Source organism: Vicia villosa, linkage group LG1, assembly GCF_029867415.1.
Source record: "Vicia villosa cultivar HV-30 ecotype Madison, WI linkage group LG1, Vvil1.0, whole genome shotgun sequence".
Lineage (NCBI taxonomy): Eukaryota > Viridiplantae > Streptophyta > Magnoliopsida > Fabales > Fabaceae > Vicia > Vicia villosa.
In genome coordinates, this window is record NC_081180.1 from 73,777,681 (window position 1) to 73,849,769 (window position 72,089).

At 36.2% G+C, this 72,089-nt stretch overlaps 2 protein-coding genes across 2 annotated transcripts; one reads left to right on the forward strand and one right to left on the reverse strand.

The window, feature by feature from the left end:
- The first annotated feature begins 31,516 nt into the window (after nucleotides 1–31,516).
- LOC131642120 (uncharacterized) lies at nucleotides 31,517–35,638 on the forward strand. Its single transcript, XM_058912408.1, has 17 exons — nucleotides 31,517–31,795; nucleotides 31,900–32,017; nucleotides 32,298–32,485; nucleotides 32,592–32,699; nucleotides 32,795–32,859; nucleotides 33,060–33,165; nucleotides 33,256–33,339; nucleotides 33,416–33,562; nucleotides 33,641–33,769; nucleotides 33,874–33,941; nucleotides 34,081–34,114; nucleotides 34,204–34,288; nucleotides 34,397–34,464; nucleotides 34,548–34,664; nucleotides 34,863–34,985; nucleotides 35,106–35,197; nucleotides 35,326–35,638. Exons 1-17 carry the CDS (start codon nucleotides 31,667–31,669, stop codon nucleotides 35,420–35,422), a joined length of 1,758 nt encoding a protein of 585 aa, XP_058768391.1. The 5' UTR covers nucleotides 31,517–31,666; the 3' UTR covers nucleotides 35,423–35,638.
- A 40-nt stretch (nucleotides 35,639–35,678) lies between these two features.
- Nucleotides 35,679–38,831, reverse strand: LOC131642131 (uncharacterized). Its single transcript, XM_058912416.1, has 5 exons — nucleotides 38,407–38,831; nucleotides 37,558–37,682; nucleotides 36,289–36,380; nucleotides 36,082–36,168; nucleotides 35,679–35,998 (listed from the first exon to the last, which is right to left on the reverse strand). Exons 1-5 carry the CDS (start codon nucleotides 38,748–38,750, stop codon nucleotides 35,903–35,905), a joined length of 744 nt encoding a protein of 247 aa, XP_058768399.1. The 5' UTR covers nucleotides 38,751–38,831; the 3' UTR covers nucleotides 35,679–35,902.
- Between the last annotated feature and the right edge of the window lie 33,258 nt (nucleotides 38,832–72,089).

Below are 72,089 nucleotides of genomic sequence, written 5' to 3' on the forward strand. Positions count from 1 at the left end.
ACCATAATTTGTTTTGTTTAAAGTTTCTTGATTTTTTTTGTTGTTGTTGGATCGTTTGATCACTTAAGCTATAATGTGTTCTTTAAATCTTTCAATAAAGTTATTTTCATATATATATATATATATATATATATATATATATATATATATATATATATATATATATATATATATATATATATATATATATATATATATATATATATATTCTGGACTGGTCCAAGATTCGGCCCAATCTACTTTCGGCCCACTTAACGTTGGAGGCCCAAACCATCCCTGGACCCATAAAGAGCAAACAGTGCTCGTCTATCCTGTGCCCGGCATAAGTGCTCCCCGCGAGCTATCCTATGCCCGGCATAAGTGCTCCCCGCGAGCATCCCCACCTAACGAGGACTTACCTCCTCACCTAGACCCAAGTATGCCAAGCGTGCTCCCCGCAAGCACCTTCTCCGCCGAGGACCTTTCTCCTCGTAGGGTTCCTTCACATCCAACGCCCCGAATATTACGGAGTCCACGTGGTCCCTAAAAGATCGCGTCTCCCTTGAACTTCGGAGTGGTTGACCAGGACGGAGAACACGCACGCATCTCCGATATTTCCGCCTAGGAACCTGGCAGTCTCCTAATTGGGCCTGGGAATCCAGCCCAGTAGCGAGATCATGGCCCAGCGCTGGGGGCTATAAATACCCTCTTTCACTAGAGGGTCAGGTATTCATTCTCATCTAACCTTTAGTTCGTACTTGCACTCCGATTGCTCGTCTTCTTACTTTAGCATCGGAGTACCTTGCAGGTACACCCACCCTCATTTCTCAAAGATCCAGTTCCGAGCAGGCCTTGACGATCCGTCTGATCAGGTACGATATATATATATATATATATATATATATATATATAACATATCATATGAGAATGTTTTTTTTATAGATGAGAATGTGAGAATGAATATGAACCATTGAATTTTAAAATAAATCGTAGAGATTATGTGTAAATCCTTTTTTCTCTCTCCTCCATTATTAAAATAAATGATGTAGGAGAGAGAAAAAAAAGATTCACACATAATCTCCACCATTTATTTTAAAATTTAATGGTTCAAATTTATTCTCATATTCTCATATAGATATGACATTCTATTACTAGTATATATTAAAAATACCCTTTTGTCCATTAGAAAGTTATTGAGAAACATTCAACATATCTTATCAATCAAGTTTATTAATTATTTAAAAGCAAATGTCACTTAAGTTAAACAAATACGTTTCTTTTAATAATTTATTTATTTTCTTAACCGTTGCTATATTGCATTGCTTACGTCTGTTCTTCAGAATCTGGGAATCGCTTTTGTTGACTTGGTATGATTCCATATCTGCATAATTACTTAAGTTGACTTTTTAAGAGATTCTATTTATTCCTAATGAATGAACTGTCAGTATGAATTTTGTATTTAATGAAATAAATGACAACTGTATTTAATTGAAAAATGTATTTTTATTCGTCAATTCAACTAATTTTATTTCTTTTATAATGTAAAATAATATATTAAATAAGTGATTAATTAATTAAAAAATAATAATGTAACATCATTGACCGTTAAAAACCAAATTTTAATTAAGAGGCTAGCTAGCTCAAGTATTAAGCAAGATTTCGATTTTAATATTACTAAACACCTTTAATTTTCTATAAACAAACCACCTTTTAGTTGACATTTATGGTTAAAAAATAGTAATGAATTAACAATATCTAATTTAATTATAATTGTTGATGATTCCTTCGAAGGAAGAATTATGTAAGATGCTACCTAGTTGTTAGATTCCTCTAAAATAGTAGTATTCCGTAAAATGTACTTTTCTCTTGAACGTGATGCTGATAAGACGTAAGCAAGAAAATGAGAAAATTATAAATTAGTTAATGACGTGCGTTAGAAAGTTACTCCTAGTACTTAGGAATTGTTCTTCTCATCATGACATACTAATATTACACCAAAATAAGCTTTTAATAGCGTTTATTTTTTCCTTTACAGACCTATAATAGCGCTTTTAAAATGCTATTGAAAGAGTATAATCTTTATTAGCGCTTTCATAAAAATGCTATCCTAACCTAATTTGGCGACATTAAACATGTTCTTCTCTGAACAGGATTTAATGGCGCTTTTATAAAAAATCGCTATCTTAACTCATATCTTTAATAGCATTTTCTCCAAAAGGGCTACTAAAGCCTCCATTTTTTAAAATATCTTCTAACGAAATCAAGGGCAAATTTTCTAACTCAATATTGCAATTGTAAAGAACAACACAATTCCTCTTAAAATGCGAATATTAATAAGAAAACTAAATTTTGTTTTCAATACCAAATAACAATTGCATTCCATATTAAAACATAATTAACCATTTTGTATTAATAAAAAAAATCAATCACATTTAGTCACTTAGCGAAATTTCATTTATGTCTCTCGTTTTCGAAGATACATATCAGAAAATACATTTTTTTGTTCAAATTTAAGTTTTTCCAGTACTACATCTACGGTAGTTTAAAGTGGTAAACGTTAGAAAAAACTTCAAAATAATTCAGTTAAGAGAATGTTCCGTAGATGCACCTACGGAACAAATCAAAATTGAGTAAAAAAATGTATTTTCAGAGATACACCTCCGAAAACAAGAGGTATTTTTAGAAACGCACATGGTGCGTAAGAACCCCTAAAAGGTGGAATAAGAGATTCTCCAGACTAATTCTCTTTTTCATTAAGAACAATTTCAAAAATTGTTTAGTGACTGAAATTTCAATCTTTAGATAATTATCAATTTAAATGGTTTATTGAAACAAACAATTTTAACTTTTGTTATAAAAAAATCAGCTAATTAAATATGGTTGTGTTATATAAAAGGAATAATTAGTCTCAAAATCTGTTAATTTAATTTGATGTTTAACTTTATTCCCTAACTAAAAATGTTACATATCGATCCGTTAAGATTTGTTCCATTACACAAAAAGACTCATGCCGTTAAATATTTTGAAACAATGTTAACTTTGGATACGTGGCATAACAGGTAAACATTTTGTGAGGTTTTAAACTGGAGAGGTTTTGTTTTTGGTGGTTAAAAACCCAACTCAAAATGTTAATTATGTTTAAAAATTGAACACCTCTTTTACACTTAAACAACAAAATATGGATCAATTAAAGTTGATTTCCACAATGAAATAAATATATTTTTTTAAAGCTGAAACAAACAGGCCATAAAATGGATCAATTAAAGCTTATGATTCAACAAAAAGTAACAAATAAAAAACACCAACTTTATCTAAATAAAAACATCACCAATTGAAACAAATTCAAAACATTCCTACACATATCACAACAATCAAATCTTTAAGTAAGTTCTGGTTTAAGGTCACAATTTGAACAAAGTAAGATTATATGAGATCCTCATAGTCATTGATGCGAGAATAAGACCTTGATTGTGTATCAAAAAGGTAAACACCATAATCATCATCCTCTACGCCACTCCTAGTTCGAAAGAATAAACATATAATGATAGTAAGAACATGAAGGGGGGAAAACTAATCAAAGTTGACCATCATGATTTGATCCACCAGTCAAGTGTATATTTCTAAAAGTTAATGAGTCATGGTTTACAAATAACATTCACAACTAATGCAAAAAAAGGATCATGTTTATTTACCATTTTTTTCTCTGTAAAACATTCACACCCCATATTTGCAGATATACTAAAACATATCTTTGCAAGACTAGCATTCATCTACCAATCGTTAGCTGGTTTAGTGGTGATTAGCGCTGAACTTGGTAGGGAGTGAAGGATAGAAAAACACTTAGAAAAGGGGGTTTGAATAAGTGTGACTTTAAAAACTTGTAAGATAAAAACAATGAACACAATTATTTTTATCCTGGTTTGTTGTTAACGAAACTACTCCAGTCCACCCCCTTAGAGTGATTTACCTCAACAGAGGATTTAATCCACTAATCAATCTGATTACAATGGTTTTTCACTTAGATAACCTCTAAGTCTTCTAGAGTATACAGATCACAACTTGATCACTCTAGGAAATCACCACTTAGATAACCTCTAAGTCTTCTAGAGTCTACTGATCACTCTAGGAACCTTTTACAATCAATGTAAAATAAAGTTTACAAGAATATGAATTGCTTCTTATAAAGCTATAATCACAATAGTGATATTTCTCTTAAGTTCTAAGCTTAACACTCACTAAATATTACTAGAGTTTGTGAGGTTGAAGATGAAGTTCGTGAGCTTTGATTTTGACAGCGTTTTGGTATTTTGCGCAAGAGTTGGTTTGCTGCTTCTGATCAGAACTTCCATATATATAGGCGTTTGAGAAGATGACCGTTGGGTTGCATTTAATGCATTGCGTGAATAGTACAACTTTGCATTTAATGTTTCACACTTTTGTCAACTACCTCGAGCCATGCTTTTGCTGCTTTTACTGACTTTGCCTTTTAGGGGTGCTCGCGGTGCGGTTTGGGCGGTTTTGACGAAAAAAATCATCCGAACCGCAAGAGAAAAAATAGTGCGGTTTGGTTTGGTTCGGTTGGCTTTTAAAAAAAATCCGAACCAAACCAAACCAAACTAATGCGGTTTGGTTCGGTTCGGTTGGTTCGGTTTTTTACAAACATTTTATTGAGCCATACATACACATATATATGACAACATAATTTTATATTTAGACATTCATACACTAACAAATAACAACAAAACTCGTCATATTTTGACAACGATTTTCTATTTAATATGTAAAAATTAAATTAGACAAAAATGGAATATTAAATATAAAATAATAGCATAAAACAATATAAAAATTATTATAATGAAACAAAAAAATAGAAGAGACGAAAGATTAGTGAAGGTGAAAAAGAAAAAGAAAAAGTGTTGAGAGATTAGAGAAGAAGATGTGCGATAAAAATGAAACTGAAATACGAAACATTTACATAAAAATGAGAAGGTGAAAAAGAAAGAATATAGGAGAGTAAAGATTATAGAAGAAGAGGGAAGATGTATGTGGCAAAGAAGGTGAAATAATGTTATTAGAGATTTGAGAAGATCGGGACTGAAATTATATGTGTAAGGATGAGAAAATTGTTCTAATCATAAGGCTAATGTATAATAGGTTTAATTTTGGGTTGGATGTGAGTTAAATAAAATTTAGGTTGTAACATAATGCGGTTTGATTCGGTTTGGTTCGGTTTACAAAATACAAACCGCAAACCAAACCGAACCGTGCGGTTTTGTTAAAAAATGACCCAAACTAATCCGAACCAAATGCGTTTTTTTGCGGTTTCGGTTTGGTTTGGTTTGGTTTGCGGTTTTCTATTGGGTTGGCTTGGTTTTGAGCACCCCTATTGCCTTTTGTAGCTTCTAACGTTCCTTTTGTTAGTCAGAGATTAGACTTAATAGCCTGTCATCTTGTACTTGCTTCTGATTTGTGAATACAACGTTTGAATTATCAGAGTCAATCAGCTTGGTGCAGAGCATCTTCTTGTCTTCTGACTTTGGAGTGCTTGAGCGTGATACCGTTCAGAACATCAGTGCTTTTGCTTCTGATTTCATGTTCTTCCGATGCTTCATAGTTCATGTTCTGATTCTGCTTGACCATCTTATGATATCTTGCCAGAGCATGTTCTGATGCAGCCATCCATAACCTTCTGAGTCAGTGCTTCTGAGCACTGAATTGTGCATACTCTTTATATATTTCCTGAAATGGAAAATGCAAAGGATTAGAGTACCACATTGTCTTATACAAAATTCATATATATTGTTATCATCAAAACAAGAATATTGATCAGAACAAATCTTGTTCTAACAATCTCCCCCTTTTTGATGATGACAAAAACATATATAATTGATATGAATTTGTAACAATAATATCAGATGACAAAAGACAATTACATAGATATAGCATAAACATATAATCAGAGTGTGTGAATATGTCTCCCCCTGAGATTAACAATCTCCCCCTGAAATAAATACTAGAAGAATTTAAAAATAAAAGAGTTCCCTGAGTATTTTTCCATTTTAGTAGAGACTTTCACTTTGCCTAGAACTTCATAATATTCAGAGCTTCTGCTTCTTGCTTCCATAGGACAGCTTCAGAGCTTTGAATTTCTCCTTTGTAATCAATTGAAACATAGCATGCTTGATTGTATCAGAACATTCTTGAATGTATTTGAGCATCTTTACATCCTGAAATGTATTAGAGGATACTAAACAAAAATTATCAGAGCATGAATGTATCAGAGTATTCTTGAGAAAGAAAATGTATCAAAGCATTCAAAGAAGAATATATCAGAGCATTCTAAAATGAATATCAGAACATTCTTCTTGCTTCTGATCTTGAAGCTTCACAGCACTAAGCTTGCTTCAATTTTCCAAGAGCATGCTTCTTTATAGAATTGCTTTTCCTCATGTATTTGCTTCTCATGTTGAGCTTTTTCAAAATATCTTCAATCCTACAAAAAATCTCAAAGACATAGAACTTGCAAATAATGTTAGGAAATGTTGAGACTTAATCCCATCAACTGATATAATAAACCAAATCAATTATCCTGTTTCTCCCCCTTTTTGTCATAACATCAAAAAGCATTAAAAGATTCAGATGATAAAAGACACATAGAGTGAGGAAGATAAAGATTTCATTGATTAAAATATATCAGAAGGTACAAAATATTGATAGAAGCAGATGCAGAAAACAGATGCATAGAAACAAGAAAACAACTAAAACCAAGACAGACTACGACGGGCCAAGCCTATTAGCTAAGATGGCCAGAAGGTTTTTAATCTCAGTAGTGTCTTCCGTCTAAGTCTTCATGAATGATATGAACTCATCATGAGTATCCTCGTGCTTGTCCAAACGAGTAGCTAGGTCAGCTTGATTCTGTTGAAGAGACTTCATGGTGTTTATCAAAACGGAGGCAGAAGGTCCAGCAGAAGAAGCATCAAAGCTATTATCCATGACATGAGGATTCTCAGCATTAGCTTCAAGCATGAGAACATCATCTTGATTTTCCTTAACAGAAGATTTTTCAGCAGAATGATCTTCAGCATCATGATTCTCAGCATCAACTTCTGATTCAGAAGCATCTTCAGTATACACAGGAGCAGGGATCTCAGCATCTGGATTCTCAAGAGCCAGAAGAATGTCAGCCGGATTCTGTGGAGGTGTTGGAGCAACCGGTTCTGATGGGTATTCAACTTCTGGATATACCATATTTTGTGCTTTAATAGAGGGATTCTCCCTAAGCCAATTGAATATAGACTGAAAGTCGTCGGTCAGAATGTTGTACTGAGGCTTCCACACAACCAAAGCCAGAGGATGCACTTCTTCAAGCTCATCAACCAATTCTTTTTCTTCAAGAGATTTCCAGCTTCTGATAAAGTCCCTTAGAAATCCAGCAGGACCAGGAGCATCAGCTAGACAAGCTTCGTGCAACTTCAGAAGATCAGAATTAATTTCTCTTCTAAAGGCTCTCTAGAGATTCCTAGAAGCAACATAATCCATGTTGGCATTATGTGCTACCTTCAGTGCATCTAGACCTGCCTGTACCTTAAGCTTTAAAAATTCAAAACGTACACCAACAGAAAGTTCAGAAGGTTTGGTTTTGAAATTTGTGGTGGAGGAGTCTGGGTTCAGAATGAAGTAAGGTTCAGGTTCTCTATCAAGTGAAAGCAATGATTCTGCTTCATCCTCAGAATCCAAGACTACAAAAGCAGGGTCAGAACGAGGTTTAGGTATATAATTGCAAGAGCGAAAGAGGTCTTTTAGGGAATCAGAATTTGGGGATTCTGATGCGGTGGCATGATTGGTAACAGGGTTAGCAACAGGAGAATAGTTTGAATGAGGAGGAGGTTTAGAAAGAGGGATAGAGGTGTGAGGAGGAAAGAGGGTTTGAAGGGGTAAGATTTCTAGGATAGGTTCAGAAATAGGGTGGTCAGAAACAAGATTAGGCGTAGTGCCTTTAGTCTTGGGTGAAGAAGGAGGGGTGAGAACTTTGGTGGTTGGAGGTGATTTGGCTGCGGCTTTTTGTGGTTTAATTTTTGGTTGAGAGAGTGGGGGAACTTCTGTTGGTACAGATTTTGAAATTAAAGTATGTACAGAATCAGGTTCAGAAATATGAATACCTGAAGATCTCTTTTTGTGATGCCTCTCAGATTCATCTCCAATAGCCTTCCTCTTCTACTGAATCACCACCTTCTGCTTTCCTTCAGAAATTTCTTTCTTCCTTGCTTCTTCCTTATTTTCTTCAACAGCCTTCTTTTATTCTTTCTTTTTCTTGTCTTTCTTCTTCTTATCTTTCTTCTTTTTCTTCTTCTTTTCTTCGTCCTTCTCATCATCCTTCCTATCATTTTTCTCATCATCCTTCTTAGCTTCCTTCTTCTGCTTCTTCTTTTCTACTTCAGCTTCTTTCTTTTGAATCTCTTTCTGTTCCTCAGCCTCCTTTTTGTTAGACGCTGGTCTTAGGATCTAGAGGGGGGGGGTGAATAGATCGTTCACAGTTTTACGGAGTTAAACGACTTTTCAGCGGAAGTGATTCTGAATCGACTTGCGTCTATTCCGAACCACTATCGAAATGATTATATATGTGTTTAAAAACCAGTCAAAGACTTGAGGTAAGTGATAAGAGTATACGTTGCAGAATCAAAGCGTTGCTCTTATTGAAAATCAGATTAACTTCTTGTATGATGGACAATGTTTGCAATGCAGTAAGATTGATAGAAACAAATATACAAACACTTGGTGATAATGATCAAATTTAAGGTGATTCAATGTGTGGTGGATTGTGATGTTTATGTAAGTTCTTAATTCACAATCTTAACACTCGAATCGTTGATCAATTTGCTATTATAACCAAATATGAACAGAATGTAAATGAAAAAGTAAAAGCGACAAGAACACGATATTTGTTTAGGCAGTTCGTCGATCGTCCTCGCTACGACTACGTCTGCCCCCAATTCCAAACTGAAATTGGGTAATCTTTCATTAATGTTGAAAGTAGTATATACAAAGAAGATAACAAAGCGATAAACGATAAACCAATTATGTCGATCCTTTGAATCTTCTTCCCCCTTAATCTTGAGCAAGATCAAGGTTATCCAAGAGCTTCACTTTGATTCCCTTCTGCAGTGTCTTGATTCCTTGAACTCCCCGTTCCTCAATCGTTACACTCAGCCGAATCCTCAATGAACGCCTCTTGATAAAAACCCCCAAGAACCACCCGTCGTGGAGGACAAAACCCGCAGATTTTATTCACCAACAAACCCCACAAACCTTCACCCACTAGGAATCTTCAATTCCGTTCCATGGACGTTATCGAACCCATCACTAACCCGCAACGCAAGAATGATTATGTGTAATTGTGTTGGAGATGATGAAGAACGAAGATGAGAAGCGTTTGTGTATCTTTCAGTCGTTGGTGTTGCTTGAATAATTAAGCCTTGCACAATATATATGATTGCATAACAGTTGGAACCAAGAAAAACTGATTTTTGGACTTTCTTGATCAGTTAGGTCGACCTCTTGTAGGGGTTAGCTCGACCTAGCAGTGCTTGCTGAAGTTTGCTCCCAGTTAGGTCGACCTGTTGAAGGAGTAGGTCGACCAGAATCCTCTTCTGATGCGTTCTGGGAACATTTTCTTAGATTAGGTCGACCTAGTTGTTGTGTAGGTCGATCTAACAGGCTGGTATGTAAAATTCATCAATTTAGGTCGACCTAAATGGTGTGTGAGTCGACCTAGCAGGAGTATATGAATTTTTCTCTATTTTAGGTCGACCTGGGTTGATGGTAGGTCGACCTAACTGCTGCTTTTCTGCATTCTTCTTGTTTTGCTTGTGTTGAGTCAACCTATAAACATAATGGGTTGACCTATTCTATCATGAGTGATCAATGCTTGCTTTTCTTTGAGTTTTCTGCTTCCGTCTTGTTGTTTGAATGCTTATTTGAGTTTGCCATGAATCAAAAACATCTTTGAGTGTGATCTTGTATTCACATACTCCCCCTTTTTTATGATGGCAAACCATTCGTCTAAGCTTTGGTAGTAAGTGATAAAGACTCAACAAAGCTCCCCCGTACATCCAGCATCTATCTCTCAACAAGTCAATCTCTTAACAAAGCTCCCCCGTACACTCAGCACTCAGCATCTATTCTCAGCATCTATCTCCCCCTTTGTCAACATCAAAAAGAGAAAACAAGAGAATAGGAGAGTAACAAGAGAACCATAGATAACAATGCTAGCATGTACAGTATAGTAGATAAAAGGTAGTTAATGATAGCATGAGACACATATGTGAGCGATAGCAGTTTTTATGCATGAAGTCACTATAAGCATGTTAATTGATAGCATATTATAGTATCAATAATATTTTTGGAAGTGAACAACAATTACGTTACCGCTTTTTCAATATGACGCCTGGCTTGATGATGAACTACCTTTACGCTAAGAAAAATGTTAGCAAGAAAAATATATATATACATAAAGTAAAGAAATAATATTAAGAGAAAACAAACGTAATTAGCCCAAATTAGAGATATCGAGTATCCCTAATTCCCTACGAATGTTGAAGTATTGCTCCGTTGCTAGAGGTTTGGTGAAGATGTCAGCTAGTTGCTTCTTGCTTTCTACATGTTCAAAAGTAACGTCTCCTTTCTCTACATGATCTCGTAGAAAGTGATGCCTTATTTCAATATGTTTGGTACGTGAGTGTAAGACAGGATTTTTACTCAAGTTTATGGCGCTTGTGTTGTCGCACATGATAGGTATGCGATCAAGCTTAATACCAAAGTCAAGAAGTTGTTGCTTGAGCCATAATATTTGTGCACAGCAGCTTCCAGCAGCTACATATTCTGCCTCAGCAGTGGATAATGCAACCGATACTTGTTTCTTACTATGCCAACTTATCAATGAGTTTGAGAATAGATGACACGTTCCACTAGTGCTTTTTCTATCGTATTTGCAGCCAGCAAAATCTGAATCGGAGAATCCTACCAAATGACACTCATTTCCTTTTGGATACCATAGGCCATATGTAGTAGTTCCACGTAAGTATCGCAGAATTCTTTTGACAGCTTTCAAGTGAGATTCTTTTGGACAAGATTGATATCTTGCACACATACACACACTGAACATAATGTCTGGTCTTGAGGCAGTAAGATACAATAGTGAACCTATCATACCTCGGTATAATTTCACGTCAACCTCTTTGCCTTTCTCATCTTTGTCTAGATTAGTATTTGTTGCCATAGGTGTGTCAATTTCCTTTGCTTCACTCATTCCAAATCTTTTGAGCAGCTCCGTACAATATTTAGTTTGATTCACAAACGTTCCATGACTAAGTTGCTTGATTTGTAGGCCAAGGAAGAAATTTAGCTCACCCATGAGACTCATCTCAAATTCACTCTGCATAAGCTTAGAAAAGTCTTTGACAAGTTTTGCATTAGTCGACCCAAATATAATATCATCTACATAAATTTGGACTAAGAGAATATCCTTATCTTTTCTTTTAATAAAGAGAGTAGTGTCAACTTTACCTCTAGAGTACCCTTGACTAAGGAGAAATTTGCTCAAACGTTCGTACCAAGCCCGAGGGGCTTGTTTAAGACCGTATAGAGCACGTTTCAGCTTATAGACATGAGTTGGATACATGTAATTCTCAAAGCCGGGTGGCTGAGCAACATAGACTTCTTCATTTATATAGCCATTTAGAAAGGCACTCTTAACATCCATTTGGAATAGTTTGAAGTCTTTAGAACAAGCATAAGCAAGTAAGAGGCGAATAGCTTCGAGACGTGCTACAGGAGCGTATGTTTCTTCATAATCAATACCTTCCTCTTGATTATAACCTTGGGCAACTAATCTAGCTTTGTTTCTAGTAATAACACCGTTTTCATCAAGTTTGTTACGAAAAACCCATCTAGTGCCTATTACTTGATGATCTCCCGGATGAGGGACTAAGTCCCAAACATCATTCCGTTTAAATTGGTTTAATTCTTCTTGCATGGCCATTAGCCAATGCTCATCAAGTAATGCATCCTTAGCGTTTTTCGGCTCAACTTGTGAAACAAAAGAAAAATGATGACAGAAGTTACTTATCTTTGAGCGTGTTGTAACGCCCCTTGAGATGTCTCCTATTATATTGTCAATTGGATGGTCTTTCACATTTGTCCAGGCCTTGGGAAGTTCTTCATTGTTTGAGATGCTTTCTTTTTCATTTTCATTGTGAGACTCATCTTTCTCTCTCTCAGCATCTTTCTTTACAATACTTTCATTCTCATCTTCCTTATCCTTGACAATGTCTTCAGTGGATGGACCTGCACCATTAAATGAAAGACCTACACTTCCTTTACCAAGTATGGCTCCCCGATTGTTATCTCCATAGGTGACATACCCCTTTTTCTTTGCTTGAAACTCAACGAAAAGAGATAGGTCTCCAGTCATGTGTCTTGAACATCCACTATCAAGGAACCACAACCTTCCGGCAATGTCAAGACACTTTTCCTGCAAGATTAATTTAAGGAGGGAGGTCCCCAATTTTCATTGGGTCCTTGGTAGTGAGTACACAATTTGTTGCACTTAGGCAACCATTGAAATACTCCTTTAGGAACTAAAATTCTCCTAAATTTGCATTTTTCAATGGTATGTCCCTTTTTGCAACAATAATGACAGGTAATATGATGAGAATATGGAGTTTTGCTAGTTGATACTTTTGGTACAAAAGTGTATTTACTATATAAAGGAGTATACGATCTTTTGAACTTGTTTGGATCAACCGCAAAAGTCACTTTTGGTTGTAGAGCCTTGTCTAACTTGGCTTTTAGATCTCTTACTTCTTTTTGCCAAATGTGACATGTCTCACAACCAAACCATGATGTAGGATCTCTTTCAACTTTATCCTTTTGAATGTCTAGCATAGATTGTTTTAAAGCTTCCATATTCTTTTCGGTTTTCTCAACTTTTGATTCAAGATATGAAAAAAATTTCTTATTTGAGGCCAAAAGTTTGAAAGCTTTAATTGCATCTCTATGTAATTCTTCAAAAGCAAGTTTTAGTTGAGAATGAGAAACCTTATCTACGAGTTCAGGTTTAAGATGACTTACAGCTTTCTTTTTCTTGTTTTGATGAGCCATGAAACAAAGATTTGCTGATTCTTCTTCATCGCTTGATGAGCTTTCACTAGATGAATCACTTTCCCATGCTATGTAGGCTCTTTTAGATTTGTTATGACCTTTGCTTTGGTTCTTCTCCTTTTCTTTCTTAAGGTATGGACAATCCGGTTTGTAGTGACCGGCTTTCCCACAATTGAAGCAAAGACCTTTGATTTTTCCCTTGTTGTCGTCATCTTGTTTGAGCATGTTTGATTGCTTTCTATAGTTGATCAAACCTTTGTCAGAATGTTTTGCTCCATTTTTCTTTAGATATTTGTTGTATCTTCGCACAAACAGTCCCATTTCCTCATCATCGGAGTCTTCGTCATCACTTGTGTCACTATCCTTTGGCTCTCGTTTTGAGGTCTTGGAGCTCGAAGCTTTTAGAGCTATTGACTTCTTCTCTACCTCTTTCTCCATGTTCTTTTCTTTCTTTGTCCTTTTCTCATGCATGTCAAGACATTTAAGATTCTGTTCATGTTCCTCTAGTTTGCCAAAAAGAGTGGTAATGTCTAAAGTGTTGAGATCATTTGCTTCCTTAATTGCTGTAACTTTGGGTTGCCATTCCCTGTTCAAACACCTTAAGATTTTGTTAGTAGCAACTGCATTGGAAACAGGTCTATCAAGAGAATTTAACCGATTTTTCAGATGAACGAATCTCTTCTGCATGTTTTCGATGGATTCACCATCTTCCATGTGGAAGAGTTCGAACTCTTGAGTTAACGTATTGATCCTAGCTAGTTTGACATCATCCGTTCCCTCGTGGGCAACTTGCAATGTGTCCCACATAGCTTTAGCTGATCTACAATGGGAAACGCGATAGTATTCATCAACTCCTAGAGCTGAGATTAGAATGTTTCTCGCTTTCCAATCGTATGCATATCTCTTTTCATCTTCAGCATTCCAAGTATCTTCTGGTTTTGGAACAACTGCACCAGCTGCATTTGTCATGGTGATCTGAAATGGACCATTGACAATAGCTGTCCAGATGTTCCTATCAATTGCATTGATATGGACACACATACAATCCTTCCAATAGCCGTAGTTTTCGCCGTTGAAAACTGGAGCTCTATTATGAGCCCCTTTAGGTCCGGAAGCCATCTTTCCAATAAGTGTTTCACGTAGCACGGAATAAACCAGAGCTCTTGATGCCACTTGTTAGACGCTGGTCTTAGGATCTAGAGGGGGGGTGAATAGATCGTTCACAGTTTTACGGAGTTAAACGACTTTTCAGCGGAAGTGATTCTGAATCGACTCGCGTCTATTCCGAACCACTATCGAAACGATTATATATGTGTTTAAAAACCAGTCAAAGACTTGAGGTAAGTGATAAGAGTATACGTTGCAGAATCAAAGCGTTGCTCTTATTGAAAATCAGATTAACTTCTTGTATGATGGACAATGTTTGCAATGCAGTAAGATTGATAGAAACAAATATACAAACACTTGGTGATAATGATCAAATTTAAGGTGATTCAATGTGTGGTGGATTGTGATGTTTATGTAAGTTCTTAATTCACAATCTTAACACTCGAATCGTTGATCAATTTGCTATTATAACCAAATATGAACAGAATGTAAATGAAAAAGTAAAAGCGACAAGAACACGATATTTGTTTAGGCAGTTCGTCGATCGTCCTCGCTACGACTACGTCTGCCCCCAATTCCAAACTGAAATTGGGTAATCTTTCATTAATGTTGAAAGTAGTATATACAAAGAAGATAACAAAGCGATAAACGATAAACCAATTATGTCGATCCTTTGAATCTTCTTCCCCCTTAATCTTGAGCAAGATCAAGGTTATCCAAGAGCTTCACTTTGATTCCCTTCTGCAGTGTCTTGATTCCTTGAACTCCCCGTTCCTCAATCGTTACACTCAGCCGAATCCTCAATGAACGCCTCTTGATAAAAACCCCCAAGAACCACCCGTCGTGGAGGACAAAACCCGCAGATTTTATTCACCAACAAACCCCACAAACCTTCACCCACTAGGAATCTTCAATTCCGTTCCATGGACGTTATCGAACTCATCACTAACCCGCAACGCAAGAATGATTATGTGTAATTGTGTTGGAGATGATGAAGAACGAAGATGAGAAGCGTTTGTGTATCTTTCAGTCGTTGGTGTTGCTTGAATAATTAAGCCTTGCACAATATATATGATTGCATAACAGTTGGAACCAAGAAAAACTGATTTTTGGACTTTCTTGATCAGTTAGGTCGACCTCTTGTAGGGGTTAGGTCGACCTAGCAGTGCTTGCTGAAGTTTGCTCCCAGTTAGGTCGACTTGTTGAAGGAGTAGGTCGACCAGAATCCTCTTCTGATGCGTTCTAGGAACATTTTCTCAGATTAGGTCGACCTAGTTGTTGTGTAGGTCGATCTAACAGGCTGGTATGTAAAATTCATCAATTTAGGTTGACCTAAATGGTGTGTGAGTCGACCTAGCAGGAGTATATGAATTTTTCTCCATTTTAGGTCGACCTGGGTTGATGGTAGGTCGACCTAACTGCTGCTTTTCTGCATTCTTCTTGTTTTGCCTGTGTTGAGTCAACCTATAAACATAATGGGTTGACCTATTCTATCATGAGTGATCAATGCTTGCTTTTCTTTGAGTTTTCTGCTTCCGTCTTGTTGTTTGAATGCTTATTTGAGTTTGCCATGAATCAAAAACATCTTTGAGTGTGATCTTGTATTCACACTTTTCACTTCTCTTCTCTTCACTGATAGAAGGAAGATCTAGCTTACGCTTTGTTCTTCTTTCTTGCTGGGGAGCAACTTCTGGAAAGACTTATGATACTCCATCCTTAGTAGTCAGAAGCTTCTGCTTGCTTATCCCAATAGGAGCATTTACAGAACCATCTTGTTTGAGAATATTAAGATAATGAACCTTAACTTCTGGTTCTTCATTTTGGAAGAACATCTCAAAATCAGCAAGAACCGGACCCCGTATGTTTCTAACATCTGAATCTGCTTGAGGAGTTGAACCAATTGACTGAATTAAGCCCATTTTCGTCAGAGTATGAGCGTTCAGAGCACTCCCAATAATGGTGTAGGGATTATTGACTACTCCAGCAGATTCCAACTGTTCAACCATCTTGGTTTGAACCAGAAGATTTGTAATGATCCTCCCAAAAGGAATTATATTCCTATTATATTTCATTCAGTTTTCATCTCTGGAATCCTTCGCAGCATTCCACATGTGATTGAAAATTACCAAGGCAATACATGATGTATTATTGGTCTCTATTGATGAAATCAGATGAACTGGTTGATTTCCTGTGGTAAAAACAACCAAGAAGAATCTTTGTCCATATCTTGTATATGTTCTTTAGATCCTTAACCTTCTTTGATTTCTTCCCATCAGTAAAGATTTCAGCGTAGACAGCATCCCAATTAGTTCTTGGAGTTGCTTCAGTCTCACCTTCAGAATTCATCAACCCAAACAGCATTCTCAAGGTGGTTTCAGTGATGGGGAAGAATCTACCATGAACGAAAGAGACGATAGCTTTAGGGATAATCGTTGCATGAATACAGAATTCCTTTACAAGGTCTGGATAGACTGGTCCACATAACTCATAAAACAATTGTGCCCATCCTTGAAATACCAAATTCTCTTTAAGATGAATTTCATGGTCTTCCAGATTATCAACATCTACCATTAACTCACAGATGACTTCCAACTGATCCAGTGGAATCGAACAAGTGATTTTTGGAATGAGTTATTGTTCTTGTTCTTGTTGATGTTGTTGCTGAGGAGAAGAACTAGCATTCTAGGGCGTCGTCTCATCAACTGCACGCATGCTTGTCCCCTTAGAGTGAACACGTGTTCATCTTCTGGAATAGCTGGTGACAGCTGTTTTGCTTTAAAAGAGATTCTGAATCAACTTAGACATATGAAACGTTAGCAATAACAGAATCAGAATATCTAATTGATCAACATTTCAGAACTTCTGATAAGAGAAAAATAAACTGAGCATTTCAAATCTAATCCATATATCAAAACTTCTCATCCTTTCATTCTGGGCATAAATCCATACTGATATTCTTCAGAATGAACTTAAACCTATCTTCAGCAAGGGGTTTTGTAAAGATATCAGCCTATTGATGGTCTGTATCAACAAAGTTTAAAGATAGAACACCCTTCTGAACATAGTCCCTAATGAAATGATGCTTAATCTCAATATGTTTAGCTTTGGAATGTAAAATTGGATTCTTAGATAAACAGATAGCAGAAGTATTATCACAGAAGATAGGAATGTTACTCTCATATATCTGATAATCTTCTAGCTGACTCTTCATCCAGAGCATCTATGTACTACATCCAGCAGCAGCAACATATTCTGCTTCTGTTGTAGAGAGGGCAATTGTAGCTTGCTTCTTGCTGTACCAGGAGATCAGATGACTTCCAAGAAATTGACAACTTCCAGAAGTACTTTTTCTTTCAACTCTATCTCCAGCGTAATCAGCATCACAAAATCCTACTAAGTTGTATTCTTCAGATCTTTTGTAGACTAAACCAACATTAGTAGTACCTTTCAGATACCTTAGAATTCTCTTAACAGCTGTTAAGTGAGATTCTCTAGGATCTGATTGGAATCTTGCACACAGACAAACACTGAATAAAATTTCAGGTCTAGAAGCAGTAAGATATAGAAGATATCCAATCATACCTCTGTAGAGCTTCTGATCTACCTTCTTACTTACCTCATCCTTACCTAGAACACACGTTGGATGCATATGAGTCTTTGCTTCTTTGCTTTCTGAAAGATTAAACTTCTTCATAAGTTCTTTCACATACTTGGTCTGATGAACGTAGGTTCCTTCAGAAGTTTGATTGATCTGAATCCCAAGGAAATACTTGAGTTCTCCCATCATGCTCATTTCAAACTCAGCCTGCATAGACTTAGCAAATTCCTTTCCAAGTGTAGCATTAGAGGTTCCAAAGATAATATCATCAACATAAATTTGGCAAATTAAAATATCCTTTTTAAAGGTTTTATAGAAGAGAGTTGTATCCACTTGTTCACTAGTGAAACCATTGTCCAGAAGGAAAGAACTTAATCTTTCATACCAAGCTCTAGGAGCTTGCTTCAGGCCATATAATGATTTCTTTAATTTGAAAACATGTTCTGGAGACTTAGAGTCTTCAAAACCAGGAGGTTGGTGGACATATACTTCCTCATCTATATAACCATTTAAGAAGGCACTCTTAACATCCATCTGATACAGAGTGATGTTATGTTGAGTGGCAAAAGAGATTAACAAGCGAATAGATTCTAACCTGGCCACTGGTGCAAAGGTTTCAATATAGTCAATACCTTATTGCTGACTATAGCCCTGAGCAACCAGTCTGGCTTTGTTTCTTACAACTTCTCCTTTTTCGCTTAGCTTGTTTCTGAAAACCCACTTAGTTCCATTGATGTTAAATCCTTTTGGTCTTGGAACTAGATCCCAAACATCATTCCTTGTAAACTAATTTAGTTCTTCTTGCATGGCAATTATCCAGTCAGCATCCTCCAGAGCTTGATCAACAGAAGTTGGCTCAATAAGAGATACTAGACCAAATTGACATTCTGCATTGTTCTTAAGGAATGCTCTTGTTCTGATAGGATCTTCTTTCTTCCCAATGATAACATCTTCTGAGTGAGCAGAGTTGAGTCTAGAAGATCTTCTGATAGTTGGTTCTTCAGAAATTCTGAGATTCTCTAGTGAAACAGCAACTTGATCTTCTGAAACTTTGCTTCTGGGTTCTTTAGAGTCTGAGTTAGAGATTTCTATATCTGCAAAATTCTCAAACTGCTTTGGCTTTTCAAGACCAAGCTTATCATCAAATCTAATATTGATTGATTCTTCAACAACCAATGTTTCAGTATTGTATACTCTGTAGCCTTTAGAGCGTTCAAAATATCCAAGAAGGAAACACTTCTGTGCCTTAGAATCAAACTTATGCAGATGATCTTTAGTGTTCAGAATATAACATACGCATCCAAATGGATGGAAATAAGAAATGTTGGGCTTTCTGTTCTTCCACAATTCATAAGGAGTCTTATTAAGAATAGGTCTTATGGAGATTCTATTCTGAATATAACATGCAGTGTTGATTGCTTCTGCCCAGAAATGCTTAGCCATATTGGTTTCATTGATCATGGTTCTGGCCATTTCTTGTAGAGTCCTATTCTTTCGCTCTACAACTCCATTTTGCTGTGGAGTTCTAGGGCAAGAGAAATCATGGGAAATACCATTTTCTTTGAAATAAATCTCAAAGAATCTGTTCTCAAATTCGCCACCATAATCACTTCTGACCTTTATGATTTTACACTCTTTCTCATATTGGATCTGAGTGCAGAAGTCAAAGAACATTGTATGAGACTCATCCTTGTGTTTCAAGAACTTTACCCATGTCCATCTGCTATAGTCGTCTACGATGACTAATCCATATTTATTCCCTCTGAAAGATGCTGTTTTGACTGGGCCAAACAGATCAATGTGCAGAAGTTCTAGCGGCCTAGAGGAAGAGACAACATTCTTAGATTTGAATGCACGTTTGGAAAACTTCCCTTTCTGACATGCTTCGCAAAGAGCATCTGATTTGTATTTCAGATTAGGTAGTCCTCTGACCAGATTAAGTTTGTTAATCTGAGAAATCTTTCTCAAACTAGCATGACCTAATCTTCTGTGTTAGACCCACTGCTCTTCACTAACAGACATAAGGCAAGTAAATGCTGTTCTTTCTTGAAGATCAATCTTGTAAATGTTGTTCTTTCTCTTGCCTATAAATAGGATTGAGCCATCCTTCTGACTAATAGCTTTATAAGACTTTTGATTGAAGATTATGTCATAACCATTGTCACTTAATTGACTTATGGACAATAAGTTATGAGCTAATCCATCTACTAGCAGAATATTAGTTATAGAGGGAGAGTTACGAATGCTTATAGTTCCAGATCCAATAATCTTGCCTTTATAATTCCCTCCAAACTTTATTTTTCCAGCAGATTTAAGCACCAAGTCTTGGAACATAAACCTTTTTCCCGTCATGTGCCGCGAGCACCCAGAGTCCAGGTACCATGACATGTTTTGCTTTGTCTTCTTGGCTGCCAAGGATATCTGCAACAGGGATAATCTTTTCCTTAGGTACCCACAATTTCTTGGGTCCTTTTTTGTTAGTTCTCCTCAAGTTCTGATTGAACTTGGGTTTAACATGAAAATTAACAGGAGGAACATCATGATATTCCCTATTCTGAGCAACATGATATTTTCTAGTGTGTGTCACATGCTTCTTGGTGTGTGTAATGTGGAAGCTCTTAGCATATGATGTGAGCCTAATATCATGGGAGTGGCCATACTTGAATTGATCATACAGAGGCTTGTATGTGATTTTCATATCATCAACAGATTCAAGTTTGTATGGGGTTTCACCCTCATAGACTATGCCAACTCTCTTGTTTCCACTAACTGCATATATCATAGAGGCTAGCTGACTTCTGCCTATACCTCTAGATAAAAACTTCCTGAAACTCAAGTCATATTCCTTAAGAAAATTGTTCATGCTTGGAATAGACTTTTCTGAACTAGAAGATGACTCAGCATCTTTAGATGGTTTTAAAACTTTTTCTCTGATTTCAGCATTTTCTATTTCAAGCTTCTTAGCTTCAGATGCAAAGAGCTTTCTCAGCTTTTTGTATTTGATACTAAGCTTAGCCTTGATTTCCAGAATTTCAGTTAAGCTAGAAACTAGCTCATCTCTAGAAAGTTCAGAAAATACCTCTTCAGAGTCTGAGTCTGATTCTGATGTAAATTCTGATTCATCATCAACAGTGGCCATCAGCGCAAAGTTTGCCTGCTCATCTTCAGAGTCTGACTCTTGATCAGAAGAATCTGAGTCATCCCAAGTAGCCATAAGGCCTTTCTTCTTTTCAAACTTCTTCTTGGGCTTTTCCCTCTGAAGCTTTGGACACTCATTCTTGTAATGACCTGGCTCCTTGCACTAAAAGCATGTCACCTTCTTTTTGTCAAATCTTCTGTGTCCAGAAGATTCTCCTCTTCCAGGCCTTTTAGAACTTCTGAAGTTCTTGAACTTTCTTTGCTTACTCTTCCAGAGTTGATTTACTCTTCTGGAGATCATAGAGAGTTCATCTTCTTCTTCTTCTTCTTCTGATTCTGACTCTTCAAAATCTTCTTCTTCATCCTGAAAAGCGTTAGTGCATTTTTTATTATTTGATTTTAAAGTAATTGACTTACTTTCTTCTGAGGTTCATTTGCATCCAGCTCTATTTCATGACTCCTCAGGGCACTGATCAGCTCTTCAAGAGAGACTTCATACAGATTCTTAGCAATCTTGAATGCAATCACCATTGGGCCTCATCTTCTGGGCAAGCTTCTGATGATTTTCTTGACATGATCAGCCTTTGTATATCCCTTGTCAAGCACTCTTAATCCAGCAGTCAGAGTCTGGAATCTTGAAAACATTGCTTCAATGTTTTCATCTTCTTCCATCTTGAAAGCTTCATACTTTTGGATTAAAGGAAGAGCTTTAGTCTCCTTTACTTGGGCATTACCTTCATGAGTCATCTTCAAGGATTCAAAGATGTCATAGGCAGTTTCTCTATTTGTTATTTTCTCATATTCAGCATGAGAAATAGCATTCAGCAGAATAGTCCTTGACTTGTGATGATTTTTGAATTGTTTCTTTTGATCATCACTCATTTCTTGTCTTGACATCTTTACTCCACGAGCATTAACAGGATGTCTGTAACCATCCAAGACTAGATCCCATAAGTCACCATCTCGACAAAGAAAATAACTTTCGAGTCTATCTTTCCAATATTCAAAATTTTCACCATCAGAGACTGGTGGTCTATTATATCCATTGGAGCTGCTGCTTCCATTTCCATTGTTGTTTTGTTCAGGTGTAGGAGTAGATGTAGCTGTTTCAACCATATTGACTTTGTGTTTTTCTCCCTGAATCTTTTATCTAACACGGTTAAGTGCTTGCACCTAGAACCGGCGCTCTGATGCCAATTGAAGGATAGAAAAACACTTAGAAAGGGGGGTTTGAATAAGTGTGACTTTAAAAACTTGTAAGATAAAAACAATGAACACAATTATTTTTATCCTGGTTCGTTGTTAACGAAACTACTCCAGTCCACCCCCTTAGAGTGATTTACCTCAACTGAGGATTTAATCCACTAATCAATCTGATTGCAATGGTTTTCCACTTAGATAACCTCTAAGTCTTCTAGAGTATACATATCACAACTTGATCACTCTAGGAAATCACCACTTAGATAACCTCTAAGTCTTCTAGAGTCTACTAATCACACTGATCACTCTAGGAACCTTTTACAATCAATGTAAAATAAAGTTTACAAGAGTATGAATTGCTTCTTATAAAGCTATAATCACAACAGTGATATTTCTCTTAAGTTCTAAGCTTAACACTCACTAAATATTACTAGAGTTTGTGAGGTTGAAGATGAAGTTCGTGAGCTTTGATTTTGACAGCGTTTTGGTATTTTGCGCAAGAGTTGGTTTGCTGCTTCTGATCAGAACTTCCATATATATAGGCGTTTGAGAAGATGACTGTTTGGTTGCATTTATTGCATTGCGTGAATAGTACAACTTTGCATTTAATGTTTCACACTTTTGTCAACTACCTCGAGCCATGCTTTTGCTGCTTTTACTGACTTTGCCTTTTGTAGCTTCTAACGTTCCTTTTGTCAGTCAGAGATTAGACTTAATAGCTTGTCATCTTGTACTTGCTTCTGATTTGTGAATACAACGTTTGAATTATCAGAGTCAATCAGCTTGGTGCAGAACATCTTCTTGTCTTTTGACTTTGAAGTGCTTGAGCGTGATACCGTTCCGAACATCAGTGCTTCTACTTCTGACTTCATGTTCTTCTGATGCTTCATAGTCCATGTTCTGATTCTGCTTGACCATGTTCTGATGTCTTGCCAGAGCATGTTCTGATGCAGCCATCTAGAACCTTCTGAGTCAGTGCTTCTGAGCGCTGAATTGTGCTTACTCTTTATATATTTCCTGAAATAGAAAATGCAAAGGATTAGAGTACCACATAGTCTTATACAAAATTCATATATACTGTTATCATCAAAACAAGAATATTGATCAGAACAAATCTTGTTCTAACAGGGGGACCACGGTTTGATCCCCCGCAACTACGATCGGGAGGGGGCTGGAACCACTTGACGCCAGAACTGACCCCCAAACCGGACTAAACCGGTGGTTATAAACAAAAAAAAAAAGACTAGCATTCATCTATGCAAAAACATATTAGAAACAAGGAAGAACTTATCTCAATTACAAAAAGTGAACCATCAAAGAAAGACATATTTGTTGAAGCAATAGCCATATTGGTTAGAATTCAAATTCTCCACAGCCATAGAGGCATTAGTACTCCTCTCCGAATTTAATTTTTTTTTTGCTAATTCATTATTAAAAAATAAATTTATTCAGTTAAGAACTGTGAATCAAGTCAAAACTAATTGCATAAACCTTGAAAACTACACAAAAAAATATGGAATAGTATTAAGAGTATGGGTGGCAAAACGGGTCTGGCCTGTTGGGCATGTCCGTTTTGTCCATCCTTTTCCGCACAACAGGAAAAAGTTTTAGACTCGCAACCTCTAATATGTGCGCCCCGCCCCAATTTTTTACGGGCTTTTGCGGGTACAGACATTTACATAAAATTTTACATTTTTAGGCCTAAAAAATGTAAAGCCCATGGGAATTTCCTGCACCACCCTCAATTTCTTGTAGGGCGGGGCAAGATTTTAGGCCCACACTCTTAACTATGTTCGTCCCGCCTTACCTTATTTTTTGCAGGCTTTTGCGGCGCGGGCCCAAGCGGGGCGAGTATGTCTGTTTGCCACCCCTAATTAAGAGGTTTCATTTTAGTCAGTTATGTCAAATTACTAAAACAATCTTGTCCACAAACATTAACATCAACAATTGAGAGCAATATCTTAACCTAAAAGCTAATAAAACAACAACTAAAAACCTCAGCACGTCATGTTTCTTGTTACCTAGTCAGTTCCAATCCCTACTATAAAAAAAAAGCCATGAGTTCATCAAACCCCAAAATTCCCAAACATAAACATCAAAATTGGAACAAATAGTACGATTAAATGACCAAATAGACTATGAAAGATTGGGAAGAAAATAGTATATTCATCCATAAAATGATAAATCATATGCAAATAACACAAACTAATGAAGCAAAGAAGCATATAATCATCCAAATTAGTGTATCTTACCCACACGATGTGATTTTTTCCAACTTTGCCTTATCTTGCTTTGACCAATTACTTCGGTTTCCTTTTCCAAACTGATTTATAGTACAGTTACCATTAGAGTGATCAATAGACTCTTGCGGAGGTGATCCTGGAGGGAGAGATAGAGAGTATTCTATAGGCCAGAGAATAAATTTCACAGTCTCCCTTAAAGTTGTGATGTGATGATGGAAAGGGAGGAGAGAAGAGAGAGATTCGAACGAGGAAGGAAAAATGAGAAAAAAAGTGGCGACTTGGGATATAAATGCTTAATCAATAAAAATAAATTTTTAAATAAATAAAAAATTTACGTAAATAAACCAAAAAAATTAGGTGAGCAAATTAAGTTGCATCAACATTTTCACATAAATAAATTTAACGTTTTTTCAAAATATTTAACGGAAAGAACCTTTTGTTTCAACTTTTTTGAAAATGATATTTATAGTATTACATATTATTTTAAATGAATTTACAAATAATTTTTATATAAAAAAACTTCATATTAAATAAGACCAAAAAGATTAATATGATATGTTTTGAAGAGTTAAGGAATCAATATGTTGCTTTTTAAATCAAGGAACTAAAATAAATCATGAGATTAACATACGGATATTAAACCAAAAAAACACTAATATTATATTAGAAAAAAATATTAACCCGTATTTAATAAAATTAGATAATAAATTAAAATAATATGTAAATTATAAAAGAAATTGTTAATAAATTCACTATTTCTAAATACAATATTTTTCTAAATTCGAAATTATACTTTTATCTTTTCTTTTGATACTATATTACTTTTATATCATATTATATAATACTTTTATAATTTCACAAATATATCATCTTCTTTCCTTACACTTTCCATTTAATCATGCAAGGGGAGAGAAAATTCAAACATTCCTTTCCATCATTTTCTCTCATTCCAAACAACTAAAACAATCACCTCTCTTTCTTTCCTTCCATCTTTTTCTTTTTACTTTCTTTCTTTTCCCTTTCTCCTGCTTATAAAATATTTAGTGCCTAATAAACAAGAATTACACTTAAAAAAAAGTTGTAACACGAGAAAATAAAGACTATGTAGTGACTAATTACAATTTAGTCCAAAAAATAGACAGTGATTACTGAGAGACTAAAACTTAAAAAAAATAAAAAATGATGTCGCAAATGTATTTATACATCATATTCCAAATAATTCACTCCTAAAAATTTGGTTATTCAATGATGAAAATGCTCCACTTTCCTTGACTTCCAAGTAATTTATAGTGGCGAAATGTGATCCTTTTAATTGACATTGGAGTAATTTTACTTTGAATTCTGACATGTGATCCTTTTAACAGCAATTCAATAGCCTATGACATAGTAAGATGGTGGGTGGGTAAAAAATTTTCTCCGTACACATTTAACTATTAGATTTTTTATTGTTAACTATAATGTTTGAGATTAATATAAACAAAAATTTGGTTGTATTTTGGTTAAATATATATGTTTGATATAAATAAAAGCACTTTATAAGTCATAATTAAATACATGTAATATAAAATCCGACCCAACTCTTGCAACAACACGGATTTTCTACTGGTTTCTATACAAAAACCATATTCTTGAAAGTGTACTTGTGTTTCTTTTTCTTCCAACTATATACGTCCAAAGTGATATGAAGGGTGTGAAACTTTCATCCTTAAATTAAATGATTAATTAACTTGACTAAGTTGTGACAACAAAGTAATGGTATAATTCAATTCCAAGAGTCTATTATGTTTAGTAACTTAACCCATTAAGTTAGAGCATAAATATAGGGGGTGGTATTTGCCACATGTACCATTTGTGTCAGAATAGTATGGATAATTGAATGCAAATGGTGTAGTATTAAATAACCACAGTATCCAAATAATGCTACGGTGCTTTTCAATTTTTTATTATATTAAATGTTAAGTTAGTGTATATTGTGTGAATAGTGGGACCCATTTTAAAGTTTTAGATGGGTAGTATGTATATTTACAAATTTTAATTAGGTGGTTTAAATAATTCAGAAGTGTGAAATAATATATAATATAGTAAGTGGGGTCCATTTATACCATCAAATTGGGTGGTATGGATGTGGATGCTCTTAGGAGTTTGAAGGATCCTAGGATTGTCAATAAACTAAACCATTTAAAAGACTTTCACATCACATATTCATTAAAATTTTAAATTACATATGCGGGTCATTTCTTTTATAAATTTAATAATTCAATTAGTAATTTTTATTGGAGGTAGAAATTAATCCCCCATACGTAAATCAAATGCAATATTCACTTTAATACATAACTTTCATAGGAGTCATCAATGAATAAAATAGAGCAAGGACGAAAGAAGGAAAACACAAATACATGGTGGAATATGAGAATATGAGAATGAATTTGAACCATTAGATATTTAGATTTTAAAAAAATGGTGGATATTAACTGTCAATATTTTTTCTCTCTTCACTATCATTTATTTTAATAATGGAGGAGAGAGAAAAAAAGATTGACACTTAATCTCCACCATTTATTTTAAAATCTAATGGCTCGGATTTATTCTCACATTCTCATATAAATTATTCATTCTCACTAGATATGTCCTCCATTATTAGAATAAATGATTCATGAAAGAGAAAAAAAATATTAACACATAGTCTCCACCATTTATTTTGAAATCAAATGGTTCATATTCATTCTCATATTCTTACATAAGAATGTCATTCTCATATGATATATATATATATATATATATATATATATATATATATATATATATATATATATATATATATATATATATATATATATATATATAAACATAAAAAGTAGGGATTAATTTGTAATTTTTAAAAATTTGAAGGACCAAATTATATATTTTAAAAATTATTAAGAACCAATATGCAATTTTAAAAAAAAAAATTGGGATCAATTTTGTAAATTTGGAAAATATGAGGACTAATTTGCAAAATTTGAAGAAGTAATAGTAACAAATACATTCTATGGAGTATGAGTGGAATTTCAAATTCTTTGATTTTTTTGTCTTTTCAAAATGATTAAATTTAACTTAGATAAAATACTCCATAAATTTTTATCATTTTAACAATTCTTCACTTTTGTATCCAAACAATAAATTTTGTGCAAATTATTTTAAATTCCCTCAAAACATTTCATTACCTCATTAAAATTTGAAGGACCAATTATAAATTTTAAAAATTATTAAGGATCAATATGCAATGTTTTGAAAAAATTTTGAGTTAATTTTGGAAAATATGAGGATCAATTTGCAAAATTCAAAAAAATAATAGTAACAAATACATTCTATGGAGTATGAGAAGAATTTCAAATTCTTTGGTTTTTAGTGTCATTTCAAAACGATTAAATTTAACTTAGATAAAATACTCCATATATTTTAACAATTCTTCATTTTTTTATCCAAACAATAAATTTTGTGCAAATTATTTTAAATTCCCTCAAAACATTTCATTACCTCATTAAAATGCTTCATCCAAACACACTCTAAGAGTGTGTTTGGATGAGATAATTGGAATTTTAAAGGAATTTAAAATTGAAAGCAATTCAAATGATTCAATTAAAATCCATTTATTTTAAAATTATTTTGTTTGGATGGATTATTAAGATAATTCATTGTTAGATTTTTGGGGTCATTTTTTATAAAATTTAATTTTTTTAACCAAATTAAAAAATTGAAAAGTAGGGACTAATTTGCAATTTTTAAAAATTTGAAGGACCAAATTGTAAATTTTAAAATTATTAAGGACCAATTTGCAATTTTTAAAAAAATTGGGGTTAATTTTGTAATTTTGGAAAATATAAGGACAATTTGCAAAATTTGAAGAAATAATAGTAACAAATACATTTTTTGGAGTATGAGAGGAATTTCAAATTCTTTGGTTTTTTGTGTCATTTCAAAATGATTAAATTTAACTTAGATAAAATACTCCATAAATTTCCATCATTTTAACAATTCTTCATTTTTGTGTCCAAACAATAAATTTTGTACAAATCATTTTAAATTCCCTCAAAACATTACATTACCTCATTAAAATGCTTCATCCAAACACACTCATAGCAAAGGGTATTCTTAACAAAAGGAATAAGAGAAAGATTACCCCCAAACTTGATTTGCATAGTAGAAAATAGAATCAACCACAGTGTCCCAACATTGTTGAAAGAAAAGAGACTCAAATGTTATGTTGATACAACCCAGTTGATGAGATCATAAGTCCCCCAGGCGATGCGTTGGGTAGCTCATATGTATTTCCCTAAGGGGCGACAAGAATCTTGACTATAAAGTTTGTCAAGTATTACCTCAAAGGGCGACAATGATCTTCGTTTATGAAATCTGGCAAACAGTGCCCCAAAATGGGGCGACAAAGATCTTTGATATGAAGTCCAGTAATCATTGCCACATGAGGCGGAAAGGATCTTCGTTGTGAAGTCCAACATACAAAATTGCCCACAAAAGGGTGACAAGGATCTTTGCGTTGCAGTCCACCAATAATTGTCTTAAGAGGCGACAAGGATTTCTGTTTATGAAGTATAGCATGCAAAAATCACCTTAAAAAGGGTGGCAAGGATCTTCGTTATGAAATCCAATAATTATTGCCTCAAGGATAGGGATGGCAACGGGTCGGATAGGGTGTGGGTTTCACACTACCCAAACCCGCACCCGAAATCACCACCCAAGCCCGAACCCGAACCCAAAGGCTATTCGGGTGGCAAAATAACACTCATGCGCCACACCTGTTGGGTTCGGATTTTTTCACCCAAATCTGAACCCGCAGCAAAATTCATAAAATACATTTTTACCACAATTTTCCTACAATATATATAATATAAAATATATATAATGCAGGTGTGATTTCAGGTTTCGGGCGCGAGTTTCATACTATCCAAACCCGCACCCGAGCCCAAACCCAAACCAAGTCAACTCGGATTTTCACCCGTTGACTCGAATTTGGGTGCGGGCGGACCATGCGGGTTTGGGTCTGCCTCCATCCTTACTCAAGGAGCGACAATGATCTTCATTTACGAAGTCCAACAATTTTGATCGATGCTCTGGGCGGCAAGGATCCCACTGAATGATCCAACTACTTTATTGTCTTTATGGGTGGCAAGGATCCCGCTTAAGGTTCCCTGTTAGGAGTCCAACAAATTTGATCACCTCCGTGGACAATAAAAATCTCTCTTAAGGATCCTGCTACTTGATCTCCTTTATGGGCGACAAAGATCCAACTTAAGGGTCTATCGACTTGATCGCCTCTATGGGCTGAAAGCATCCCCTTAAGGATCCAACAATTTTGATCGCCTCTATGACCGACAAGGATCCCACTTAAGGATCCAGCAACTTTGATCGCCGCTCTGGGCGGCAAGGATCCCACTTAAGAATCTAGTAGTCCTGATTGCCTCTATGGCAATCCCATATCGAACTTTTATGTTTTCTGCAAAGAAAGGAATAGCTAACAAATACATTTTTTTCTAAAATAATAAAAATGAGGCACCTCATTAAAAACCCTCGTCTTATATAAAAGCGCAGAGGGAAAAAGTGCACCCCATGAAACAACTTGTCCTTACAATCGGCAAAGATGCAATACCTGCCTATAAAAATTGTCAATAAAGTATCAAACAGTAATAAAGAAAAATAAAAGACAGTTATGCCGATGTCTTCAGAGGGCATCCCTTCTAGACCTTCAATCTTCACTTTCCTCAGTGGTTGGCGGGGGAGCCTCATCGCCCTTGCAAGTTTCTCCTGGCACCCTTATTCTTGAGTCTTCCTTCCTGGCTTTCATGCTTGCAGTGCGGACACTCTTCAACTTGAGGCTCTCTATGTAACATTTATTGGCGATCTCTTGATCTCCTTGAATAACTCTCACTCGCCTATTTGTTAAAAGTTGGTTGTCATATAATCATATTGTAGGAAGAGGAGAGATCAATAACCAAATATTTAACCTTTACTTCTTTGGCTTGATCCTGCTCTCCAAAAGTGATCTTCAATATGATGTATTCTTTTACTTGTACATGTTCTTCACAGAATCCAACAATCGATCCTTTGAAAGGTATCAGGTTTTATGGGTCGAGGCGAAGTCTTTCAAACGCCTCCCAACACAGAATGTCTGCAAAACTCTCTTAGTCAATGAAGACTCTTTTAATCTCCCAGTCGCCGCATTTGACGGTAATGACCATGAAGTCATCATTATGAAGGTGATATGTCTCACTTCTCCCATGGGAGAGAAGTATTTATATAGGCCTCTTGGGTTTAGGATTTTCTTGGAAAGGTCGCTGCCCAACTAGTCAAATGATCGACTATTTTTGAATCCCTAATTTCAAGGGGACCCAAGTTAGTTATTTACTCTTTCTTTTCTCTTCCAAAAAAACGTCTTATCTCATGTTTCCTCTGACGGGGGTGACAGAAAAGTATCTGGAAGGCAAGGTATACCTCCCTAAAGGCGACATATTTACATCGCTTCCAAGGGGCAACCTATTGTCGTCACGACTTACACAAGATCTTTTACAAATATATCATTATAATAGTCTAAAACAAATTTTATTATTTAAAATTTTAATATATTATTTTGTTATAAATTGAAGAATTAAATTCTCTATAAATATTATTTTATTGAAAAAGTCTTATTTTCTATTAACTGTACCAGCACATATGAATCATAATTATAAGTAAGAGTGGCAAAACAGGTCCGACCCGTTAGACAATGCCCGTAGCGGGTGAAGGTTTTAGGCCCTCATTCTCTAGTGTGACGACCCCGCCCCGTTTTTTATGCGGACTTTTGAGGGCATAAACATTAACATAAATTTTAAATTTTTAGGCTTAAAAAGTGCAGTGTCCGCGGGTTTAGCCTGCCCCGCCTTCACTTTTTTGTAGAGCGAGACCAAGGTTTTAGGCCCACACCCTCAACTATGACCGCAGCGCTCCGCTCCATTTTTTTTTAGACTTTTGCTGAGCGGGCATGCCGTTTGCCACCCCGTAGCTATTAGCCTATTACTTACCCCTTTGGAATAAAACGACAAAGCCATTCTATGTGGTTATACATGTACTTCAACGTGTTCCCTTGTGGAGCTCAAATTTGATGCTTTTACGTTTAATGAAACATAGAAGAAAAGGAAAACAAGAGTCATAGTGAAAAAGAAAAAAGAAAAAACTTGTTTTTTTCTTTGATTTTTAAGTTTAGTTTGTTATGTCATTGCTTCATCTTCAACCCATCAATGGAAAATCTCAGCTTTTGGTGAGGACTCCATTCTCCCACAAGAAATATGGCAGAAAACCCTTCATTTTCAGACCACAAGCTGTTTCCTCCAAAACCCAGGTCCTAAATTACTTACTCTTCAATTGTTGTTATGTGTGTTATTATGTTATGTCTCTTTGTTTTCCTCTGTATCAAAGATTATGACGTTTTGATTTTTTTTATAGAGGATAATGGAGGGTGTTTCAGTGAGTGGAGAAGTTGGTGGTGCTGGTGGAGCATACTCATATCAAGCCTTGAAAAGATTAGATCAGCTATGGTCAAACATTTGCTCACCTCAACAAGGTTCATGTCATTCAATCATTTCTTATTCTCTGTCAAACACTCACATTGACACTAATAGTGATATTTGTGAAAATGATTTAATTGAATGTAATCACTTGTGTCTGCTGCAATTTGTGAAAATGATATAATTGAATGTAATCACACGTGTCTGAATGTCGGTGTCGGATACCAGACACACATTCAGTATGAAGTGTCGGTGCAACTATTCAATTAGAAATGAGACAATTTATATGTCTTCTAAATTGGTAGCTTCTTATAAGATGATATGTGTATATTGCAGTTGTGCAAGAACCTCAGCAAGTTGTCTCTACAATACCTAGCTTGTTTACCTCATCTGATCTTGCTGACAAAGCACAAGGTTCATATGATGTGATAGTGTGTGGAGGTACTCTTGGAATTTTCATTGCCACAGCGTTGTGTGCTAGGGGTCTTCGAGTTGCCGTTGTCGAAAGGAATGTGTTGAAAGGGGTAATTTTAGCTGTATTCACCCATCAAATCCTAGATAAAGGAGTTAACAAATTTTTTTGAAGTATAGTATTAGTTTCGATTTTGTTTTTGTTGCTTTGATCATTAGAGAGAACAAGAGTGGAACATATCAAGAAAGGAGCTTTTGGAACTTGTAGAAGTTGGAGTTTTGGAAGAAGATGACATTGAAAGAGTCACAGCAGCAAAATTTAATCCTGTAATTGCTAAACTAAAAATTTTTATATACTTCATGGCTTCATTTTCAAATCATTTTCAACTAACTTTACAAAGATCATTTCATGAACTTTGCAGAATAGATGTGGATTTGAAAGGAAAGGAGATATATGGGTCAACAACATTCTTAATCTCGGTGTTTCGTCAGTCTCCTTCCCATAAACTAATTTGATATACCAGTAAAGTATTCACATAATTGTTGTCTTCTGTTTGTTTGGTTAACTCTCCATGCATTTTATGTTTACTATACGCGTTACAATTCCCTATAAATCGAGTATTTTATTTAGGACCGTGTAAAAAATGCAGATCTTGCCTATTGTAACTTTTTTCGCTGCCATTGCAGACCTGCCAGGCTTATAGAGATTGTAAAGAAACGTTTTATTTCCCTTGGGGGAGTCATTTTGGAGGGCTTAAGTGTCTCTTGCATAAATGTTTACGACGATGCTGCAGTGAGTTTATTAGATGATACAGGATAATGTTAATATCTACTTCATTTGATGATAAAGAAACATGAATACTTGTATTATTTTATTTTTCAGGTTCTGAAACTTTCCGGTGACAACATCTTGTCATCTCGTCTTATAATCGATGCCATGGGGAACTTTTCGCCTATTGTAAAACAGGTCAGGAGTACAAACATAAACGCTTTTTCATTCTCTCAGCGCTGTTTCACTGTCATATTCGATGTTTGTTAAACAGATACGGCGCGGGAGGAAGCCTGATGGTGTTTGTCTAGTTGTTGGAACCTGCGCACGCGGCTTTGAAAATAACTCGCTTAGTGATGTGATATTCAGCAGTTCAACTGTAAAGAAAGTCGGAGATTCAAAAGCACAATATTTTTGGGAGGTAATGCTTTTACTATATCAACTGAAATATAATATCATCGATTTTTATTTTAAAGATTTTTCATTGAAATCTTCACAGGCATTTCCAGCAGGCTCGGGTCCTCTTGATCGTACTACTTATATGTTCACTTACGTAGAACCTCGACCCGGATCCCCGAAATTGGAAGAACTGTTGGAAGAATATTGGGAGCTTATGCCAGAATATCAGGCTAGTTTTCTTTTCTTATTTTGTTCAGAATTCTGAATTCTTTTCTTATCTTTTATTACAGAAATAGTTGTATTTGGTGTGCATTTGCAATTTTTATATGATAGGGTGTTTCACTTGACAATCTAGAGATACTGCGAGTTCTTTACGGGATATTTCCAACATATCGCGAGAGGTACTAATATGCACGAGACCATGTGCTTACAAATTCATTATGTTCTACTGTAAATTTCCAATTTAAATCTTCTTAATACAATGTTATTGCCACTTTTTTCCTGATACAACTCTGTTTGTTGATATGGAGCACCTCACAGCCCACTACCAGCGGCTTTTAGTAGAGTTTTGCAGGTAAATTATGATTTTACACTTTTGATGTTCGATGAAAAGAAGTCGTCTTAAGATATATGATATCAAAGTAATGAAGGTTTATTCTGTAGTTTGGTGATGCCAGTGGTATACAATCACCGGTATCATTTGGTGGTTTTGGGAGTTTAACAAGGCATCTTGGGAGACTGTCAGCTGGTACGCCTTTCTGTGATATTTGTTGCATTGTTTTTGGATACATACGATTGACTTGTTTTACTATCGGTGATTGCGAAAATATTTATCGGTATCACTCTGCGAATGAAGGAATACATGAAGCAATCAGTGGTGATTATCTTGACGCATACAACTTGTCTCTGTTGAATCCATATATGGTACTTTTCTGCATTCTTTAAATAGTTTGACTATTTCATCAACCTTACATGAAACCAAGTACCGTTATTTCTGTTTAATGCAGCCCAACTTGAGTGCTTCATGGTTGTTCCAAAGAGCAATGTCAGCGAAGCAACAGTCCGATGAAGTTCCTGAAGATTTTATCAATGAACTTCTTTATGCCAATTTTAGTTGTATGCAGGTAGTTCATCTCACTCATCACTCGAGGTTATTTTCTTTAATTTCTTATGTCGTATTTCTCAGTGTATTTAAATAGCGACACAGCAGTACAAATATTGTCAAATAGTGGCGCTTTAGCACTGTTACATAGTTGAATTTGAACAAACCAACCTCTATTTTCTGCAATCTACAATTGACAACACTTATTTTGCATTTGCAGAGGCTTGGGGATCCAGTGCTACGACCATTTCTGCAGGATGTCGTACAGTTTGGGCCACTTTCAAAGACACTAGGACTGGTTATGTTAACAAGGCCTCAAATACTCCCATCCATATTCAAACAGGTGATTCATAAGTTTAACAGCTATGCACATATAGCGTAAACTTATTTGACATAAACATGGAAATGTATTCATTACTAGTATCTTACAACATAAGACTATTGGAAATTGATCTTGTTCCAGGTTGGTATTCCTGTACTGCTTGATTGGTTCAGACATTTTCTGATGCTGGGTTATTACACCTTTCTCGCGACCTTTGCTGATCCTATTGTGAGGTAATAGCCTTTTCATTTTAATGTCCTTTTTGAACCATTTACTATTTTGTATATTTATTATACAAGAATGCACGTAAATTCAATAATATGATATATCTTTTCTTCTCACATGTTCCGTTCATTGCAAGGCCATTAATAAATACACTACCATCCAAGACGAGTTTCCAGTGGAAACGACATCTCGAGGCTTGGAAATATGGATCTGGTCTTGATTACAAGCTATAGGAAGTGGAAACGACATCTCGAGGCTTGGAAATATGGATCTGGTCTTGATTACAAGCTATAGGAACTACCTTTAACAATAAGGGTTTAGCGCAACTGGTCAGTGCATAGTGTGTGAGTGTTGTAATCTTCAGAGTACATAGTTTGATTCCTACTGGAAAAAAAGCACTTTTACACATGATTCATATTCATATCAAATATTGATAACAAAGACAAACATATTCCCATCTTCTTTGCCGTGTTATCTACTACATATATCTGAAAGAACAAATGAATTGCTGAATTAACCAAAACAGCAATTCTGTTATTTACTACATATACTGTATTATTTTCATTCTCCAGAAAGCTTTAACTTCTACACTAAAGCCAGAACAACAGCCAGAGGAACACTAGATCCAAATTATCTACATATCACCCATGCCACTATTATTAATGCAAAGTATAATAAAAGGAAAACAAGTAAATATACAAATCTCAATCTGATTATTTAGCACCAAAAAGGTTAGATAGATCTTTTACGAAAGCCTTCTGCTCGACATCTTTCCTTTCCAAATGCCACTTTTTTGACATATTTTCAGCCTATAAATTAAAGTTTTGGATTTTGAGTTATGACTGTCAACTGAAATATTGAGAAGTATAAAGAGATGCAATTGGAAACTTACCCATATTTTCATGGGAATAAATTGCTTTTTGATATTATCAAGTTGTGGCTCAACAACATCCTTTCCTTTAGTTTTGAGGTCATCCATCTGTTAAAACAACAAAAACGTAAGATAAAGAAGAAACAATAATAGTTTACAGGAATAGTTTTATTAGTCCTAAATAGTTCATTGAACATGATGAAGAGTCAATGGAGTCAAATCGCTTACATTATGCAGTTCTAACTTGGATGCCACTGTACCGATTACCATCGCAGCACCACCAAATACAACTGCAGTGGCAATAGCAAATGCCTTTCCAACTATAAAATTGAAAACAAAAATAATTGCATTAGAAAACATGGGTATCATATCCCAAAGCACTCTTCTCATGGTGCTTTTAACAGTCTCATGCAGCATGAACCATTGAATTTTTTCTACTCAAATTTGTACTTGGTCCACAAACTAAGAAAAGCTTACTTGTTTTGATTTTATCGGTGACCATTACCTCACACAACCTGACTTATAGCAGAGACGTAACTTCTGCCCAAATAATACCCCACTGCTATTTTCCTCTATCAAACCTTAGATATGTTTGACTTCCCTTCCCTCCCCCTTATTCACAATTTCTATATTCAAAACGTAAAAGACCTCAACCATAGTTTCAAACTATCAGGTTCCTCTTATGTAAGTACAAATTTCTCTACTGTTATCGGGAACCTATGAAGGTTTAACTTTAGCTCGTGTAATAGATGAGAAACTCTAAGAATGACTACTTTCCTTACTGAAATTATTGGACACTCTCTAGACCCAATAAGCTATCTTATCCCCCTCAAAAAACTCAACATTTATACCACCACATCGGCTCAATCTGGTTACACCAAGTTTCTCAGTAGAATACATGATGCTTAATACATTGCAATGGAAAATTTTATGTATTAAACCAAAGTTAAACATAGAGCAACACATTACCATGTAACCATATGATTATCATAGATTATGGTGTTCCTGTCTACACCCTTAGTTTCCCATCGACTTTTAGCTGGTAAAGATTATAAATTCCATAGAGATGTAATGTGAAGTTAGATGCTACCTTAGCTAATATACATAAGTTTGGTAACGAAAATTCAGCCAGAGGTAACATCCATACTATGGGAGCATTTAATTAGGAGAGGTGATTTCAACTTATCCTAGAGTACTTGTGTAAGTGGTGGGAAGAGCTTATGGATATCATAAGCTATTTTCAGCTTATCTTCACAAACTAGCTTATAAAACAATTTAAACATAACTTACATTAAATCCTACCTATTTCCTATTCAATTGTAGAAACAGTTTATAGAAAACCACATGCCAATAAGCGATAAGTGTTTAAATAAACGGTTTACTCAAACACCCCCTTAGACTTTGTTTTTATTGAGATTTGCTTACAGATTACCCCATACAATGAGCAAATGACAGCATTCATCACAAGCAAATTATTATAACAAGAAGGAAACATACGATTTGCAAGCCCTTCAGATGCTGCTTTTAATTTTTCCGGGTTAGCATGAAATTCATATCGGTCCTGACGCAGTTCATTAGCTGTAGAGGCTGAAACCCCGTGTGTTGATTCAGGCATTTCCCACCTGAAACCAAATCATCATCCCAAAATATGAAACACAACAACACATAAAAAACATCAGATAAAACTATGCTTTTCCACACACAAAAATATGATTATCATAGATTTCTATTATGGACCGACCATTAGCCCAAAAGGAGGAGGCCTAATTATCATTCCACTAAAGCATCGAGGGTACGGTGCGACCTCACTCTAGAGCTCCACACTAGATCCACACCAGGAACTGATGCTTACCATTAGATTCATTAGACATTCTCCGACATTCCATAATCGTCATTCATATATAAGGCATCTTACATGAGATTTAAGGTATTCTCTACTCATCATTTTCTTACTAACTTGAACGTTGAAGTGTTAACCTTATAGCTCCACCCCGCGTAAGTGCTAACTTTGCAGATCCTTCCACCCTGTCTGTACCGGAGATCTCATCCACTGCATCAAGGCTTTACTCCCCCATCTCACCAAACATTAATGGTTCGCCGTAGAACAATTTGTAAACTAATAACAACTTCATTTCCATCTCAACATCCAATTTGCAAATTAAAAAAACCAAACAAGAACTCCAAATTTAAATGAAGAACCATGTTATGCAAACGAAAACTGATTAATTAACCAAACACACGCTATATAAATAAACAAGAACTAGAATTCCAATAAAAACTGATTAATTAATAAACTGAAACGAAAGTGAAATTGAAATGAATCATGATAAAGGAGAAGTAACAAACCTCTTGGGGCCAAAGGTAGCTCGGGGCAAAGAAACGAAACCACGAAGAGGATTGATAACATCAGGAGACACAGAATATCGAATTTTGGGATCAGAAGGAAGGATCCATTTGGATGCAGAGAACGATAATGAATCCGCCGTTTCGTCTTTGAATAATTTGGAAGGAAGAGAGTGTTTGAGAATTTCTGGAAGAACGTCGGCGTGATCTTGAACGACGTGTCGTTCATCTGAATTGATTTTTGAGATTGGTGGATTCTTTTGGGATAATTTTGTAATGGCTTGTTTGGATTCCTGGAAGAAATAAGCAGCTTCTTTTCCTGCTAACCTTCCCGCTAGAAAACTCATCTTCTGTATTGATTAGTTAATTCTTTTGAAGCTAAAACCACTTTGTAATGGTTCAAACATACGCATATCTACCTGTATATATAGTTGTTAGGATTATCTTTATAAAAGCCAAATGTGTTTTTAGTTTCTCTTCATTTAACTTAAATAATGTTTTTTATTTCAGCAGACCAAACAGTAAATCATTTAAAACTTACCGAAACTTTTATTATTGAGTATTTCCTATGTTGCTTTTTAAATGTTTTTTTTTTTTTTACTTTTACATATATTAAAAATATTAATAATTATTATTACTTTTTAAATAATAATTAGTTAACTTTCTGCTCCGAAACACAAGCTCTTAATAAATTTTCCAAAGACTAGATAGTCCTTTATGTTTAACCGTCCGTCTGCGGATGATAAGCATAACTCATCTTCAGTTTAGTATTTATGACTTCTTGTAAACTCTCCCAGAACCATGATGTGAGTCTCGGACCTCTATCAGAAACAATACTCAAAAGAATACCATGCATACTAACGATCTTCTCAAAAATACACTTCAGCTAACTTCTACAATGAATAACTGACGTTTATCGAAACAAAATGAGTTGATTTAGTCAATCTATCCACTACAACCCAAACTGAATCATTCCCATTAGAAGTTTTAGGAAAACTGGTCACAAAGTTCATGGAAATTCTATCCCACTTTCATTCAAGAATATCCAATGGTTGCATTAAATTCAATAGTGTCTGAAGTTCAATCTTCGACTTTTGACAAGTCAAACACGCATATACGAAGTCAACTATATCCCTCTTCATTCTTGGCCTCCAAAACATTCTCTTCCTGCCTCAAGAATACTCTTCTTAAGTTCTAACTCATTTGTTACCTAGACTCTGACACGAAATCTCATAACATCATTCTCATCAGTTTTGAAATCACCTCTTTTAACTTGATTGATTAACACCAAGCGATCGATCAGTCCCAAGTCAATTTTCTAACCTTCTCTGATTTTTTCAACAATACCACTTGTTAGCTTCAATATATCCAACTTCACACTAATAGGAGTCTCTTCACACACCAAAATCGTATCTCTGAATTGTTCAATCAACTCCAATTCTCTAACAATAAGCATCGACATATGCATATATTTCCTAGTCCACGCATCAACTACATCATTGGCTTTACCCGGATGGTAACTCAAATCAAAATCATAATCCTTCAGGAATTCGTGCCATCTCCTCTGCCTCATATTCAACCCTTTGTGATCTAACTAGTACTTCAAACTCCTGTGGTCACTGAACACTTCAAATCTGGAACCAAACTGATAATGCCTCCAAATTTTTAACACAAACGTGACGGCTGACAACTCTAGATCATGCGTAGGATAATTCCTCTCATGAACCTTTAACTATCTCAAAGCATAAGCCACAACCTAACCATCATGCATTAGCACACCGCCTATATCCATTTTTGACACATCACAATACACCACAAAGGATTCACTTGGATTTGGAAAAATCAAAACTAGAGGAGACGTCAACTTCTTCTTAAGCTCTTGAAAAATATCTTCGCATTTTACATCCCAAACATACGCTTTACCCTTTTGAGTCAAGTGAGTCAAAGGCAAAGCTAACTTTGAGAAGTCTTTGATGAACCTTCTGTAATAACCAGCCAAACCCATAAAACTTTTGTTCTTAGTGACAAACTTTAGAGTCTCCCATTATAACACAACATCAAATTTTGACGGATCAACAGCAATACCGCCATTAGAAATCATATGCCCAAGAAAATTCACTTCCTTCTACTAGAACTCACACTTGGACAACTTGGCATAAAGATTCCTCTCTCTCAAAGTCTGCAACACAACCCTCAGATACTCCACATGCTCTTCATCATACTTAGAATATATTTGGATATCATCGATGAAAACAACCAAAAAATGGTCTAGATAAGGATGGAAAATCCTATTCATATACTCCATAAACACACCTGGAGGTTTAGACACTTTGAACGGGATCACCGAGTACTCATAGGGACCATATCGGGTTTTAAAAGCATACTTTGGAATATCTTTAGCCTTCACTCGAATATGATGGTAACCCGACCACAAATCAATCTTAATGAACATGCAACCACTAAATAGTTGATACATTAAATCATCAATTCTCAGAAGAGGATACTTGTTCTTGATAGAAACCTTATTCAGTTGTCGCCAGTCAATAAATAACCTATTTCTTCTTGACTAGAAACATTTGCACTCCCCACGGTTAAAAACTCGGTCGAACAAGTTTTTTCTCAAGTAGCTCTTTCTATTGCTTCTTCAGCTCAGTCAATTCTGAAGTCGACATTCTATACGACACTATCGATACAGGGCTAGTATCGGGTACTAAGTCTATATCAAACTGAACCTCATGCTCCAACGAAAATGACATCATGTGGAAACACTTATAGAAAATCGCACACTACTGGTAGTCCACCAATCACAACTTTGCTTTCAGCCTTCATAGAAGCTAATATCATAAACACCTTAGCATAATCTTTCAGGAACTCATCCACTTACTTAACAGACAGAAACAAATCTTCACTTGCATCTAACTCTAGAAATGATATTGACTTGTTGAAACATTTGATATAAACATGGTTGAACTCCGACCAATTCATTCCAAGGATAACATTGAGTTTATTCAATGGTAGACAGACTATATTCATCCCAAAATTCTTACTATAGATAGTCAGCAGATAATTCAAACAAACCCCCGAAGTAGTTATCGGACCCAAAGCCGGAATATAAATGATCATACACCCAACCATAAAAGACAATTCTAGATTCAACTTCTCAGCATAATCAAGAGAAATTAACAAATGTGTTACACCCGTATCAATAATAGCAATCAAATAAATACCATTGATTAAACACGTACCGCGAATCAACCTGTCAGAATTAGTAGTCTCTGATCCTGGAAAAAAAACCTTCTCTCCAGACTAGGCTTTCTTTGGTTTATGGAAATGACTACTAATGTGACCGAGTTCTCCATAATTGAAGCAAGTCAACAAGTTAATCTTACAATCAACGATGAGATGCTTGTCCTGCCGCGCTTGAAGCATTTCTTCTCAGAACTCTTGTAGTAGGCATGGCAACAAAACCCGTACCCGTGGGTACCCGCCCCGAAGTTGACGGGAAAACCCCTCTTTGACTGGGTTTGGGTTCGGGTTTGAGTTTTCCCTGATTATAAAATATAGGTACGGGTCGGGTAATTGGGACACTAGTACCCACCCCGAACCCGCCCCGTTTATTTCATTGTATATATTATTATATATTTTTTATAATTTAGAATATTAAATAAGTTGCCAAAGTTTTGATATTTTGATTTGTATTTATTATTTAAAATATTTGAAATGTATGTATGAATTTTTTGAAATTGTTTCATTTTATTATTTATAAAATAATTTAATTTTTGAAAAAATAAGTATTTCTATTAAAAAAATTGATTTCACTAAATGGATGGTGGCGGGGCCGGGATACCCGAACCCGTTTGGATCGGGTTTGGATTTTAATTCTCCATCCCCATTTGGTTTTGGGGCAGAGAATGGGGATTTGGGTTTGGGTTTGGGGGAGGTAATAACTGTCCCCGACCTGCCCCGTTGCCATCCCTATCAGTCATTGGCAAGAAGATCTGCACCACCACACTTAAAGAACTTGATAGAAGTTGGAGTCTCTCTACCATTTGGCCTTTTCTCGTTTTAATCCTTCTGCTTCCCTTTGCCAGTTGGAGCACTATACAGTTTCCCACGATTCTCATTCTTCGCTTTCTTCTCAATAAGACTCTTACAGTGAGCAGACTGGGCTCTACTATCCTCATCACATACTCTAAACTTACTCACTAGCATAGGAAATCGGAGAATCTCCTGGTACCCAATACCTTGCTTGATCTCGGAATGTAGTTCGCTTTCGAACTTGATACACTTTGATTCTTCAGCTTCCGCACTATTATAGTGTAGGCAAAACTTCACCAGCTCTTCAAACTTAACAACATATTCAGCAATTGTCATATATCCTTAGTACAACCCAATGAACTTGATCTCATTCTTATTGCGCATGTCCTCTAGAAAGTAATTATCTAGGAATTAAGTTCTAAACACAACCCTAGTGATCTCAATACCCAAAGTTTCCATCCTCTGACGTGCATTATCCCAACAATATTCGGCCTCTTCTGACAACATATGAGTACCGATTGCATCTTCTGAGCTTCAGTGTAAGCCATCACTCGAAAAATCTTCTCAATCTCTCGGATCCATGTATGTGCACCTTCTAGATCACATCTTCCAATGAATGTCGGTAAATTGTTTCTCTGAAACTTCCCCAATCCACGGAATTCATCAATAGCTCCACCATTCTCATTGTTCAGATTATTCTAGTTCGCTTGTGCCATTGCTTAAGCCAGTGACTTCAAAGTCTCAGCAACCACATCATCGTTTCTACCTCTAGTAATTTCTCTAAACATCAGCAAACAACCATTAGAAGAAACATTGCACCGATAGTGTTTACACACTTGTCGCCTATTAGAGGACACACCATGTTACAGAAACCTGGTCGGATGGACCGACCTGCTCTGATACCACTATGTAACACCCTAAACCCCGAAACTTTATTTAAAAGAATTAAACGATAATTTAGGGTGTCATTCGACAAAACATGCATACTTTCATCCTTTAAATTTCAACATCTTGCAGCGGAATTTAACCATAACATTATACTTCAAATAGTCACTTCAAAAGAAACACTGAATTCATAACATAATCCATAATTTAAATAAAAAAACAACTTAAAAGCCATGTTCCCGATGTTACATACAATAGAATTTCAAACCAACTAAATTAATCATGACGAACTAAATAAAAATAAGTTCCATGTCTCTCTTCCCACTCACAATAACTAGATCACTCCTCCTGGGTATATGTACAATAAGGTACAAGCAACACCAAAACAACAAGAAAGTGGGTGGGAATAAACTTTGATATATTAATGGCGTAAAGAATACGAGGGTGGATTAAAATACACAATAACAACAACAACATTTAATTACACCAAAAAACACCACAGACATTTATTCTCACTTAGCACAAATAAATAATTCACATCAACATCGCAAAGCTTATGTGTCATGCAACGTGACTCACGACTCGACACTATGCATATGGTATCAACTCAACAATGGTTATTCGTGCAACCCAGACTCCCCCTTTTGAGCTCCAGACAAGTCACTCATCCCCCTTTTTGAACTTGTGACTCGCCTCTTTCACAACACAACACAACATAATGCATGGAATATTATTAATGCAACAACAACAACAACAACAATAATTACAGTACACTTCTAACCATTAAAACAATCATGCACAACACATCACGTAGTCCCCTTTGGAACTACCACCACATCACAATAATCACAATTATGCACACATCACATAATTATTCACTAAAAGCTTGCAACATTGTAAAATAGCATAATTGATCCATGTTAATCACATATAATATTTAATCAGCTAATGTTCACCAATGGTAAGACCATGACAGTCTTTCTGTCACTGCTCTGGCAATCGTCAGCTGCATAAGGGGCATGATGGTCTACCCGTCACGCTGTACCAAAATGAGGAAACTGCATTTTCTATCAAAGTCTTTTCTAAACTCCGATTTTGACACCCAACGATCCAAAACGATTAGAATCATTATACATGTGTTATATGTAATTAAATAGCACCCATGAAAATCTCTTGACCATTGCTAAAGATTTTTTTATGGCTTGTGCCCTAGCTTTTTTATCTAAGTAGACTTATTAAAAAACCTAGGCCTTTTCTGTTTTTAAAAAATATGATCTGGCCTAGCCTGTGTAAGTTAGGTCGTAAGCCCTGTTAATTTGTATGACATATTCTCGCTATCGATAGTCTAACTTCTTCAACAACAATAGATTAAGTATTCAAGAATATTGGTTATATTTATTATTATAATTAATAATTATTTTAATTAACAATTTTTTTTATTAATTAAAAATATAGTTATACTTTTTTTGCCCTATACATGAAAAGGAGTGTCACGCAATTTCCTCGGCGTGTTATTACTGATATGCACCTAAACATCATCAACACATTTGATCAACTGAATCAAGTTCTAGTAGTTTTTGGAGCTGTTTTAATTTTCATAATGCTTATAAACTACACATATACTTACCGAAACAAACATTCCAAAACCCTATTGATTAAATTTTATAATATACTAGTCGGTTACCCCGTGCGAAGAATGAGTATATCTTAAATACAAATATTACTAAATATAAAACTATAATTATATAATAGTTTTATCAATAAATTTTCTTACAAATATTCTTAATTTTGTTAATTTTTATACATAAGATCAATATAATTAAAAAATAGATATTATAAAAACTCAAAAAAGAATGTATTAAAAATATAAATTACACTTATTATTATCATTAATAATAATAAATAATTAACAATAGATTTTTGAATATTTGACGTAGTTAACGGAGTAATATAAATATTATTATTATTATTATTATTATTATTATTATTATTATTATAAAATATTATTATTAAGAGAAATAAGTAGAGTATATTAATATGAATATTTTTAGTATTAATTGTCTTGTAATTTAAAATATAGATCACTCATTATATTATATTTTACATCATCAAATGTAAAATGATTGAATTAAAGGAGAGATAGAAATGTGAAATTAAAATAAATGATAAAATTTACATATATTAATGTAAAAATTTACAACTTAAGATAATGAAATTAATTTGAAATAATATTTAAAGCAATAATAAAAATTCATCTTCTAATCCGTCATATCATATAATTCAAATTCTTAGAAATTTCTTATAAAAATATATATTTTATGATGTTTGAAAATTAATATCTAAAAAAAAACTTCAATAAAATTAGGGAAGGCAAAATGATACTTTAGAAAAGAGGAGAAAATGTTTTTTTGTCTTCACCAATAATAAGAAGAACATTACTTTAGCATTTTTATTTACTTTTAAAAAAATTATTATGTTTAACCCTTTATATTTTTCTCTATTTTTAAACTATATTAAAAATACAAACTATCAAATTATTGATAATCTTTTTATAAATGCAATAAACATAAAAAATCATATCAACATATTTTAAATCATTGTTTTAAAAAATTTAATACTTTCTCAACCAATAGATATTTCTGTTTATTTTTTATCTCACCATTATCCATAGCCTACTTTCTTAACAATAATTTTATTAAAATAATATATATTTTTGTGATTTCTCTAAGCCTACGTCTAAAAATAATAATAATATAGATGATAATTAACATAATAACAAAATTAGGAATGAAATAAAACAGGAAAAAATAAAATAAGACACATTAATAATAATTGTTAAATATGATTGAATCTCAACCTCAAAAGATAACTCTAAGGGATGAAATTGTCCTCACATATTTATACACCCAACTACCTAAAAACCTAATTAATGTGAGATTTAAAAAAAACTCTAACAACACAACTATCGACTTCAACAATAATAAAAACATGATTCGTAAAATAATAGTTGCATGATGTATATATGGCTTGAAAAACATGATAAGAATTAGCAAATTATAAAAAAAAAAGACTTATTTTAACAGCACATAATTAATTTATATATGTTGAAACTGTATTTCTTGTATAATTATGTGGAGAAAACACGCAAGCACGCACGTGCGCGCACATACATGGAGGGAGGGAGGGAGGGAGAGAGAGAGAGAGAGAGAGAGAGAGAGAGAGAGAGAGAGAGAGAGAGAGAGAGAGAGAGAGAGAGAGAGAGAGAGAGAGAGAGAGAGAGAGAGAGAGAGAGAGAGAGGGGGGGGGGGGGAGGTATAAGCCTCCTAATTTACCCTACTATTTAAGGAAATATTTGGTACAATAATATTCTAATTGAGTTTACTCATCAAAGAAATAGATAACTAGATAATAAACCAATATCTTAACACTCCCCGTCAAGGTGGTGTGTATACATCATAAGCACCTACCTTGTCACATGTGTAAGTAATTAGAGGTCTTTGAAGAGATTTTGTAAAGAGACATTAAGTTGATCCTTGGAATTAACAAATGAGCTTCTGATGGTGTCGTTGGTAATCTTGTCTTTAAGAACGTGACAGTCAAATTCTATATGCTTTGTCCTTTCATGAAAAACTAGATTGGAGGAGAGGTGCAAAGCTGACTGGTTGTCATATACAAGTTCCATAGCGCCGACTTCACAAAAATGTGAAGGTGCATGAAACACAAGAAATGGGGGGTTTGAATTAGGTTTCAAAGATTAAAATAAATTTATTCTTAAAGCAACTGGAAAAATCAAAACCATGAAGTCGCCATCGAATATTTATTTATCCCACGAAGAGGGAAAAGCAAACACTGAAGAAAACCTAAAAGGGAAAAAGAGAGGTCTTACGACCAAGAGAGAGGGTAAGGGTGTCGATTACGCGAGGGAAAGGTATGAGCACCCCTCACATCTGTGGTACTCCATAGGATCCACTTTAGTTTGTTTTATCAAATGGTGTATCTATGAGTCTAAAGCTTAATTGCTAAGGGAGCATGCAATTAAAGGATAATCAAGTTAATAATTAAGCTCCCTAGTGTTTCTGCTGAAGCGGTAAAGGGCAAGCAACAAAAGATTTGGAAATATTTATCCGGAAAATTATCGTTTCCACAGGGACTAGTGCATTGAACTGTCGTTCAACAGCTTCCAAAGTTATGAGCTTGGATTGAATTGGTAAAGCATAAAAACAAAAAAAGTAAATATTAACACAAAAACAATTCATTTTTCAGAGAGAAGAGACTTATCAGGCATTGCATATACTCTACTTCTCACAAACTTAAACTTATCGACCAGTTATACTCAACCTACAATACTCATCAATATCATCAAGCATCACTCACACCCTAAGTCATTTCTAACCCAAAGTAGAGAGAACTACTATATCATCTCGACGACGATCTCTCAGCCAACCTCAACAACACAACAGACATCCATATCATTTGTATCGATGATCTCTCAACCGACAAAACTAACACAAAAGTGTCATACCCCAAAATTTTCCTTCCTCTTTTCATCTCCAATGCCTCAAGGTTCAAGGGTTTTCTTAAAGTCACTCTCTCCTAATCGAGGATTTCAAAACTAGGTTTTTTTTATCAAAGAATTGTGAATATTCAAGGCCTCAAATGGATCTCAAGGTCTCTCATATGTCTCAAAGAATCTCCATGTCAAAAGTCAAGCTTCAAGTTCCAAAAGTTTGCTCACTCAATGGCCCGAATGATCAATAATCGACTGTGTTGACCTAAAAGTCAACTATAGTCAAAATACAGTCAAACTTCAATATTTTTGGTCAACACCAAGTATGTGAGGTTATATCCATAATTTGATCAAAGGTTGATCATGATCCATCAATAGAAACTCAGAAATGAACAAATGCAAAAGGTTCAAATTAGGGTTTCTTTAGGAGAAAGTCAACGCAACTTTGACTGACCATAACTTTCACATGGAGTATCAAAAATTCCCCAACCAAAGCCTATTCTGAAGGAAATTTGATTCTCTACAACTTTGTCTCTCACAAGCCAAGGCCAGAAAGGTTTCATTCAAGAGATATGGCACGATACATTATAGGTCCTCCGAAAAGTCAATAAAAGACACCTTTTGGGTCAAAGCTCATAACTCGAGTATGGAAGCTTCAATTGAGATGAGACCAAAAAGGTCATTTAGAGGACTCTTTGAGCTTTCTAAAAAGTCCTAGAATGCATTCATATCTTAAAAATTGAGAGATATATGCTTGGTACAAGTTGGTCGATTTTTGGGAAAGGCTTGAAACCCTAAGTTGCTTATTTCATACTTTTAAGGATTGGGCCTTAATACTTGAACTTTCCACGTGATTTTAAGCTTGAGGGAGGCCCATTGGTCATATAAAATTGAGTTCATGATTTTATTTCATTTATATTTGATTTTATTCATTTAAATTCAAATTAATTCAAATAAAATCAAGTTTTATAAAGATAACATTTTATGAATCAATTCTCCAAATATTTAATCCAATCAAATCCATTCAATAGCCATGATCAAAGAGAAAATATGCATGGAATAGAATAAGGTCCAAAATAGAAAGATTTTATACAAAATCTTCTTCAATTTCCATGTCACTCATTTGATGGATTATTCTTCAAATCTCAACCCTAAATCAGACCCCATATATATTCTAAAAGATCAGTAGGGCTAAGGGGGACGAAAAAAAACTAGACAAAGGCTTAGGGTTTCATAAGAGAAAAAGATCTCTAAACTAGGGCAAGCTAAAACCTCTTGATTCGGCTACCTTCAAAGGGAATTAAGGTCACACTCAGCCTCCTGGGAATCAGAAGGATAAGTCCAGGCCTTCCTCCAAGATTTTGAACCCCAGGAATACACGTTCTCGGATTCTCCGGCGAGGTACACTTTCTCATGTTCGAATCTCCTAATATGTTTGTTTTCTGCGCTTTATGATCGTTTGTTTGAGTCCTGCTAGCAACTTGGAACTGTCAGAAGCCCTCGTATGGGAGGTTTGACGCATGTATTGCTCAACACCATTGTTATTCACCAATCACGTGAGGCTTGCGAAGCGCACAAACCAGGAGTTTATTCGAGATTTTGAGTCCAGATTTGAATTCCTGAGTGTTTTTTACGTGGAGTAGGTGTTTTCGTTTTGTGTTCGCGGCGTTTTTTTTGCAGGGGTGATCGGAGAAGACGGCTGCAACCGCCGTCCATGGTGGTGCTGGTGAATCAAGGGTTTTCACCAGAAAGCTTGACCGTCGACGTGTCCAAGCTCTGGTGTGTGATTGGCTCGTTTGAAATTTAAAGGAACATGGACTGCGCGCGCTAATATCTCATTGGCCGGTCAACTTAGTCCGACTCTCTCTCTGTATTCCATTGGCTACACGCAGAACGAAGGGGTCCCACAATTGACTAAGTTTGATTCCTTTTTTCATTTAGTTGATGTTTTTATATTTAGCTTTTCTAAAACATATTTATATCAGCAAACGATTCATAACCCAATGGCAAGCATCAGGAGCGTGTTACGCAAAGGACCTGGGATCGATCCCTGAGTCCAGCATATTTATTTTTCCAAATGTTTCCTTGATAATCTGATGCATACAATCTCCATACGATCATCATGTACCCTCAGCCATGCACCATCTGATCTCCAATGATCCAGATCTAACGTCTAGGGATTCCACCTCCACCATGGACTTTCCAAGACTGCCATACATGATCATAACCAGGTTTCTATACAATTTGTTTATTAGTATTATTTATTTATTTGTTTTGTTTAATTATTTAAATTAAATTAATTGTGTTTAGTTTAATTAATTAATTAGAATTAGATTAGAATAAATTAGGATTAGGTTTTAGGATTATATTATTGTCTCCGATTACTCGATTATTTCGAGTTAATTAATTATTTATTTGTTTTGTTTAATTATTTAAATTAAATTAATTGTGTTTAGTTTAATTAATTAATTAGAATTAGATTAGAATAAATTAGGATTAGGTTTTAGGATTATATTATTGTCTCCGATTACTCGATTATTTCGAGTTAATTAATTTTAGTTAATATTAAATCACAAAAACCCTATAAAGGTTGTATGCATTAGGGTTTGCTCAGTCCCATTGACCCGATATTAGGATTAGGGTTTTCTAACCAACTTAGGTTTTAGCCAAACAATTTTCCAGAATTTTATTCGCTTCGATTAAATTAATTGATCGCGGTGGGTAATAATCAATTCTTTAAATAATTAAATATAAATTAAAATAACATTTATTTTGCTAAATGGTTTTAACAAAATCTATTGGTTACGATGATTAGCATACCCTTTAAAACTCGTTATTATTTGTAATCGAATCTATCGATTATGAGGGATAACGATAAAATCAATAATTAATTATTAAAACACATCAATTTGCTAACGGTGATAATCGAACCAATCGATTAGAATAATTAGCGATGCTTTTATTAATCTGTTAATTATGGTGATCAAACCTATTGATCATCGCGATTAATAGTACAAATTAAAAATCAGGGTTGTACGCCCAAATCTAAAAAACATTCAAAACACTTCAAATCAAACTACGGATCTTCATCCTTATTCAAAACTACGATAGGCCATTCAAAAAAGCCTTCAAACCGTTCAAATCTAATTTTAAGGCGTACAATCCTGTGCCCCGAACTACGTTGACTCTGATCCTCCATAAGGAGGTACGTAGGCACTTGGCAACAAGGCGAGTCCCCCTCTTCCAAACTCTAATCATGTTCAAATAATTAGCCTTTAACTCTATTTACTGTCTGTCATCTTTCTTTATCTTTTGCCACAAACCCTGATCATTAAAATGCGGACCATAGGAAAGGGTTGAGGGTGCCTAACACCTTCCCTCGACCTGAATATAGTATCTTACCCTGATCTCTTAACTGCGCGAGGTTTCCTATTCGCCTTGGTAGAATAGGTGGCGACTCTAAATCTAAAATTTTAGGGCAGGTTGCTACAAAAAATATTAAGCTTCGAAACCCATAAAGATTGTTAGCTCTAAATCTATCTATAGAATCCAGAAAGTAACAGATAATCATCCCAGATAAGGATTCGAGCAGTACATGTCTATAACAACTCAATAAGTGACAAATATACATGAGTTCAAAGTAAATATACATAAAAATCCAACAAATGAAGAATAAACAAAGAATAAGAAAGATAAACCACAAATTTCCCGGTTTGTCAACTCCGATTGATGACTAATCCACTATGGATCATCCATATGCAAGCTCCAATGTTGTTTCTAAGCCTCAATTTACTAAAAAATGATGTGGATGGTGTTGGGACTCAAAAATACCCAACCCATAACCTAAAAATGTGTATTTTGCCCCTTTTAACGCATTTCTGCCCAGCAAGATTCGTCGGGCAAATGACACCAGTAGCGACCTGCAGAATTTTCACACTGTTTCGGCCATAACTTGAGAACCGTAAATCCGATTTACGCCTGGTACGAAGCGTTTGAAAGCTTATTTAATTTCCTATCTAACAATGAATAAATATCAACCAAATTTATGATTTATTATTCTTTGATTTTGAGCCTTATTCATTGATGAGTTGCTCAAAATCGCGTGTTTAAAGCGGTGTCTTCGATACTTTATTGCTCATGTCCAAATACGCATCAATGCCTACATAATGAATAGAAAACTATCAAATGGTACATAAATGAATCAAAGACTCGATTAAACCCAAAGTATACGTATTTATGTATTATACACTAAAAAACGCGTATAAATTGAGGGAAAAGAGAAGATATGTGCCGTAAAACTATATACAAAAATAACTACAATTTAACACTTATCAAACTCTCCCCAACTTAAACTTGTTTGTCCCTGAACAAAAATCAACTAACTCAAGGAAACAAACACAAAAATCCAAAAATCATGAATCAACAAGTTTTGCAAAACGGACAAATGTATGACTCAAATGAAAAACGGTACACAAAAAAAATATACTTACCACTAACAACAATGACAACATAAACATAACACTAATGCTAAATACAAAGAATATATCAAATATTCTAAAACAACACTAGTTCAAAAATGAATCACACCTAGCACACAATCATCGGTAGATGAAAAACACAAAAGTGAAGTATTTTCATTCATCCAACAATCTTGCAAACAATAGATTAAATTAGGCAACCGTTCAAAAATCATGTTGAAAACACAAAGACAAGAATCACAAGGACTTTTCAAGGTTGTAGTGTGGCTTGGTTAACAAACAAGAGATAATTCCTAAGGCTAATAGAAATAAAAACTTGCCCAAGCCTAAGGGAGTGATCAACTCACAAAAGTTCAAACACAAAATTCCAATCAAACTTCTCCATGATCCCAAACTTTTCCCAAAAATGTTCACTCTAAGTAATAAAATCCTTTCTATTGTCAGCTACGTTTCCCATATCGTTGTCTATAAATACTCTGTCATCTGTCTTTTCTTTATCATCAAAATCTACCTTTTTCCACTTTCAAAAATTTTGTTTTCTCCTCTTATATCTATTATCATGTCTCTCAAAAGCTCTCACGAAAATGATGATCTCTTGGAAGTTATCAAAGAAAGATGACCAAGATGTCTATATGCTGGGCGATATTTTCATATCGGTATTTATTCTCAAAACTGAATGACTATCTTCATCTACTACAATAACCAAGAACCATATATCCTAACTTAGTAAAGGAATCTTGGAGATGTGCATCTGTCAGCATTGATAGAAATATCATTTCATCTAATATCGTTGATTTTCCTGTCACCATTATTGCGGGAACCATTGTTGATGCCATAGGTTGTGCAAAACTAGGTATGACCACAAACCTTGTCTCTCTCAAGCACACCCCTGACGCCGAGATGGTCTCCATCTTTGAGATATCTTCTGGTTTTGAACCCACCAACCATGAAAATCTCTTGCCCATTGCTAATGATTGGTTTCGATTTTCTCTTTCAAATCTCCTTCCTTGTGGTACCAAGAAAAACCTTCTTTTTTATTATGATAAACTATTGATCTACTGCTTGCTTAATCGCATTCCAATTAATCTGCCTCAAGTAATCTTCAACCAAATTAAAATATATATAGTCTCATCCAGAAAATTTAACAAATGCTTCATTCCTTATGGAAGAAAGTTGTGAGGTTTTTGAGGATGATTGGTTTAAATAAACTACAATCTTGTTATTTCAGTCTGTTAGTTTTTGTGTTACCATTTGTTGGTTTTGTTATTTTGTATATAATCTTCTTTAATCCCTTTGTGTTGTTTGTATTTTTGTTTATTATCTCTGTTTATCTTAATGAAATTGATGTGTGTTTTTGTGTGATTATTATTTTTTTCTCACTGGTCTCTTTTGCTTAATCAAAGTTAAAATTAATTAATTATTTCTTAAAACTTTTTTACTATGACAAAAAGGGAGAGAAAGTTACGATGTCATTTTGATGAAATCCATTAAAATTTGCTTGCATAATTAAAATAAATTTAGACATAAAAATGCAAAAAGAATTTAAAATGTAATTTTCTTAAGAAGACATAATTTTTTATAAGCTAACTCTGAAAAAATCGCTTCCACTTGTTTTAATCAGAATATTCTAATCTTTGAAAACTTAGCTAAGAAAATCCTATTTCATGTAAAGTCTTAAGTTTTAGATTCAGGAGTTTTTCAAACAATGTCAGATATCCCTTCATTCTAAAATATGAGTCTTTAACTCTGGGGGAGCTTTTGCTAAACAAATGTTGTTTTCTTCTGTATTTTAAATTCGATTATGATATTACCTTGTAAAATTGTTACATCAAAATACATGGTTTTGTCATCATCAAAAAGGGGGAGGTTGTTAGAACAAGATTTGTATCTACACTTTATCTGTAAGTTTTGATGATAACAACACATATATTTTATATCTAAACAATTTTGTTTCTAATGTTTTATTGAGTGTGCAGATCAGAAAGCTTTGTGTGATTCAGGACTATTGTCTAAAGAATCATCAGAAATGTTGTTGTCAAAAAGACTACTCTTTTTCATTTCTGTAGGTATATCGGTAGCTCTATGGAATGTTGAATGAATCAGAAAGAAGATCTCTAGTATACTTCTCAACAAGTTGTTGCTTTAGAAGTCTCAAGTGTCTCCAGGAGAAACAAGGTCTACAAGAAGTTGTTGCTCCAGATCAGAATAAAAGTCTACATCAGATGCGTTGTTACTTCAAGTTCAGATGTCAAAGATATGTTCGTCAGAAGAGATGTTGCTCATTACTCTGAAGACGTAGTCAAAGATCAGCCGAAAAGGATCAATTCAGAAATATTGCTTAGTTGATGACTCTTGTTCATATATATTGATTTGCTCCTCAGATATGTTGTTGCACTATTATCTAAAGACATTGTTCTATTCTGAAAGGACTCAATGTAGCAACCTGCCTAAAAATTTCAGCTTTCGAGTCGCCACCTATTCTGAAGGGCGAATAGGAAACCCTACGCAGATAAGAGATTGAGGGTAAGTTATTATAATCAGGCTGAGGGAAGGTGTTAGGCACCCTCAGCCCTTTCCTAAAGGCTAATATTCAAAGATTAGGGTTGCATGGCAGGGCTTGTAAAGAAATGTGGCAAACAGAATTTTAATGACATGATTGAGATTTTGAAGAGGGGGACTCGCCTTGTTGCCAAGTGCCTACGTACCTCCTTAGGGAGGATCAGAGTCTACGTAGTTCGGGGAGGGTTGTACGCCCTTTAGAGTTGAATCTGATTGAAGATGTATTTTTTAGAGGCTTTTTGGATAGCCTATCGTAGTTTGATTGTGTCGTAGTTTTGAATGGATTTTAGAATGATTTTAGGGTTTGGGCGTACAACCCTGATTTGGCACAATTAACCGCAATGATCAATAGGTTTGATCACCATAGTTAAAAGATTAAGGGTTTGCATCATTACCAATTCAAACCGATTGATTCGATTATCACTAATAATGACTTATTGTATTTTATTATTTTATGAATTTTATTTCATACTGTTACCTCTCATAACCGGTTAATACGGTCACAAATAATAACAGATTAATTATAGAACGAGGCAGGATTAATCACCACAATCAATAAGATGATTGCAGCCATTTAATCGAATATAGTTTGATCTTATCTTAATTTAACAGTATTTTAATTAAAATTATTGTTAACCACAGCGATCAATCGATTTAATCGGCGCGAATAACAAATTAAAATTTTTTAATATAAATGTCATGCATTGATTTTATTAAAAAAATAATTATAACATAATTAATATATATAAAAATAAATGTTTTAATTAAAAATAATACAATAATCAAAATTTATTAAGTTTTTATTAGGGATTTGATTAAGTGTGGTATTTTAGGAGGCTCATGTTATAGGGACTCAACCAGGGGCGTTGGATCTGAAGTTAATGGGATTGTATGGTCAGATTAAGAGGGTGTACGGTGAGAGCTATGATGAGGAGCGCACAGGATCATGTAGGAAATTTTAGAAAAATAATATGTTGGAGGGAGGGTTCGAACCTGTGACCCTCCACTCCCAAGCGTCACTTTTAACCAACTCAGCTGCGCTAACAATATGTTTGTAAGACGCGTTCAACGAATGAAACATAACAACCCTGCAAAGCACTAAAACACGCGCGCAAATTCAAACTAGCCAACCAGGCCAAGACACGTTATCGTCTTCCACCCCCAGACTGGTAAATCTCTGCAGATTTCGCTACGATTTAGCTACAGAATCCGTTCATGGCTACCCGACTAGGAAAATAGCGAATACGACATGCTCGCTTATAAACCCTTCGCGACCTATCTATCTTACTCGTATGAATCACGCGAACCCAACCCTGTGGTTAATTTACTCCAATTTTATCCCTAATTAAAACCCCCAATTTGAAACCCTAAAACTCAAAACAAACTCTAATGGCAGAACACGATTAAAACAAACAAACTCCAAACAATTAATTCAGCAATGATCAGAACAACAAGGCAAACTCAAATATGCATTCAAATTTCAATGTAAGTGCATGAATCATTCAGATCGAGTGAGTTTTTGGAATGACCTACCTGAGTTAAATGGAGAAATTTCTGGGGGTGTTGAAGTCGTGCGAGTATCCAGACACGTTCCAAATCTTCCCAGGAATCTTTTGCAACCTCTGGTTCTTGTTGAAACCTCCTAGAACTCCAAAACCGAATTCAATTTTTGAAGCTCTTTTCTTGTTCTTGCTCGGGCCTCTTTTCTCCAGAAATTCGTCCCCCAACCCTATGGCTCGTGTTTAGTACTTATAGGAGAACAAAATTAGGTTAACAAATAATGCCCAAGGTCTTTGAATCAAATCTTGCCATATTTGAATATTTGATTTGGTTTCTTGAATCTTAAGCTACTATTTTGGTCCAAATATTGATTTTTTCTTCCTTAATCCAATTACCACGAAATTATCAATATATTTTGTCATTAACCTTGATTGGAAATCAACAAAATATATTTTGTACCAAAAATATTTAATCTTCTTACTTATTTAATTCATAAAATCAACTTTTAATGAAATAAATACCAAAAAAATCAAATAATATGTTTAAATTTCGTGGCATCTTATTTTGAGCACACTAGTAACTTGTGGATCAAGTTTGCATAAGAAAATCATAAGCCCATTTGCAAAATTCCTTAATTTGAACCCTCCCTTTTCACATTTGGTCCCTCAAAATCTCCTACCTTTGATCAAGCGTATCTCCTTCAATTTTTAAGCTATGAGGGACTTCTAATACTTTTTAGAAACCTCAAGAGGTCCTCTACAAGCCACTTTGGAACATATTTTTCATTTGAGGCTTTTATCTTGATCATATTCTCTTTGGGAGAAAACTGTTTTTTGAAGGATGCCTGAAAATGACCTGTAATCTTTTGCTTTGTATCTTCTAAATGAAGCATTTCTAGCCTTGGCTTGTGAGACACAAAGTTGTAGAAAATCCAATTTTCTTCAAGATAGGCTTTGAGTGGGGAATTTTTGATGTTCCATGTGAAAGTTATGCCCAGTCAAAGTTGGGTTGACTTTCTCCTAAGAAACCCTAATTTGAACCTTTTTGTATCTGTTCATCTCTGAGTTTCTATTAATGGAATCATGATCAATCTTTGATCAAATGATGGTTATGCATCCCCACACTTGATGTTTGCCCAATGATTATGGTTTAGATCATGCTTTGATTGTAGTTGACCTTCAGGTTTGAATCAGTTGACTGTGGATTATCTGGATCGTTTGAGTGAGCAAGGTTTTGAAGTTTGAACTTGTTCCTTGTTATGAGAGAGGTGTGGGAGGTAAATTTTGGGGTATGACAGCTGCCCCTATTTAATTACCTTGGATCGAATGACAAGAGTGTATGGACCTCGCGTCGTTCAGATCAAAGGGTTATTAAATACTGGAAGACCCTTAAATTTGCCTTGAGTTTGAGTATGAGTGAAGTGAAATGTCCTGCTAAGGCCTGAGTCTTACATAGCGAGGACCTTTTGTTGGTTGTGTAATTGGCTTGCTATGGTCAGCAAGCCTCCGCAGTTTGTGAACCCCCACTTACTATAGTTCTAGTAAGTTTCCGTAGTTTGGGGACCCCAATAGGATTGCTTGCTATAATTCTAGCAAGTTCACCTGCACCGACAGGGTTATCTGCGAATATCATCGCAGAATTTACCTGTGTCACCAGGGTTATCTGCGAGTGTTATCGCAGAATTTACCTGTACCACCAATAGGGTTATTCGCGAGTGTTATCGCGAAATTTACCTATGTCACCAGGGTTATCTGCGAGTGTTATCGCAGATTTTACCTGTACCACCAATAGGGTTATCCGCGAGTGTTATCGCGAAATTTACCTATGTCACCAGGGTTATCTGCGAGTGTTATCGCTGAATTTTCCTGTACCACCAATAGGGTTATTCGCGGGTGTTATCGCGAAATTTACCTATGTCACCAGGGTTATCTGCGAGTGTTATCGCAGAATTTACCTGTACCACCAATAGGGTTATCCGCGAGTGTTATCGCGAAATTTACCTATGTAGAATTTTGTTTTGTAAATGCGTATGCATCATGCTTATGCGTTATGCACATGCCCCTGTTGTTTGTATAATGCGTATGTGTGAATGCTTACACATGTATATGTTGTATGTATACTGATGAATGTATGCAATGATGTATGTATGATAACCCCGACACCTTATCTCCTTATCACTCATCTCCTTATCACCCATTGCCTTTGTTTAACCTCTTTTGACTTGTTTGTGAACTCTGGCTCAGTTCGTATTCGAATGACTTGCCGACCCCTTTTTTGTGTGAAAGGATCAACCTGGGGTAACACCAGTGCCAGGTGTGTGTAGCCTTCCGGAGATTTTGTCTTTTTTGCTTTTGTGTTGCAAGTTTGCAAGTTTCTCATGTTAAATCCATGTTAAAGTTTATAAAAATAAATTATCCTTTGCAAATGGTACTGAAATTAGAAATGAAGCGTAGTATGCAAAAAAAAGGAAATTTTATTGATATTGCCTTGAATTGGCGAGTGTACAGAAATGCGAAGAAAGAAAATGACAAATAGAAATGATATTAATACTGCCGTTGCTCTTTTTTGTTATCGAGGACCCCAATAATCCTTCGACTTCAGAAGTAGATGATTGCACGACCCCTTATCCTTCGTAGTTTGCCTTCGGCTTATGTCCGGTAATCCTGCTTTTTCTAGGCATAGTACTTCTTGACCGCGTCTGAGTTGATTGGGTGCGGTAGCTCATCTCCATCCATTGTAGTGAGGACTAATGCCCCTCCTGAGAACACCGTTTTTACAATGTATGGACCTTCGTAGTTAGGTGTCCATTTTCCACGGGCGTCGAGTCGAGGTAACAGTATCTTCTTGAGGACAATGTCACCTTCTTTGTAGGTTCGAGGTCGGACCTTCTTATCGAACGCTTTTTTCATCCTCTTCTGATAGAGTTGTCCATGACACAAAGCTGTCAGTCGCTTTTCTTCAATGAGATTAAGCTGATCAAAACGAGTTTTTACCCATTCCGATTCTTCTAACTTTGTGTCAGCTATGACTCTTAGTGACGGGATCTCCACTTCGATTGGGAGGACAGCTTCCATACCGTAGACTAGAGAGAAGGGGGTTGCCCCTGTAGATGAACGCACCGAGGTTCTGTAACCGTGTAGGGCGAAGGGAAGCATTTCGTGCCAATCCTTGTACGTTTTCACCATCTTTTGTATTATCTTTTTGATATTTTTGTTTGCAGCTTCGACAGCGCCGTTCATTTTAGGCCTGTATGGTGAAGAATTGTGGTGTTCAATCTTGAACCCCTCGCACAGCTCCCTCATCATGTTATTGTTCATATTCGACCCATTATCGGTGATAATCCTGCTTGGAACCCCATACCGACATATGATATTATGCTTGATGAACCGAGTGACTACTTGTCTCGTCACGTTGGTGTAAGAGGCAACTTCGACCCATTTGGTGAAGTAGTCTATGGCAACCAATATAAATCGGTGTCCATTCGAAGCTTTAGGTTCTATCATCCCTATCATGTCGATTCCCCACATTGCAAATGGCCATGGTGAACTCAGAACGTTCAATGGGTTAGGCGGTACGTGCACCTTGTCAGCGTAGATCTGGCACTTGTGACAGGTCCTTGCGTATTGGAAACAGTCGGCCTCCATTGTTAACCAGTAATACCCTGCTCGCAGTATCTTTCTAGCCATTGAGTGTCCGTTTGCGTGGGTCCCAAAGGTTCCTTCATGTACCTCCCTGATAATCTCCTTGGCCTCGTTTTTATCTACACACCTCAACAACACTGAATCATAGTTCCTTTTGTATAGGATGCTTCCGCTTAAGAAGAACTTGGATGCGAGTCTCCTCAGTGTCTTTTTATCAATTGTTGGGGCATTCTCCGGGTATTCTTGCTTTTCCAGGTACTTTTTAATGTCGTGGTACCATGGTTTGTTGTCAGACTGTTCCTCAATCGCAAGGCAATAGGCAGGTTCGTCGAAGTGTCTAACAGTTATCCGTGGTTCATGGTTTGGCCAGGTCACCTTGAACATAGAGGAGAGCGTTGCTAGTGCGTCGGCTATTTGATTTTCTTCCCTCGGGATATGAGTAAAAGTGATAGTATCAAATTCAGCCGTCAACTCCAGTATAAGGTCTCGGTATGGGATTAGTTTTGCATCTCGAGTGTCCCATTCTTTGTTGACTTGATGGATTACCAATGCTGAGTCTCCGTATACATCAAGGAGTTTGATCCTTAGGTCGATGGCCGCTTCTAATCCCAATATGCATGCTTCGTATTCTGCAATGTTGTTGGTGCAGTCAAAACATAGCCTTGCGGTGAAGGGTAAGTGTCGGTCATCAGGAGATGTCAATACTGCCCCTATGCCATGTCCTAGTACATTTGAGGCACCGTCGAACATGAGTTTCCATACCAAGCCTGGTTCAGGTCCTTCGTCGGGTCCCGGTATTTCGTAGTCTCTTACTAGCATAATATCCTCATTGGGGAAGTCGAACTTCATAGATTGGTATTCCTCGAGGGGTTGGTGAGCGAGATGTTCTGCCAATACACTCCCTTTTATTGCTTTTTGAGTTACATACTGTATGTCGTATTCGGACAACAACATTTGCCACCTTGTAATTCTACCCGTGAGCGCCTGTTTTTCGAACACGTATTTTAAAGGATCCATCCTCGATATTAGCCATGTGGAATGGTTCAGCATATATTGCCTTAGACGTTTGGAGGCCCATGCTAGGGCGCAACATGTCTTTTCTAATGGTGAATACCGAGATTCGCAATCCGTGAACTTCTTACTGAGGTAGTAGATAGCGTGTTCTTTCCTGCCCGTTTCGTCTTGTTGCCCCAATACGCATCCCATAGACCTTTCGAGTTCTGTGAGGTACATGATTAGTGGCCTTCCAGGTACAGGAGGTAAGAGTATAGGTGGTTCTTGCAAGTAGTTCTTTATGGTTTCGAAGGCTACTTGACAGTCATCGTTCCACTTGATAGGTTGATCCTTCCTAAGTAGTTTGAATATAGGCTCACATGTAGCTGTCAGGTGTGAAATGAACCTTGAGATGTAATTCAATCGGCCCAGGAAACCTCGTACCTCTTTTTCTGTCTTCGGGACGGGCATTGCTTGTATGGCTTTTACTTTATCAGGATCAACCTCTATACCTCGTTGGCTTACAATGAATCCCAACAGCTTTCCCGACCTTACACCAAATGTGCACTTATTCGGGTTCAACCTCAGCTTGTACTTCTTTAGGCGTTCAAACAGCTTATGTAGATTTGTAATATGCTCTTCTTCTGTGCCGGATTTGGCGATCATATCATCTACATATACTTCGACCTCTTTATGGATCATATCATGGAATAATGTGACCATGGCTCTTTGATATGTTGCCCCTGCATTTCTCAATCCAAAAGGCATCACTTTGTAGCAGAAGGTGCCCCAAGATGTCATGAAGGTGGTCTTTTCCATATCCTTAGGGGCCATCTTGATTTGATTATATCCGGAGAACCCATCCATAAAGGAGAACACCGAAGCTTGTGCTGTATTATCCACCAAGATATCTATATGTGGTAGTGGGAAATCATCTTTTGGACTTGCTTTATTTAGATCCCTGTAGTCTACACACATGCGCACCTTCCCGTCTTTCTTAGGAACTGGCACTATGTTTGCAATCCATGGTGGGTAGTCAACTACAGCAAGAAACCCGGCATCGAACTGTTTGAGCACCTCTTCCCTAATCTTACTATCCATATCTGGTCGAACCCTTCTGCGCTTTTGCGTGACCGGCGCACATCCTTCTTTGAGAGGTAACCTGTGTACCACGATGTCTGTATCCAACCCCGGCATGTCACGGTATGACCAAGCAAAAATCTCTGCATACTCGTGGAGGAGCTTGATTAGCGTTGCTTTTATGTCCTTACCTAGCGTTGCCCCAATCTTAATGTTCTTGGGTTCTTCATCCGTTCCCAAGTTTATGATTTCAATGGCCTCTTGTGGAGGGAGCATGCTCTTGGATTCCTTATCCACTAACCTTGACAACTCTTCCGGAAGTTCATCGTCTTCCTCATCCCCTTCTTCAGTCTGATTAGCGAGAGCCTCGAGTTTGTATAGAGTCTCAGCAGTATTATTATCGGTGGTGTCAGAAGGTGATCTGCACATGTTTTATGTTTTGTTTTCTTTTAGTATGCAGATGTGAACGTGCTTTGTTTGTGCAAGAATTTTATTTGTCATTTTCAGAAATGGAAAAGGAATAAATGCGAGAAAAGACAATGTTTTCAATACCAAAATGCAAAGACAATTTTATTAATAAACTTCGAACTTGAAAGTAAATGGGGCCCTTACAAACTAGCTCTATGCTTCGGGCGAGGCATGAGCGTTATTGTTTTTCTTTATTAAAAAGGGAAATAAAACACACAAAAGCAAATTACTTTGAAATGAAAACTATCTCCGGTATCTCCAGGCTTGTCCAATTCTGAAGCTGTTCTCCTGGCCTGATTTCTCGAATGAAATTGGACGTCCCTTCTCGAGAATCCTGGTTGGACACCATAGCCACATGTTCATACCCGCCAGTCACAAAAGTTTGCATTATTGGGGGAAATGGTCGTTCCTCTTTCTTAATGCTTGTGACCTTGGTGGGTTGGTATCCTAACCCTGAGCGGTCTTTCTTCTCTGACACCTCTGGTAGCTTGCCCCATCCTTTAGCATCTGTGTCTTGTAGATCCTTCCATGATGTCACCGCCCTTCTTATCTTCTCCACTGGTAGTGTGATAGCGGTTGCAATTTCTAGAGCTTGAAATGCGGTACCCAATGCTTCGTCTCCAGCCTCAATATATCTGTATGAGTTTAGATTGCTGACAAATATATCCTCTTCTCCATTGATAGTCACTATGGAGTTCCCATTCACAAACTTTAATTTCTGGTGGAGGGTGGAGGTGACTGCCCCAGCTGCGTGGATCCAAGGGCGTCCTAGTAGGCAGGTATAAGCTGGCTCAATTTCCATCACTTGGAAATTGATGCAGAAGGTATGAGGACCGATTACAACGGGCAGATCCACTTCTCCCAACACCGGACTTTGTGATCCATCGAAAGCTTTTACCACCAGGCGACTTGGTCTGACTACCAGTCCTTCTAAGGCTATCTTGTCAAGTGTTGCTTTTGGCATCACATTTAAAGATGACCCTGTGTCGATCAAAACTCTAGCTAGATGAGCCTTCCCACATTGCATGGAGATATACAAGGCTTTGTTGTGTGACTTTCCTTGTAGGGGTAGCTCATTGTCACTGAAACCTAGGCATGCCCCAGCAGTTAGATTGGCCACCATTCCGTCAAATTGATTGACTGTGATGTCCTTAGCTACATGGGCAGCGTTTAGGATCTTCATCAGAGCATCTCGATGTTTCTCAGAGTGTATCAATAGTGATAAGAGCGATATCTTATATGGTGTATGTTGCAACTGATCTACCACTCTATAATCACTCTTCTTAATCAGAGCGAGAAACTCCTCAGCATCCTTATTAGAAGTTTCTTTATCCTTAGGTTCAGCCTCGTCACTTGGTCTCATGACAACTTGTTCTCCAGCTTGCGTCAAGTTTTCACTAGACGTTGGTTGTACTTGCGCAGTTTTGAATATGCGCCCACTACGGGTCATGCCTCCAGGTCCAACGATGCTTGATACTGCAGTATTAGCATCGGTCTCATATTCCCATGGTACCGCTTTCATCTTGTCCAAAGGATATGGTCCTCTGATTGGGATGATCTTGGTACGCTCTTGCGTAGGTATCATTACTGGTGGTCTAGAGCATGGGATAATCAATGGTTTCCTTGCCCCTTGTGCAGGTATCATTAAAGGCTCGTTTCTTTCCACCATCGCCACATATTCCTCCTCAGGGTGTTCCTCCAGTTGGATCAAACCTTGATCCATGAGCCTTTGCAAGGTGTCTTTGAAAGCTTCGTTATGTTCTAGGATAAACCCCTTTATAAGAAGATACCTCTTAAGTGCATCTATGGGGGAGTTCCGTTGTTGAACCAACTCCTGCTCATTGACAACTTCTATTGCATTGACTGCGCCTTCATGGTGTGGCATCGGATTTGTTTTCACATTGGGTTTGTCAAAGGCGATTGCCCCTGACTCAATCAGATCTTGAACTATGTGTCTAAAAGCCCAACATTTCTCCAAGGTATGTCCAGGAGAATTGGCGTGAAATTCACACCTTTCATTCGGTTTGTAGTTGGGTGTGATCTTGCCTGGAGGAAGAGGTGGCAGTGGCCTAACTTCTACCAAGGATTCATTTATTAAATATTTCAGAATTTCTTTCTTGGAAGTAGGTAGCGGATCGAATCTCCTTTGTCCTCCCTGAAACCGGTTTTGTTGTGGTGGATATGACATGGGAGGTCTGTTCTCCTGATGCCCTACAGCATTAGTCTCTCCTTCCTTCTTCTTTGTGAAGTTGGGGGTAGGCCTCTTCGCCTGATAGGATCCAGATGATGCCCCTTGTATCTTCCCATTCTTGATTCCGTTCTCAATCCTTTCACCGATGACTACCAAGTCTGAAAATCCTGATGACACGCTTCCTACCATTTTATCGTAATATGGCTCTTTCTCCAACAGGGGGGGTTGAACTCGGGAAGCCATTTCCCTCCACCTCTGTGCATACTCTTTGAATGATTCCTCTTTCTTTTGTGACAAATTTTGGAGTTGCATCCGATTGGGAGCCATGTCCAAATTGTACTTATATTGCTTCAGGAATGTGTTAGCAAGGTCGGTCCAGCTTCGGATATGAGACTTCTCTAACTGCATATACCAGTCAACCGACGCTCCGCTCAAACTATCTTGGAAGAAATGAATCATCAGCTTTTGATCATGAGCATAGGCAGCCATTTTCCGCACATACATGCGCAGGTGATTCCTTGGGCAGGTGAGCCCCTTATATTTCTCAAAGTTCGGAACTTTGAATTTGTGTGGAATTGTTAGATCTGGGACTAAGCTCATCTCAAAAGTATCCACGTCAAAAGCATCATACCCTTCCACAGCCTTCAGTCTCTCTTCCAGTGCCTTGATTTGTACGCTGTCCTTAGAATCCTCTCCGGAATTAGTAGAGTTCAGCTTTGGTTGGTGAACTTGGTTTGTGTCATTGGTGTCCCCATATTGCAGGTCCAGATAGTCCTCATCCCTAAGAGAATTATTGACAGGAATGTGAACTGTGCGGGATGTCCCTTCCTTCCGAACGGCAGGAATAAACCCTTCTCGGGAGGCTTCTCCTTCTTCATGAGCTGTAATAACCCTTTTTGAGGAGTGAGCATTTGCCTTGTGAGGGTCATGACCTTTAACATATCCTAGCAATGGGTTACCGTCGTTAGGTATCTCCTCATACTGATCCTGAACCTCCTTAGCCTTATCTTGCTTGTCCTTAAGATCTTTCATGAAGCTCAGCATTTGGGTCATTCCTCCCTTGAGTTCCTCCACAGTGCCTTTCAACTGGGTCATTTCTTCGCGAAGGGCGGCTTGATTCTGTTCCAATTGTTCCATTGCCTTTTTCTTTTGGGATCTTGTCTGAATTAGCGGTCGAGTTGCAATGGCGTGACTAGAGATGAAGATAGTTTTTTTTTTATGTTTGAGAAAACAGGCGTAAATATGATATGCATGCTATGAATGGTATGGTTATGCAATGTTTATGTCTTATCCACACTATTATAATACACATATATATTTATATATTATTTTTATTTCTCTCTTCTTTTTTTTTTTTTATATATACATGTACATTTTCCTTTTTTTTTTTTTGCACATATGTATTATGTATATATTTTTTGCATATGTATTTATTTTTCTCTTCTTTTTTTTTCTTTTGTACATGTATATACACATATGTTTTCTCTTTTTTTTAGAAAGGTAAACAAGGTTGGTGAATATTTATAGAAACGATGAGTAACGAAAAAGAAACACACTTTATTGAAATAAAATACTAAAAAAAAAAAAAAAAAAAAGAACTCCATTGTTGGTTAACAAAGATAGAAATTGAAATAACAAATTGAAAATACTTGGAATGCAATAAAAGGAAAAAGCCTAAAGCTAAGAACGCCTTTGGATGTCTTCTTTGAACTTGTCCACCATATCTCTACAAAGCTCCATGAACTCCTTAACCTCCTTAGGAAGGATAACAAGAGATGACTCCGCCTTTGCCAAACTCCTTGGAATGTCTAGGATTAAATCGTTGCACAAGTAAACCAACTTATCATAATTATCGCGGCATTTTTCGTAGTCTTTGAGCATTTTGGGAACCATACTCACGTGCTCATAAGCAGTAGAAACAATTGTGTATTGTCTTTCCCAATAATCCCTTTCATCCCTTGCAGCATCACATAACTCTTTTTGCCTTAGTAGTAATTGCCTAAGCACGACCAAAGCTTGAAGTGCTCTATGACGCTCATCAGTGCGTTGTAAAAGTGCTTCTTCCGCGGTTAACCTCCTTGTGCGTTCTTCTTGTCCAGCATTGCGGGCCTCTTGAAGATCAAACTTTAAATCCCTTATTTCTACTTCTTGGTCCTTAGTTCTATCCGTTAATTCAAAGACCACAGCTTCTAGATTTTTTTCGGATTCCGCTTTGTCATGGGAAGCCTTTTCATAACGCCTTCTCCATTTTGCAATCTCTACATCCGCTTGTGCCAACCTTTCATTATGCGATTCTAGATTAAAATTAGCACTTAGAACTCCTTCGGTTGCACGCTTTCTTTTACTTCTTTGCCTATCATTTTCTTCTTTCATCGCTTGGAGTTCTTGATTTTTCTCTTTAAGGTCAAAGCGTAGTTGGCTCCTTTCATTAGTAAGTTGATGCAAATCAAGTTCTAATTTCTCTTTCTCCTTTCGGGACGCCTCTAGGGCAGCCCTGATTCCTTCTATCTCTTCGATGGATAAAGGAACAGGATCAGGAGAATCAGGCTTGTAGGCGGGATCCACAACAAAAGGAAGCAACACTTTCTTAACTCTTTCTTGAACCCATGCGGTATAAGATGCTTTTGCAATTACATTCTTTGGCCCAAAGTCTCTCCTTTGCACATTACTCCAAGCTTGAATTACTTTTTTCCATGTTCTTGGTTCACCTTTACCATTGTCATGCAAAATTAATTCTTTCATACGTTGTTCAGAAGGTTCCTTATCCATGGAATGACCCAATTGGCGTAGTGCTAAAGCAGGATTATAATTAATACAACCAAGAGTTCCTATCAATGGCACGTTGTTGAATTCTCCGCATTTGTAAATGATCTTATCTGAATTTAATTTTCTTGCATACCATAGAATAGAGTCCGCTTTAAGAGCCCTTAATTTTTGAGACCAATCGTTCCTAGTTAATTCTTTGATAAAGCAACTAGCTTTGTAGAGATGGGAAGTCAACCAAGAATAGAGCAAATGAACGCAACAAACTAGCACTCCTCTCTTTCTTTCATACCTCATATGAATAGCATAGTAAATGTTAGCGAGGATAGTCGGAGTTGGATCTTTGTCAAAAAGCCTAAAAGAAGTGAAAGCATGAATAGCGGTAGGATCAACATAGTCAATATTCTTTGGCAATAAAACAACACCAAAAACCAAGAGAGCTAACACATGTCCACAAATGTCCCATTGTTTCCTTTGAGCAAACATTAATGCTTGATTTTCTAAATAAGATCTTTTGAACCCATGCACTTCTCCCTCAGTTTTATAATGAACTTTTAGTTCTGCAGCGGACATTCCCAAAGCCTTTTCTAGATCTGAAAAGTCAACTTCCTTACCCACACCAGTATAGAATTCCTTTTTTATCCTCGAAAAACCCAACATAGCATTCATTTCTTCTATGGTAGGTGCTAACTGAAAATCCTGGAAAGTAAAACATCTCAAAGGCGGATCATAGAATTGTACCAAAGCGGTGATAGCTTCTTCTTGCACTTTTACCCTTAGCAAATCCAAGATATTACTATAGCGAATCTCAAACCTATCCAAAGCACCTGATGGCAATTTTTCTTTGATGATCTTCAATTTCTTAATGTCTGGAGTAGAAACAGTAAAGTGCACGATTGTCTTCTTCGTACTCATCCTTCCTACACATTCACCAACAAAATACATTTTACCAAATATATATACATATATGTGTATTATTATTTTTATTTGTGGATAAGACATGATGAAAAATGCAAATGATTAGATGATGCATGCAAACACATAACAGCAAAAAAAAATAAAAAAAATAATACAAACATAAAAAAATAATTAAGCAAAAAAACATGGTATTCCAAAGAACCCAGGTTCATAGGTTCGACGTAGGGGGCTCTTGGGAGCCAACCTTTATATGGGGGTTCTAAAAGGTCTCATGGGGTCGTTCGTAGCCTCCGAGACTTTTTCGTCTCTTCGGATTTTGGAACAACTCATTTTATCCATGAGGTTCGAATTTTTGGGTAGGTTCCCGGAGAGATCAGCTAAGTATCCAGTCCAGCCCTCCACAAAGTCAAGCTTCGTTTCAGACCTTTCCAAATACCTAACCCACTCCGAGTGGAGTTATCAGTGAGATTCGTAAGGCGATTCATGTCCCCTTTTGGTCTCAAAGTTAACTCCCACATTTAAGGTTTAACCGACATAAAAATAGAGCAAATATATAATAATAAAAGCAGATATTTTCAGGCAGATAAAAAACATAAAACAAATAAACAAATAAATAATTTAATGTTTATTAAAAGATAAACCTCCCCCCAAACCCTAAATGTGGCAACTTGCCAACCCTAAAGTGCGCCACAAACCCTAAACCATAAACCACGAGCCATAAACCTAAACCCACTCAAGCCTTAGGAGCATAATAATTCACTAAAAGTGTCCCCAGCAGAGTCGCCAGCTGTAGCAACCTGCCTAAAAATTTCAGCTTTCGAGTCGCCACCTATTCTGAAGGGCGAATAGGAAACCCTACGCAGATAAGAGATTGAGGGTAAGTTATTATAATCAGGCTGAGGGAAGGTGTTAGGCACCCTCAGCCCTTTCCTAAAGGCTAATATTCAAAGATTAGGGTTGCATGGCAGGGCTTGTAAAGAAATGTGGCAAACAGAATTTTAATGACATGATTGAGATTTTGAAGAGGGGGACTCGCCTTGTTGCCAAGTGCCTACGTACCTCCTTAGGGAGGATCAGAGTCTACGTAGTTCGGGGAGGGTTGTACGCCCTTTAGAGTTGAATCTGATTGAAGATGTATTTTTTAGAGGCTTTTTGGATAGCCTATCTGTCATACCCTAATTTTTGACCCCCCTGAGATGGCATATCTTCAGGATTTTTCATCAGGTCAAGACAAGTTCCCAGAGCAGTCACTTCTCCATCTAGTATCCAATCGAGGATGCTCAAAGACAAGAAAGCTCAGGCAAAGGATCAATCAATACAAGGATTAGTCCCTAATGCAATCATGAGGCTCAAAGACTTCACTTTTCTCATCTATGATTGATTAGACATCCAGTCATATGAGTACAGGTTTACTCAGGTCACCAGACTAGGGTTTTGAGCCTATCAAGGACTAAAATCAGGGATCACTTTTGGGAAACCCTAAAAAGCCTCAGGGAACCATTCAAAGACATCAATCATCTTCAAATAACTCATATTACAAGATCTACTGGACATCACACTTCAATTCAAAGTCTACAGTCATTATTTTCACATGGTCGACAAATTAGGGTTTTGACCTAATTCACCAAGATAGTTGACTTTTAATCAGGGCATGAATCCAAAACTCAAGACATGATTCAAGAATCTCTACTACCTCAATATAATCCATTTACATCATTCATTTGAGGAAAAGATCTTGTTTCTACACAAAAGCCCAAAAATTCACTTTGTCAGGAAAAAGTCAACTGTGAAGGATCATCATTGACTTTTAAGGTTTTTGGTCAAAAAATGACTTTCAAAGATCAATATCATCAATATATGGATGTCAAAGTCATTTGACCAAAGAAATTCAAAGAAATTCATCAAGGAGCGAAAAGTCGGGAATTAGGGTTTTTAAAGGCATGGTGAGAACTCAAAATTTCACCTACACAACTCAAAAAACTTCCAACATGAAAGTTGTAGATCTTGCAAAATAAAACAACATCTTACAAAGGAACTTTTTTCAAAAGATCAACCATTTATGAAGTTTTGGAAATTTTGAAGTTTAGGTCATAAACACTTAGAAATTTTTCTAAGTGTTTTAACCTAGTTTTCATCCAACTTTGGGCTCATTTTTCACAAATTTCCCAAATGATTCTGAAGAAGACATAAACTAATGATTTGAAGTAGATGTTTAGGGCTTTCCAAATTGTGTTCAACCTTCTCCAAATTCAATTTGAGCTAGGAGTTATGCTTGTTCAAAGTTGGCCTCATGAAGTGAAATTATAGGTCATGTACAATTTGAAACTTTGCAATTTTGTGCATTTTGCTTCACTAAATGATGCTACACGACCTCTAATACATCTGAAGACATGCCATACATTCAAATTCATCATTGCATAAGGATTAGAGAAGATTCCCAAAAACAAAGGCATGTGATTATGTAATGATTGCATTTTTGAATTTATGGCAAATGGTGAATCATCAAGGAATCTTGCTCTAAGCCAATTAGAACTCTCCTCTGAATCAGAAATGTTCCCTAAGATCATGCAAGATCAATGGTTGGGGAAGCTAGCCCGAAAATGCATCATTGCATTTGGGATATTTTCAAACTTTCTTCATGGCTAAGAAACCAAACTCACCTCATTAAGCAAGCTTACTATGATCAATTACTCTGAACCAATTCCCTATAAATAGAGGCCTCATTCTCATTCAGAAACCACACCAAAGCAACTCAATTCCTTGCTTTCTCTTTCTCTTCTCATGCTTATTGTTTTTCAAAGTTCTTTGGCAAGAAGAATCGTTTTCTTCAAACCAGAGCTCATCTTTGGAAAGTAAGCATTCTAACATCTCAAGGGAGGTCATTTGAGGTGATCCAAGCACCTGGATCACTTCTGTAAGTGGAGGAACACCATTGTTGCTCTCACTTTGGAGCATTTGCAGTTGGAGGTCCATGGAGTAATTCAGGAGGTTCTGAGCCAAGCCAATCATCCAGGCACATTCCTCAGGTCATAGTGAAGCTAACCAGATGGCTGCAGCTCATCTGTAACTCAAGAATCAACACCCTCCATGTTCACTTGAAGCTGAAATCGAGGGAGGACCATAGAGCAATTCAGGAGGATTCAAGCTCCAACAAGCATTCAGTTAGCATCATTGAGTCTCAGGGAAGCTATTGAGATCATTCATCCAAGCCCAGGTGCTCTCAATCATCCTCACGACCTCCATTTTCAGAGGTAAGTTCCTGAGCCTAACTTCTCTAATTTAAGTACTCTTTGTGAAATAGCTCGATTCTATCTTGTTCAGCATCATCAGAGGATTGAAAACCCTCTATCATCATCCATTTATCTTGCAGTATAGTCATTTAATTTGATTTTGAAATTTTAGGGTTCTTCACGATTTCTGGTAAATTAGTTAGATGTAGTTAATATTAATTCATGTTAGTTACATATTTAGAATCGTGAGTGAATTTAGAGCAAGTTTCATGTTTACATCATTGCAAATGGTTGAGAGTTGAGAGAGTTCAGAAATTTGAATTGATGGAGCTTGAGGTTGAAGACGAAGATGGAGGGTGGCGCCATTTTTCAAATCTCTGAGCAAAGTTTGTTTTATTTTTAATGATAGGCATTCCCTTAACGACTGAACAAACT

What these genes read in the sequence shown, in the direction of transcription:
- LOC131642120 (XM_058912408.1), top strand. Translation starts at nt 31,667, where the DNA reads ATGTCATTGCTTCATCTTCAACCCATCAATGGAAAATCTCAGCTTTTG. An exon ending in CTGTTTCCTCCAAAACCCAG is followed by an intron (nt 31,796 to 31,899) that starts GTCCTAAATTAC and finishes TTTTTTTTATAG; the next exon opens with AGGATAATGGAGGGTGTTTC. An exon ending in TTTCCAACATATCGCGAGAG is followed by an intron (nt 33,942 to 34,080) that starts GTACTAATATGC and finishes AGCACCTCACAG; the next exon opens with CCCACTACCAGCGGCTTTTA.
- LOC131642131 (XM_058912416.1), bottom strand. Translation starts at nt 38,750, where the DNA reads ATGAGTTTTCTAGCGGGAAGGTTAGCAGGAAAAGAAGCTGCTTATTTC. An exon ending in GCTACCTTTGGCCCCAAGAG is followed by an intron (nt 37,683 to 38,406) that starts GTTTGTTACTTC and finishes ATTTGGTTTCAG; the next exon opens with GTGGGAAATGCCTGAATCAA. An exon ending in TTATTCCCATGAAAATATGG is followed by an intron (nt 35,999 to 36,081) that starts GTAAGTTTCCAA and finishes TTTAATTTATAG; the next exon opens with GCTGAAAATATGTCAAAAAA.